Consider the following 72089-nt stretch of genomic DNA (forward strand, 5'->3'; position numbering starts at 1 on the left):
TGATTTGCAGCTTGCAAGCCCGTCATTCGACTGAGCTGGCAGAGGAGGGCCGGAAAATTACCTGCGGGCCAGAAAAAAGAAAAGGAAAGGAAAGCACGCCCTTTTTTCTTAATCAGGAAGACGGAGGTCAGACTGAGGAGATAGTACTTTCCATACCCTTTTCCTACCCCCACCTTACTACTAATCGCATAACCCATCCAAATGCAATACCAACTCCTGTTCCTCTACAAAACTGTACAAACTGTATAAATTGGGTTGAACTTATTGTACTTGCCGGTCTGCATAGCCCTGTTTAAGCAATCTCATCAATTTCGCCTGTCACAGTGATTGTGTATATATTCAACACTGGCTCTGTGTTCATTTCGTGTTTTTTCTTTTTTTGGCGAACCCGCGAATTGGAGAGTGTGAATCCTGCGTCTGGTCTTTGGTGTTGCATGAGCGGCGCATCTGTGGTCTGGCGCATTGGATTTATATCTCTCCAAGTGGTCGGCTTGCCTAAAGGTCTTCTATTCTTCAATTTTTTTTTCTAAGTAATGACTGCAAAAAAATTGTGTTCTGGTAGATTGGTGTTCTCTAGGGCATGCAAAAAAACGCAGCTAATCCTTTTAGGAATAATTCATTGCAGATAAACATTCTGAAGAGTTTTAATACCATCCCATCTTTTTTTCAAAAACTGTGGAGAAAATTGCAAGAAATGGGGGTGCCCCATCCTATGTTATCCCTAATTATTGCACTACATTCGCAAACTTGGTGCAAGATTGTTATGGGTGGAAATCAAGGTCTATCTGAAGCTATTCCTAAAGAAAATGGCTTGAAACAAGGTTGCTTGTTTGCATCATTGCTGTTTTCTCTATATATAGCTGATTTACCTGATATTTTTAATTGTGCTGAGGGAGACGCCCCAAAGTTAGGGAACAGGTCATTTGCATGCCTCCTTTATGCAGATGATATTGTACTAATGGACCTAACCCCTATTGGGTTGAACAGAAAGTTGATTTCCTTGCAGAACTATACAGTCGACCACTTCCTAAAAATAAATGTTTCAAAAAGCAAAATTTTTGTTATGAAATGTAAGAAAAATAGAAAATTATGTAATTTTAATTGGCTCATAGGCCCAGAAAAATTGGAAGTTGTAGACTCATATCCTTATTTAGGGAGACAAATGGCAGGTAGTACAAAGAACAAATTTCATACTGAACACAGCGCATCTAAACAATATCGCATGCCAATGGTTTGCGTATCTTTTATAATGCTAAGGGTAGAAGGTATTTTTCTCATGCATTAATGGTTTTTAAAGCAAAAATTCCATCAACGCTGCTTTATGCTATTGAATCCATCCCTGTTAAAGACTGGAATTTTTGGACAGAATCGAAGGCCAGATATTACGCTAATTATGTAATTTTAATGATTTAGTCCCAATGGCCGCTATTAGGCTGGAATTTGGCTTAATAAGTTCCTACATCCAAGGTTTAGCTAGGGTTCTGCGTTGGGGATTTCAGTTGAAAAATAGCGAGCAAGATTCATTAAGAGGTATCATGTGTCAAGAAGTTTTCGGTGTTCGGGCAAATATTTATTCCTTTTATCATGATTTTTTATTTGCAAAAAAAAACTTCTCTGTACAAGAAGCTTTAGTGAATACTCTTCTTCCCTCAGAATTTAAATCTTTTTTTAAAAACCACCAGTGTTAAGATTAGTTTTAATAGGGACATTGAATTCTGTAATTCCAAAAAGAGACTAGAGTTAATTTGTATACTGGAATATACAGCATGGAACCAGAAGGCTTCACACACTTTGTCGCATGAATCTTCTACCTTTAAACGATTTAGCGGCACAGTGTTCCCCAAATCTGAGTAATGGAAAAATCTGTAATCTTTGCAATTTGAGTGTTCAGACCCTGGATCACATCTTGTTTGCATGTCCCGCATTGACCTTGTGCCGGCTTTGCTGGCTTCGGCAAATGTTCTTACAAAATGGTGTCAAAAATTTAACTTCTGCACGCGACTTCTTGTTGTGTCCAAAAAATGAAGCAGTGTGTTTTAAAAGTTTTAATTATTTTAAGGAGTTCATGTGTATACTTTAATCCTGTTTTTGCTGCTGTTTGCACAAAATGAAGTTGCTATTTTCTTCTCCCCTCCTCCTTTCTGCTGCTAGCTTAAAGTCTCAGATAAAGCATGATATTGGATTGCGTCTTTTTGCACATGTACTGCTGCTATTGCATTACTTTCTGGCTAAGATAGGATATGCTTTATGAATTACGTTTGCATTTTACTTAGTATTTTAACTTGTTGACTTATTGCCCCTAGTACATTTTTTGTCCTTTTTAGGATACATTTTGTCATTCTATTCTGTCTTATGTCTGTGGAACGATTGATGCTATATTTACACTTTCATGTATTAATTTGTATGTATTTTATGGGGACCTCATATGAGTTCCAAATCTTAATAAATATTTGAACTATGGGAGCGGGCCTCTAAGTCTTTCTCCTCAGCATGCAAAGTATGCAGTCTTTTCTATCCTTTTTTGGGTTGCAGCTTCTGTTGATAGTACATCTTCAGCATCAGACACTCTCTTTTCCACCTTGTCCAACCTTTCCGTGTGTTTGTCCAGCCGTTCCATCATTCTATCCATACGGAATATGAGCGCATCTATTTTCCCGACGGTCTTGGTCAGACTCCATGGTATTTTAGTAAGTATCTGTTTCAAATTGAGGTCCTTAGTGGGCTCAGCAGTGTCTGACCCTGTCTCTGCGGAGGACACATCCATTTCTCAAGGTTTTGTACTTAAGTGAGGTTCAAACTGAATTCTTTTTTTTTTCTTTTTTCTCGAAGTTTAATATAGCATGAACTTGATCCAAAATCAGGTATCAGAGTGCCTTACCTGAGCACCAGTTGCGTTACATGAGGACAACATAATTTTTGTTGATGATGATGATGATGAAACCTCTTCCTCTTGCTTTTTGTGCACCTAAAAGCAAATAAGCCAGGAGAAGAACATCAGTGAAATTTTGAATTTGCTGTTGTGGTTCAATTACTACTGTACTAGTACAAACAAACAAACAAACAAACACAAGATATAGTCTAACCATTTCTGAGACTTTGTCAACAAGGGCTATGGTATACCACTGTGTACACACTACACTCTCAGGAAGGATAGGAAAGAGAATAAGAACCACCAAAATACAAATGTAATGGAAGTGGGGTGGACCCTGTTTGACATTAAATTATTTGAGCATCACATCATTCATGGAGCTGCTGCTGGATAAGGGGATGGATGGATGGGAGCAGTAAGCCAATAGGAAAACCATGCAGGCCTATATGGCAAAAGCAGCACACTAATAACTTCCACCACAAAAGGCCACCAGCCACATGGAAACTCACAAATGACAGGCAACAAGCAGGAGGTCTGAGAAACACCATAAACTGACAAAAGGCCTATAAAAGCCAGGCAAAGGATGCATGCTTAAGCACATTGCTGTGCCTTTTTAACCCCTTCCATGCTCATGACGAAACCCAGCCGTCATGCACTACGGTGCTCGTGTGCTGATGAAGGCTGGGGTTCGTCACGGCCCGCCCTTGTTCGTGCTGTTTACCAGGGGAATCGCGGCCGCATGGAAGGGGTTAATGCAATAAAATACAAAAACAAAAATACAGAGGCCAAAAAAAAGGTCTGCAGGGTGCATGCATTGCACACCAACACACCGAACAACAGAACCCCCCCAAAAAAACATTTTCCAACTCAATCCAATGCCATCCATGCCCTAAATAATGTTTAAATTCAACAGACCACACTGAAACACTTGTTTAATGCACCTGTGGCTACCTGCTCAGAGCCTACTGGATGAAAGCAGGCCTGTTGGCAGACAAGCTTGCAGACCTAGGTTACAAAATTGCCACCAGCCACATGGCCAGGCCCACCCAACTACAAGAAACAGAAGACAGACAATGCAGGCTTACTGCAAAAAGCACACTGCCAGTCTTCAAAATGGCCGCCATCCTCAAGGCCAGGTTTACCCACAACAAGAAGCCTAAGCCACAAAGGAATAGCATGCAGGCCTATATGGCAAAAGCAGCACACCCACCACAAAAGGCTACCAGCCACATGGACACTCAAAAATCACAAGCAACAAGCAGGAGGCCTGGGAAACACAATTAACTGACAAAAGGCCTAAAAACGCCAGGCAAAGGATGCATGCTGAAGCACACTGCTTTGCGTTTTTAATTCAAAAACGAAAATACACAGGACAAAAAAAGCTCTGCAGGGTGCATGCATTGCAAACCAGCACACCAGACACACACAACAAAGGCATTTCTTTAAGACACCCAACAACAGAACCCCCCCCCCCAAAAGAACACAATTTCCAACTCAATCCAATGCCATCCATGCCCTAAATGATAATTAAATTCAACAGACTGCACAGAAGCACTTGTTTAACGCACCTATGGCTACCTGCTCAGAGTCTACTAGCAGACAAGGCCAGACAAGCTTGCAGGCCTAGGCTTCAAAATGGCCATCAGCCATATGGCCAGGGCCAACCAACTACAAGAAACAGAAGACAGACAATGCAGGCCTATTGTAAAAAGCACACTGCCAGCCTTCAAAATGGCCACTATCCTCATGGCCATGCCTACTCACAACAAGAAACCTAGGCCACAAAGGAATAGCATGCGGGCCTATATGACAAAAGCAGGACACTAATAACTCTCACCACAAAAGGCCACCAGCCACATGGACACTCACAAACACAAGCAACAAGCAGGAGGCCTGGGAAACACAATGAACTGACAAAAGGTCTATAAAAGCCAGGCAAAGGATGAATGCTAAAGCACACTGCTTTGCCTTTTTAATGCAATGAAATGCAAAAACGAAAATACACAGGCCAAAAAAAGGTCTGCAGGGTGCATGCATTGCACACCAACACACCGGACACACACAACAAAGGCATTTCTTTAAGACACCCAACAACAGCACCCCCCGAAAAAAACACATTTCCCAACTCAATCCAATGCCATGCATGGCCTAAATGATGCTTGAAAATGAAATACATTCAAAACACATCAAAGGAACAGTTGCTTCATCATGCACCCACCCATGACTAGCTCAGGGCCTTGTGACTACTACTACCCCCAACAATTTAAAAAAAGGAATGATAAGTACCAACATTAAATTTTAGTTGCAACAACTGCAAAGCCACTATCAAACAGACACAACACCAACTTACTTGTAAAATATCAAATTCAAAAGTCCTTCAAATCAATTATAATGATGCAGGAGACACAAAGAGTGGTCCTTCCAGCTCAAAATCCCAAGGCAGAATGATCAGGGGATGGAAAAATTACTGGGAGGAGCCTGCTGGACAGGAACAGGAAGTTGGAGATTCTGTAGCACTTCCTGCCTCTTCCCCCTATTTTAAAAAAGGACTCCTTGCACAAAAAAGGACAGCCAAATGTCAATCTGAGGAGTTTTTTCATCTAAATCATCATTTACGGAAGGTTTTATGCTGCTAGAGATGATATTCTTCTCCAGATTTAAAATTTTACGTGATTCAGTTCTCTAGCTTCACCACACTTCCGCTGGATGTCGATGGCACATCCAAAATGACGTGTTCGCGTTCTTACACTCCCTGTCGCGTTGGATATGATGTGTTCACGTCCTCACGCTCTCGCTTGCGATGGAGAATGTGGTGTTTTCAAGATCTCATTCTCTTGCGGTGCATGATCACGAGACGAATGACGAGATTGCGGGCGCAAACTCTCCCGAGATAGCGCAAACAGCTCCCAACATCTCATACAGCACGCAAACGGATCGGAAAACTCGTTGGCGAACACGGGGATCCCGGTAAGGCGATCGCGCATGCATGCGAGCATGAAAAAAATCTCCGCTACGCTGTGGATCGCGGAAATGTTGACAGTTCGCGCTCTCAAGGAAACGCAAAAATGTCAAATTATCGCAATTTCCGTGAGCAGAACTGAATTTGATGCCCACCCCTAATCGTAAGCCTGCCATAGCCATGAGCGCTTCTCCGACTTACAGCGTAAGCCCGATGCCTGCTGCTGTGCCGCATCGATTCCGAAGCCGACATCATTGCGGATCCGATCATCGACGTGGGTGGTCAAGAATCCATCGACATCGTGACACCATACAGAAACGTGGTTTCGGTGCCATTGTGACGTCTACTCCTCTCCGGTCAGGGACCAACACCTCTCCTGTCTGCGCAAGCATCCAGGACACCGACGCACTATCTCCCCCGAAGCACGGAACCAACGCCACAACGCCGCAACGACTCCGCATCTCCCCGACGTTGTGAGCTGTCTTTGTTTTCACTTTTCCATGGTACTCTTCTGGGTGGGACTGTTCTGCCTCTGGGACAGACCTCGCGGTCGGGGCCGTACTTTGGGATTTCTTTTACCTTGACATTGTGATAACTCCAGTTGGGGTTATCTGTTGCTAAAGACCGCTTTTAAATGAATAACCTATTTTTGAACTACCTCTACCATTTTGAAGTATTATTTTCGATTACAGTATTGTGGATTTTTGTCATTTGTGGTCTTGTGTTAAGTCTATATAAAGAATACTTATTTTTTATAAAACCTGTGTGCTGTCCATCTGTAGTGTTTTCACTGTATTACTGTATGTATTCACGAAAGCTTAACGCACTGCCTCTGAGATAAGCCTGTCTACTCGTGTTAAGCTACCAAGGGGGTGAGCAGTGGTTATCCAGGATTGTAATCCCCTTTCACAGACTAGAAGCAAGGGTCCCTATTTGGACTAAGGTGTATACCATTGCCACTTCCTGGTTTTCTGGCTGTTCCATCCGGGCCAGCCATCTTGGAGAGGTCGGCGGACTAGTCTCCCCCTCGCCCTGACTACTTGAGGGCGGGAGTCTCTCGCGTGCAATCATTAACTAAACGAAGATTGCAGCGCTAGCGCTACACCTTTACTAGCGCTAACTCGCACCAGAATCGTTACAAATAACTTTCAGCTTTTTTATTGATCCTTTTAGAATTTTAAATATTTTCGAGTGTGATTTATTATGTGCTTTATATGTAATACTGTGCTTTAGATAACATCAGTTCTGCCCATACCTGCAGTTTGCTCGCTTTCCCCGGTCCACCACAGCTTCTGTGCTGTTTGTCGTGGAGGGAGCTTTGGAGCGAAATCACTTCCTGGTTTTCTGGCTGTTCCATCCGGGCCAGCCATCTTGGAGAGGTCGGCGGACTAGTCTCCCCCTCGCCCTGACTACTTGAGGGCGGGAGTCTCTCGCGCGCAATCATTAACTAAACGAAGATTGCAGCGCTAGCGCTACACCTTTACTAGCGCTAACTCGCACCAGAATCGTTACAAATAACTTTCAGCTTTTTTATTGATCCTTTTAGAATTTTAAATATTTTCGAGTGTGATTTATTATGTGCTTTATATGTAATACTGTGCTTTAGATAACATCAGTTCTGCCCATATCTGCAGTTTGCTCGCTTTCCCCGGTCCACCACAGCTTCTGTGCTGTTTGTCGTGGAGGGAGCTTTGGAGCGAAATCACTTCCTGGTTTTCTGGCTGTTCCATCCGGGCCAGCCATCTTGGAGAGGTCGGCGGACTAGTCTCCACCCTCACCTAATCTATAAGACCCCCCACAGACTAGCGCAGCGGTGACGCGCAGCGGTAGCGCCGAATATGCGCCGAAGAGGCGCCAAAGAGTAGCCAGTCTGCGCCAGTCCGCGGCACGGAGGCGGACGGGGCCGGACGGCTTACGCATATATTCGCTCTCTGTGCTAGTGGCACTATGTGTCGCTGTACACTTACGTATTCCAGCCCCGAGCTTCGCTCCTTGCGCCCCCCGTGTAGTCGCTGCCATCATGTTTTTCCGGGAGGGCGGGCTCTGAAGAAAGGCTGTAGTACTTGTGGCTGGCGCCTCCCTGATCGGAAATCTTTTATACAGGTCAGCCCACCCTTTCAGCATAAATGTTTACTACTGAACACTAGATCCCTACCCGGCCACTCTCTAGACATATGGAATATGTTACAGGATTCTAAGATATCCTGTCTGTTCCTTACGGAAACTTGGCTGTCCGATTCTTCCTCTCCTGATTTGGCCAATGCCGTACCTTCTGCCTATAACATTTATAGGAAAGATAGGTCATCCGGTAGAGGTGGTGGAGTGGCTATTATAGTTAATAAGAATATTGTATGCCATACGTTCTCAGTAGATAATATACAGGGCTGCGAAGCATTAGGCTTTACTCTCCAGCTCTCATCTTCCCAGGCCTGTGCTGGTATCCTGGTCTATAGATCACCAGGGTCGGTGGGGCTGTTTTTGGAAGAACTACAGGCAGCCCTATCAATACCATGCCTTAGGTCTAATCATTACATTTTATTAGGCGACTTAAATATCCATATGGATAATAGTTCGGATCCTGACACTCTAAAACTGCTAGATATTACCTCCGTGTTTGGCCTATCTCCTTATGTGGCAGGACCGTCTCATAATAAAGGCCACACGCTTGACCAGATTTTTTCTACCGTTCCTATCTGTGTCGACCCTCCCACGCCAGTTTTGTGGTCAGATCATTTTCTCATCACTTTCTCCATCTCTGTCATGGCTCCATCACGGTCCCAACCAGCAGGGTCGCTAAAGCCTCTCTCTAAATCTTTCCATCTTCTTACTAGAGAGATGCTATCAAATGTTCTAACTAGCTTCCCGTGTCCCACCTCTAACAATGTAGAGGAGTACATCGATCTCTTCCATAATTGGTTCACAGACCGTCTAGAGAGCTTGATTCCAGCCAAGAAACATACTTCTGCAGACAAGAGAACATCTGCTCCTTGGTTTACCCCTCACCTAAAAAAAGCACGACAAGATCTCAAGAAAGCAGAAAGAGCATGGAGGCGATCCTATGATCTTTCTGAGAGGTTAAATTTTAAGACGCAGACTCGAGCCTACCATAAATTAATTTGGGAAGGTAAAAAATCCTATCTGGAATCCAGAATCAATGAAGCGGAGCATTCTAGCAAGGAAATTTTTAGGGTGGTTAAAGACTTCACCTCTCCCTCTGCTTATACTCCGACCCATGTTCACTCCGAAACTTGGTTGAAGGAATTAGCTGTCTATTTTGTACAGAAAATTACCTCTATTCAATCTTCCCTCCAGGCCACTTTCCAGCAGCATACGACAAGTCTGGGGTGTCCCTTGCCAGATCATGGCCCCTTTCTGTCCAATTTTCCCCCATTAGATCTAGAGAGTTCTCTTGCTATTCTGACAAGTCTCAAATCCGGATCTCCACAGGATCCTTGCCCTGCCAAGTGTCTAGCAAATATGGCACCTGTTCTTAATGACTTGATAAATCCCATCTTGAATCTGTCACTCTCTTCCGGGGTAGTTCCCAAAGCTTGGAAGAGTGCCATGATCTTACCACTTATAAAAAAAACGGCGCTCGACCCTGCAGTTCATGCAAACTACAGACCCATCTCCTTACTCCCTGCTCTGGCGAAAGTGACAGAAAGGTTTGCTCACAGATCTATTTCCAATTTTATCGAAGAAAGGGGTCTGTTGCATGGTACTCAATCCGGCTTCCGTGCAAATTTCAGCACGGAGACCGCACTCCTTGAAGTCACGGATGCCATCAGGGAGGAGTTGGATGCTGGTAAAAAAGTGGTACTGATTATGCTGGATCTGTCGGCGGCGTTCAACACCGTTCCCCACGCACTTCTTCTCTCCAGACTCTGGGACTTTGGTTTGCGGGGAACTGTGTGGAACTGGCTTAAGTCCTTCTTAGCCGACCGCCGGCAGACAATCTGGGCGCCACCTTTCTCTGCTGAAATGTCACCACTTGAAGTGGGGGTCCCGCAAGGTTCCATCTTAAGCCCCCTCCTGTTTAACATCTTTATGGCCCCCCTGGCGGTGACGGCGTAGTCTTTTGGCGCCCGGATTGTCAGCTATGCTGATGACACCCAGCTCCTCTTTGTAAGTAACAGGGATGGTCAGTTTGATGGTGTCCAGGTCAACGGATGTTTGAGTGCTATTTTTGAGTGGTTTGGACGCCATGAGCTGAAGTGCAACGCCGACAAGTCGGAGTTGCTCTTCTTTGGCTGTACATCTGAACCCGATTGGAAAACCTGGTGGCCGAAAGACATGTCTCCTCCCACTAGCTCGTCTGTGAAAGCCAAAAATCTGGGAGTGGTGATTGACAACAAGCTATCTTTCGGACCACATATTTCATCTCTCACTGGGAAATGTTTCGGCATCCTGCGGATGCTTCGCAAATTTCTCCCCCTAGTCTCTATCCAGCACAGAAAAATTATTGTCCAGGCACTGATCTGCTCCAGGCTGGATTATGCAAACATTCTGTTTCTGGGACTTCCCAAATATCTGGTCAGGCGTTTGCAAATCGCCCAGAATTCTGCAGCTCGAGCCATTTTTGGCCTTCCAAGGAAAGCCAGAGCCACGGATCTTCTTGCCACATTGCATTGGCTCCCAGTTGCAAAAAGGATTTTATTTAAAACATTGACCACGACTTTCAAGGCCTTGCATGGCATAGGCCCCAAATATATCTCCAAACGACTGTCTTGGTATATCCCTCTCAGATCTCTTAGATCCTCGTCCTTATCAAAAATGAGTGTTCCCACTATCAAACGGGCAAGAGTAGGAGGACGGTCTTTTCGGCACTTAGCCCCTCATGCCTGGAATGATCTTCCAATCTCTTTAAGACAGACTTCCAGTCTTCTGTCTTTCCGTAAGGCCCTTAAGACTTGGCTCTTCCCGTAATCTTTGATGCTGTTTTTATGTTTGTATGCCCTTTTGGTGTTATGTTTTTTTCCCCATCTTCGGTTGGGAGTCTTCGTCAAAGCGCCGGGATACTCCAGTGGAGTGGCCATGCGCTATAGAAGTGTACAAATAACATAACATAACATAACATAACAGTTAGAGACCCCCAGTTCTAACATAGCTGTTGGAGCATTTTGCTGGATTTATCTCCCCATTTATATATCTTGTGCTGTGACATTAGCCATATCTTGTGTGACTCATTGGTGGGGTGTTGCATTAGTTGTTGTGTTTGAAGGAGATTGTGCTGAGATGTAGGACTTGCATTAATAGCAAATTGGGCTTCAAGGGACCTCTGGCGATTTTCTAATTGTACAAGTTGATTGAGACGTTTGCGCCTTTTGCTCGCGCGATAGCTTATATCCATTCCTCGGATCGTGGGTTTGACAGCTTTCCAAATGATCATACTGGACAGCGCTGAGACGTTGTTGAACGAAAGGTAATCAGAAATTATCTGACTAAGAAAGTCTCTTGATATTTCGGGTCCCGGAGGTGCCACAGTGACATAAGCCATCTAAAAGGAGGCTTTTGAGGTCCTATACATAACTTGAGTGAAACCGGGAATAGTCCGACAGTCCCCTGGGCAACATAGAAACCTGAGACACCCTATGCATGTAGCTGTGTGGCAAGAAGACATCACCTAACCTTGATAGACAGACATGCATGGCTGATAAAAATGTAAAGCCCATCTCTGAGGGATGGTGGGCTCTCCACGCCACCTCAGTGTAGAAGCCAGGAGATGTAGTTTACATCTTCCAGTCTGGAGCCCACGCCCCGGCCCTCGCCAGCAATCTAGGGGGCACATAACGTCATTCCAGTCCCCTCTTAGTAATGTCAGGTCTTCCAGGAGCTCCACCCACAGTTAGGAGATTCTGTCAATGTAGGTTTGCCCCAAAGGAGTGGAAGCATAGACACTTACTTTGGTTACTCCTTCACCATGCAATGTACCAGGTCTATGGTGTATCGACCCCCAGGTTCCAATCCACTGTTGGATAAGGTAAACGGGACCCCATGGTATATCAAGATTGCCATTCCCCTAGAGCTTTGTGTAAACCCTGGATGGTAGACAGTGTTGTATCTGCAGCAAGTGAGGCATGGGGTTTTATTGCCTCGAAGGTGGGTCTCCTGCAGGGGCAGAATGTCAGCATCACAGTGCTTTGCTTGCCAAAGAATGGCACCCCTTTTTATTTTATTAAACAGCCCTCTAATATTCCAAGATACTATAATACATTCCCCAGGCTGGGGAATATCTGTGTGTGAAGTCATGCATCATCTATGAGGATTGTTATCTCAATTGCATTCACAAAGCTGTGGCACGGTCTCTATGTGTGTGTAAAAATCATAACAATGTTAATTAAATAGGTCTGAACTTTCCCCTTCCCCTGCACCAATACGTCCACCAACAAGGAGTATCGGTCGCAAAGGAGGGAAGCCTGGGGTCCAAACGGGGGATCCCAGGGGGCCTCCGCAAATCATACCTAAAGTTTAAACATAGGTGTTCAGGGGCCTAGCAGTTCCTGTAAATAGCCCCCAAGCTGTGAAGGTTCTCCAAGCGGTTCCGCAGTTGTAGATGGAGTACTGGTACTGGTTAAGGTCAAAGGCCGGAGAGGCGAAGACAGCCATAGTATATTGCATCTCATCGTCCTGGCTCGTGGAGTGCCAGTTAGATCTGGTTCTATGCCTCCTCTTGGACTTACTCTTCTGACGGTTTCTCTGTGATCCCTGTGAGGGATAGGATTCCAGTGGTAGGGGGTATGTGGTTTAATGTACAATGTCTTGTCCGACCTGGTGAAGACCGCCTCTGGTATGTCAAAAAAGTACGATTTACAGTTATAGGTGACCCTCATTCGAGCAGGATACAGTAACATATATTGTACGTTGAGTTCCCTAATCTGTGTTTTGATGCTGAAAATGATTGGCGTTGTTGCTGCATCAGTCTGGTATAAACTGGGACGATCATTATGGGTTGGGATTCCAAAACTCGTTGGTCCCTGTGGTTTTTGGTAAATTGTAAGAAGGTCTGCATAGTTCATTAGCTTGGGAATTACTTGCCTCGAGCGCTCCCCAGGAGGGGGCTTCTTGGTCAACACTCTATGCTCTCTCTCCACTACAAAGAAGGAGGATAAAGAGTCTTCAGGCAAGACAGTCCTCAGCCATTGCATTAGGAAGCGGTCCATGGTGGAGCCCTGTCATCCTTCTGGGACCCCAAGGAATCACAGAATATTGCACTGAGACCAGTCTTCGCCGTCTTCCACACAGGACACCAGCTCCTGTGCTACTACAGTGAGCTTGTTTGCATTATTTGGAGGGTGGCCACAGTGTCTTCCATCATCGAGACTCGGGTCTCTGCTTCTGTGATGCAGTCTACAGCTTTGTGAAGGTCTTGGCTCAGAAATGAGACCTCAGAACCTACTGCGCCGATCTCTCATCAAGGGCATCTCTGGCCTGAGTGATCGCTTCAAGAAAAGTTGTGTTGTTGGGAATCGGACTTCCGGCATCACTTCCACCTGCACCACTCGGGGCTGTGGTAAACTGATCAAGAGTGCTTTGTTGGGGCCCAAGTCTGCCGGTTTGTCTTTACCCATGTTGAAGAAAGGGAAGCGGGGAAGGAGGAGGGGGATGTGGTGGAGAGCCTCCCCTCTTGGGCGTACGAGTCTGTTACTGTGTTTGACTAATATAACTGGTGGCTTTATCTGGGGATTTCCTTCACGGCACATCGACAAGTATCCCCCAGTGACCTCGCTGCAGGCCGGGCCTCATGGAATCCCACCACCTCTGGCCACATGCCGCACCAAGCCTAGCTTGCCCGCTTCTACAGGACTAGGTGGACAGCCAAGTAGACCCCCTAATGGGATCTGGCTCGCCAGACCCCAGCCTGCAGGTCTCCCCAGGCCAATCCTTTCTCAAGGGCCCCAAGGCCTCTACTCATCAAGGATGTCTCCACATACCTTTAAATGTAGTGGGTCCCTTCGGGCATGTGAGGGCTACTTCATTCATTCACCCGACTATCCTCTATAATGCTCCCTAGCCGGTTATAACAGGCGTCTACATGGAGGAACCAGGGGCCCAACCCAAAGGGGGGGGATGGCACAGCAATGCTCTGGCCTGGTCCCTCAATATATCTTTATATATGGCTTTTCATTCACTGATGTGCTTTAGTAGTAGTCCCCATCTGGCTGCGGGTGTTTGCTCACTAATTACTAAATGAGTGATCCAATCATGCCCTGTGGCCCCCTCCGTCCTCTCAGGTCTGTTTCATGAATGTATATGGCGGTCGGTCTGGACCTCAGCCACTCATTCCACAACCCCCGGGTAAGTGTGCCTTACTGACTAGTGAGACCTTGCCAATTACGCTGCCGGTACATGGCCGAGGACGGCAGAGGCCAACCCAACTACAGACCTTAGCTATTCACTGCCTTGGAGCCCAAGTCCACTGGGGCATGCAGGGAAGCTCTTGCGGGGTTCAGTAGTTCTCGGCTTGTCCCCAGCCTGGCCCTGCAACAACTTACTGCGGCATGGCCGCACCTCGGGGACAGGATCGGCAGAGCGGCTCTTGGTTCCCCTCTGGGTTGCGCCCCTCACCAACCATCCGCAACGGCGGAAGCCACCCTCTGGCGTCAGTCCAGTCCCTGGGAACAACCGAACCTCAAGCGATCGTGGTCCGATATGGCTTCTAACTCAAAGTCTCACCCTGGTCCGGATCTACGCCCGATTCTGGCCACTGGTATCGTGGATGTGGGCCGCTGGAGACAGGCTTCGACAGCTGGATACTTGTCAGGCTGCATCCGTTATGTTGGCTATCCAAGTCACGCCCCCTTTCTGCTCGTTTTTGACCTTAACTATGCCTCTTTCTTCTGGTTTCTCACCTTTAATTTGCCTCTTTCTGCTGATTGCTGGCCTTTATTCTGCCTTTTTCTGCTCATTGCTGGCTTTTTTGCCTCTTTCTACTCGCTTCTGGGCTTTATATTGCCTTTCTCATTTTTTACCTTTCTATTGCTTCTTTAATGCATGTTTCTGGCTCCTATTTTGCCTCTTACTTCTCATTGCTGTCCTCTATGTTGGCTCCTGCTCTTTGCTGGCCTTGATTTTGCCTCTTTCTGCTTGTTACTGACGTTTATTTTGCTTTCTTCTGCTTGTTTACTCTTTCTGCTCATTGCTGACCTTTATTGTATCTCTTTCTTCTGGTTTTTCATCTTTATTTTGCCTCTTTCTGCTCATTGCTGGCCTTTATTCAGCCTTTTCCTTCTCGTTGCTGGCCTCTATTTTGCCTCTTTCTTCTCATTTCTGACCTTTATTTTCACTTGTTCTGCCTATTTCTCTGCTTTTGTTTTGCCTGCTTCTACTCATTGCTGACCTGTATTTTGCCTCTTTCAGCTCATCTCACATTTATTGTGATTTGCCTAATTTTGTTAATTTCTGACTTTTATTTTGCCTCTTTCTGCTCGTTTCTAAATTCTATTTTGACTATTTCTGCTTGTTTCTGTCCTCTATTTTGCTTCTTTCTGCTCGTTGCTGACGTTTATTTTGCCTTTTTCGACTCTTTCTGACCTCTATTTTTCCTCTTTATGCTCGTTTTTTACCTCTGTTTTGCCTATTGCTGCTCAATGCTGACCTCTATTGTGCCTCTTTCTCTGTTTTTTACCTTTTTTTACCTCTTAATGCTCATATCTGACCTCTGTGTTGATTCTTTCTGCTAGTTGCTAGGCGTTATTTTCCCTCTTTGTGCTAGTTTCTAACCTCTATTCTGCCTCTTTCTGCTAGTCTCTGACCTTTATTCTGCCTCTTTTTGCTCTTTTCTTAACTTTATTCTGCCTTTTGTTGCCCTGTTTAGACCACTATTTTGCAGTTTTACGCTCATTTTCACCATTGATTTTGCCCATTTCTGCTTGTTTTTTTTTACTCTACTTTGCCTTTTTCTGCTCATTTCTAACCTTTAGCATGCCTCTTTTTGATAATTTCTGACCCCTATTTTGCCTTTTTCCACTCGTTTCTGACCTTTATTTTCCCTCTTAGTGCTCATTTGTGGCCTCCTACTTTGTCTCTTTCTGCTTGTTAATAACCTTTATTTTGTCTCTTTCTGCTCATTTCTCGACTTTATTTTGCCCCTTTCTGCTCATTTTTTACCTTTATTCTGCCTCACTCTGCTTGTTTCTTACCTTTATTCAGCATCTTTCTCTTTATTTTGCCTTTTTCTGCTTGTTGCTGGCCCTTATTTTGCCTCTTCCTGCTCTTTTCTGACCTTTATTTGTCCTTTTCTGATCGTTGCTGATCTCTATTTTTCTTTTTTCTGCCCCTTGGTAGCCTTTATTTTGCCTCTTTCTGCTAGTTGCTGACCTTTATTTTGCCTCTTCTGCTCATTTCTGACCTCTATTTTGCCTATATCTGCTCGATGTTGACCTACATTGTGCCTCTTCCCTTGTTTTTTAACTTTATTTAGCCTTTTGTATGCTTGTTTCTGACCTCTATTTGGCATCTTTCTGCTAGTTGCTGGGCTTTATTTTCCCTCTTTGTGCTAATTACTGACCTCTATTCTGCCTCTTTAGGCTTGTTTTCTGAACTTTATTCTGCCTCTTTCTGCTTTTTTCGGACCTTTATTCTGCCCTCTAGTTTGCCTCTTTCTGCTAATTTTCTACCTTTATTTTGCCTCTTTCTGCTTGTTTTTGACCTCATTTTGCCTCTTAATGCTCGTTTCTGACCCCCATTTTGCTTCTTTCTTCTAGTTGCTGGGCTTTATTTTCCCTCTTAATGCTCATTTCCGAACTTTATTTTGCCTCTTTCTACTCGTGTCTGACCTTTATACTGCCTCTTTCTATTTTTTTACCTGTATTCTGCCTCTTGCTGCTGTGTACTGACCTCTATTTTGCCTCTTTTTACAAATCTTTTACCTTTATTTTGCCTCTTTCTGCTTGTTTTTTACCTCTATTTTGCCTCTTTTTGCTCATTTCTGACCTCTATTTTGCCTCTTTATACTCATTTCTGACCTTTATTTTGCCTCTTTCTGCTCATTTATGGCCTTCTACTTTGCCTCTTTCTGCTCATTAACCCCTTCGCTGCGTCGGCTATTCCGCCACAGTGCTAAGGGGGTGGGGCGGCCGCGCGGCGGTTCCTGTGCTTGTGATGGAACCGCTCCGTCACGGCTCGCGGGTGAGCTGTGCTTGTGACGGAACGGTTCCGTCACGAACCAGCCCGCCGATTAAATTGTCAGCGCAGGCACGGAATTTGCGCCGCGCCGTGACGGACCTGTCCGTCACAAGCACAGCTCACCCGAGGCTTGTGACGGAACGTTTCCGTCACAAGCATGCAAGGGGATAATGTCCCTTATTTTGCCTCTTTCAGCTCATCTCACATTTATTGTGATTTGCCTCATTTTGTTTATTTCTGACTTTTAGTTTGCCTCTTTCTGCTCGTTTCTAAATTCTATTTTGACTATTTCTGCTTGTTTCTGTCCTCTATTTTGCTTCTTTCTGCTCGTTCCTGACGTTTATTTTGCCTTTTTCAACTCTTTCTGACCTCTATTTTTCCTCTTTATGCTCGTTTTTGACCTCTGTTTTGCCTATTGCTGCTCAATGCTGACCTCTATTGTGCCTCTTTCTCTGTTTTTTACCTTTTTTTTTTACCTCTTAAGGCTCATATCTGACCTCTGTGTTGATTCTTTCTGCTAGTTGCTAGGCGTTATTTTCCCTCTTTGTGCTAGTTTCTAACCTCTATTCTGCCGCTTTCTGCTAGTTTCTGACCTTTATTCTGCCTCTTTCTGCTCTTTTCTTAACTTTATTCTGCCTCTTGTTGCTCGGTTTAGACCACTATTTTGCAGTTTTCTGCTCATTTTCAACATGTATTTTGCCCATTTCTGTTGTTTTTTTTACCCTTTTCTGCTCATTTCTAACCTTTAGCATGCCTCTTTTTGATAATTTCTGACCCCTATTTTGCCTTTTTCCACTCGTTTCTGACCTTTATTTTCCCTCTTAGTGCTCATTTGTGGCCTCCTACTTTGTCTCTTTCTGCTTGTTAATAACCTTTATTTTGTCTCTTTCTGCTCATTTCTCGCCTTTATTTTGCCCCTTTCTGCTAATTTTTTACCTTTATTCTGCCTCACTCTGCTTGTTTCTTACCTTTAGTCAGCTTATTTCTCTTTATTTTTCCTTTTTCTGCTTGTTGCTGGCCCTTATTTTGCCTCTTCCTGCTCTTTTCTGACCTTTATTTTGCCGTTTTCTGATCGTTGCTGATCTCTATTTTTCTTTTTTCTGCTCCTTGGTAGCTTTTATTTTGCCTCTTTCTGCTAGTTGCTGACCTTTATTTTGCCTCTTCTGCTCATTTCTGACCTATATTTTGCCTATATCTGCTCGATGCTGACCTACAATGTCCCTCTTTTCCCTTGTTTTTTACCTTTATTTTGCCTTTTGTATGCTTGTTTCTGACCTCTATTTGGCATCTTTCTGCTGGTTGCTGGGCTTTATTTTCCCTCTTTGTGCTAATTACTGACCTCTATTCTGACTCTTTATGCTTGTTTCTGACCTTTATTCTGCCTCTTTCTGCTTTTTTCTGACCTTTATTCTGCCTCTTGCTGCCGAGTTCTGCCCTCTATTTTGCCTCTTTCTGCTAAATTTCTACCTTTATTTTACCTCTTTCTGCTTGTTTTTGACCTTATTTTGCCTCTTTATGCTCGTTTCGGACCCCCATTTTGCTTCTTTCTTCTAGTTGCTGGGCTTTATTTTCCTTCTTAGTGCTCATTTCCGAACTTTATTCTGCCTCTTTCTACTCGTGTCTGACCTTTATACAGCCTCTTTCTATTTTTTTTTACCTGTATTCTGCCTCTTGCTGCTGTGTACTGACCTCTATTTTGCCTCTTTTTACAAATCTTTTACCTTTATTTTGCCTCTTTCTGCTTGTTTTTTACCTCTATTTTGCCTCTTTTTGCTCATTTCTGACCTTTATTTTGCCTCTTTCTGCTCTTTTATGGCCTTCTACTTTGCCTCTTTCTGCTCATTAATGACCTTTATTTTGTCTCTTTCTGCTCATTTCTCATCTTTTTTTGTCTCTTCCTGCTCGTTTTGACCTTTATTCTACCTCTCTCTGCTTCTTTCTGACATTTGATCTGCTTATTACTACTCATTGTGGGTCTTTATTTACCTTTCCACTCATTTCTGACCTCTATTTAACCTCTTTATGCTCTTTTCTGACCTCTATTGTGACTCTTTCCCGTTGTTTTTCACCTTTATTGGGCCTCAATATGCAAATTCTTTACCTCTATTGTGCCTCTTTCTGCTCATTTGTGTCGTTCTACTTTGCTCTTCCTTCTTGTTAATAGCCTTTATTTTGTCTCTTTCTGCTCATTTCCCATCTTTATTTTGCTTCTGTCTGCTCGTTTTTTACCTTTGTTCTGACTCTTTCTGCTTGTTTCTGACCTTTATTCTGCCTCTTTCTGCTCATTGTTGGTCTTTATTTTCCTTCTTTCCACTCGCTACTAACCTCTATTTTCCCTCTTTCTGCTTGTTGCTGGCTTTATTTTGCCTTTTTCTGCTTGTTTCTGACATTTATCTTGCCTCGTTTTGCTCATTTCTGTCGTTTATTTTGCCTCTTCTGCTCATTGCTGGCCTTTATTTTACATATTTCTGCTCCTTGCAGACCTTGGTTTTTCCTCTTTCCGCTCATTTTTCTCTGTTTACTTTGCCTTTTCTGCTCGTTGCTGACCATTATTGTCCCTCTTTATGCTTGTTTCCCACCTTTATTTTGCCTCTTTCTGCTCTTTTCTGACCTTTATTCTGCCTCTTTCCGCTTGTTTCTGACCTCTATTTTGCCTTTCTGCTTTTACTGCTCGTTTCTGACCTTTATTTTGCCTCTTTCTCCTCATTTCTGACCATTATTTTCCCTCTATATGTTCGTTTCTGACCTCTATCGTACCTCTTTTTGCTAATTGCTAGACTTTATTTTGCCTCTTTCTGCTCCAATTTGACCTTTATTCTAACTCTTCTGCTCGTTTCTGACCTTTATTCTGCCTATTGCTGCTCATTTCTGAACTCTATTTTGCCTGTGCCAGTTCATTTCAGACCTCTATTTTGCCTCATTCTTCTCGTATCTGGCCTTGATTTTTCCCTCTTTCTGCCTGTTTCTGTCCTTTTACTTTGTCTTTTCTGCTCATTGCTGAACTTTATTTTGCCTCTTTATGCTTTTTTCTCACATTTATTTTGCCTCTTAGTGCTCTTTTTTACCCTGTGTTCTGCCACTTTCTGTTAGTTTCTGACGTCTATATTGCCTCTGTCTGCCTTTTCTGCTTGTTGCCAACGTTTATTTTGCCTCTTTCTGCTAATTTCTAACCTTTATCTTGCCTTTTTTGCTCATTGATGACCTTTATTTTGCTTCTTTCTTCTCATTTCTGACCTTAGCCTCGTTTTTGCTTGTTTCTGACCTCTATTTTGTTTTTTTACGTTCGTTGCTGTCCTCTAGTTTGTCTCTTTCTCTAGTTACTAAACTCTATTTTGCCTCTTTCTACTCGTTAGCCTTGATTTTGCCACCTTCTGCTTGTTTCGCACCTTTATTTTCCCTCTTTATACTCTTTTCTGACCTTTATTGTCCCTCTTTTTGCTGATTTCTGTCTTTTTACTTTGCCTCTTTCTGCTTGTTTTCTGACCTTTATTTTGTCTCTTTCGGCTAGTTTCCCACCTTTATGTTTTGCTTGTTTCTAACCTCTACTCTGCCTCTTTTTGCATGTTTCTGAACTCTTTGGCCTCTTTCTGTTCATTGCTAGCCTTGATTTTCCAGCTTTTTATCTGTTTCTGACTTTGATTTAGCCTTTTTCTGCTCATTGCTGGTCTCTTTTTTGCCTCTTTTTCCTAATTTCTTACCTTTATTGTTTCCCTTTCTGTTTGTTTCTGTCCTTTTACTTTGCCTTTTGGTAGGAAATAATCATTTTGACAGGGTTAGCCCCACGTTTTGCTTGATGCCTGATGTGATTTCGAACTGTAAGTGCACTGCTCCATTCTTTTTTAATTTCAGAACAATTTTATTGGTAGTTTGACACATAAAAGGACAGAACAACAAAATAAAATAAAGGATGATAATCGTTCAGATGTGGTACATACAGTAAATAGCAATTAGTTCCAAGAAATACAGTTGAGATGTACTGATTGGATAGGAGCTGAAATGGAAGATGTTAAGTACTAATAAGCAAACTTACTATTAAATAATAAAACACACAATGCTAAAGTAAAGGAAACACAACATACATGAATCAGCACATATAAAAACGGAGTCGGCCGTAGCAACACATGAATGGACCACAATTTGTTGACATGAAAGAAAGTGAGTGGCATTAAGTTCAGTTATGCAGAAAGGCGAATCCCGCCATTGAGGAAATGTGGCATGGGAGGTCAAGGTGGTGAGGAGTTGGTAAAGGGAACAAGGGGATGGTTCAGAGAGACTTGTGGGCACTAAAATAGTTGTCAAGGGTAGTCCACAAGCGCCTGTGTTGGGGGCGCCAAAGGAATTGCATAAGAGCCATGTTGTCGGCGCCACGGAGACTAAGTACCCAGTTTACCAGCAGACATAATTAGCTTTCCGGGTATCCCTCCAATTATCGAGAACCACCTTTACTGCAGCGGTGAGTAAAAGGTCAAGTAGTACCCTATCATTGTCGTTGAGGGACTTAGCTTTGAAAAACCCAAAGACTAGGTAGGGTAGCTCCCTGGTTGGAGAGAAAGAAAAGACTTTATCAGTAAATTCAAAGACTTCATCCCAGAACGGGGCAACACATTCACATTGGAGAATAAGGTGATCCAGGTCACCCTCTGCACAATTACAGTTGCAGCAGAAAGCGTCAGACCTAATGTTGTGGGCAAAAAGACTCGCCGGCGTCCAAAAGGCTTTATGGAGAAGCCAGAATTTAGTTTGGGATAATGTGGGGCTGATTTTGTGGTGCATGCAGGAATCCCAGGTTTTGTCCCTATCCATGTCTGAGATGGAGAAGGAGGAACAGGATGTCCAGAACTGTTTGTTATGATCAGTGAGAGTTGAGTGTTGTGGTCGTAAGAGTTTATAGATCCATAACACCTGGTGACCCAGCCTGTTTAGTTTGGCAAAGTAAGACGGAAGGGAGGGAGGGTTAGAGGAGAGATTTGCTTTGGTGATCGCTGATTTTATGTGCAGGAAGGAATAGAACTCAAGTGCGCAAAGGTATATTAAGATTGAAGATCTTTGAACGATAGGGGGTAAGCACCTTCATATAGTTGGTGTGGGAAAAAAATGCCTTTTTCTACCCAGAGGCAGTTGTATATTGGTTTGCCTTTGTAGAGCACAGTAGGGTTATGCCATATTGGTTCACAGCGTGAACAGCGGATGGAGGCATCAAGTAGTTTATCCACTTTAAGTAGGGCTATTCTTGTATTTCTAAAAATGGGTCTCGAGCAGGTGATTGAGTTTAGCTTAATGAACAGGGAAGTTGCTGGGGCAACATTCCCCAGGAGGGCCTTCTCTATCTCTAGCCACACAGGGGAGTAACCCTCTGGTGGAGATAGCCAGTAGGAGCCCTGTTTGGCAAGAAACGCAGTTTGGTATCTTTTGAAGTCCGCCAGGTTGACTCCACCTGCAGACTTGTCCAGGCGAAGTTTCTTTAAAATATTTCGTGATATTTTCCCTCTCTAGAGAAAGTTTGTGATTGCTGCGTCTAATTTGTGATGGAATTCCGGGGATGGCGTGGGAGGCAGCAAGGTAATTAGATAATTGACTAGAGGGGAAATCATCATTTTGATTGTCTCGATTCTTCCCCACCAGGCAATGAAGCAGGGGGACCACCCGTCTAATTGCCTTTTAATTTTATCTAAGGTTATTTTTTCGTTACGTTGAAGGGTTTCAGCCAAAGTGCTCCCAAATTCAACCCTGAGGTATTTAATGAAACCTGGTTGCCAGAATAGGCCTGAGTTACCCAACATGTCTTTGGTAGCGAGTATGTTCAGCACTTTAACCTCTGACTTATCCCAGTTTAGTTTATAACCAGAATGTAGGGCATGGGTTTCTATGGTGGACATGAGGCCCTCAATGGAAGTGTCTGGCTGTTCCGTGATCACTAGGATGTCATCAGCGTATGCCGCCAATTTCACCCGCCTCTCACCGAATGTCACCCCCTTGATGTTCTCATTACTTTTAATGGCAGCTAAGAGGGGTTCAAGGGCCAGGAGGAAAAGGGCAGGAGAGAGGGGGCAGCCCTGTCTGGTACCTTGCTCTAAGTGAAAAGGAGCGGAAAGGGAGCCGTTTATGGCAAATATGGGATGACGGGGAGGAGTGTAGAACCATAACCATGTCAATATAGGGCTTCCCCAGATTAAAGGACTGCATACAGTGTTGTAAAAAAAGCCATGACACTCTATCAAACGCTTTTTCGGCATTGAGAGTGATGGCAACCGAAGGAGAGGCGGTTATTTTGGCTTTCTCTAAGACATGGCAAAGTAACCTTGTATTATCGTTGGAAAGTCGGTGTTTGAGGAAACCCACCTGCGAGTTACTAAATAACTTGGGGAGGATTATGTTCAGTCTGTTGGCTAAGATTTTAGCATAGATTTTACAATCTAAGTTTATGAGGGAGATTGGACGATAATTTTTTGTTTAAAGAGGGTCTTTCCCTTCCTTCGGGATAACGATTATGGTGGCCTCGCTCATTGAATCAGTGACAGCACCTTTGGATATAAAGGACTGGAAGAGGTTCAAGGGGACCGGGATAACAGTTCCCTCAAACTCCCTATAAAAACTGGCTGAAAAGCCATCAGGGCCAGAGGCCTTGTTTAAGGGATTTGATGGAATTGGAGATTTCCTGTAACGTGAACGGGGAGCCCAACTTGGAGCTGTCCTCCTCGGAGAGTTGAGGGAGGTCCACCAAATTCAAGTATTCGGTACATGCAGCAAAGCCGAATGGTAATTTGTTTTTGTAGAGGTCTTCATAGAAAGATTGGAAGGTGTGCAGGATGTTGTCGTGTTTGGTGGGGGTATTGATGGCCTGGTCTTTAATAGAAGCAATATGAAATTATTTCTTTTTATGTTTGAGGTAAGACACAAGAAGTTTCCCGGCCTTATTGCCCTCACATTATATTCGTATTTCAATTTGGTGAGGCGGTCTAGGATGGATTTATTACCAATTTCGGCTGCGTGGGAGATCTCTAGTGTCTTAATATCTTTCTCAAGAATTTCCAGCTCATAGTTCCGTTTTTTATTTATCTGTGCTCAGTTGGCAATGATACCACCCCTGATTGTGGCCTTAAAAGCATCCCAGACGACGAGATGTCTGAATCTGGAAAATGTTCAAGGTAAAGAACTCCTTGATCGCGTTCTCTATCTTAGTCTTATTTTCAGGGACTGACAGGATATCTTCATTATAGCGCCAACGTTTCGGGGGGAGGATCGAGTGTGAGCCTGCTAGTTTGGTATAGATGCAGGAGTGATCCCAGACCAGTTTGTGAGCAATGTCAGTCTGCTCTATGAGATGTGTGAAATGGCTAGAGATTAAAATGTAGTCGATTCTTGAATAAGAGCTATGAGAGGCCGAATAAAATGTGTAGTCCCGTCCATCAGGGTGTTGTAGGCGCCATGAGTCGCGTAGGTTGTATTTGGAGCAGAGACGGGACAGAGTATCTTGGGAACGTGGCAGGTGGTATGCACATTTGGATTGGTGGTCTAGCAGGGATCTAGGGGAAGGTTGAAGTCCCCACCGACAATTAAGAGTTCATCGTGGGGGATGGTTTCTATTGCAGATGAGACGGATTCCCAGAACTCTGGGGTATCCAAATTAGGACCATAAATGTTTACTACGTGAATGGGGTCATCATCTCTCTTGAGGTGTGCCACAAGCAACCTGCCGTCATTGTCATGAGTGTGAGAGGTAATAGAAATGTTTGACTTTTTCGAGATTAGGGTAATCACTCCCCTCTTTTTGTGAACCGCGGTAGAGCAGAGGGTGTGCTAAATCAAATGTTGATTAATGAACGCTGCATCCTCATTTGAGAGTTTTGTCTCCTGTAATAGGATGACATCGCCTTTGGATTTAGCTAAATAATCAAGGATTTCTTTACGTTTAACCGGGTGATTAAGTCCCTTGACGTTCAAAGGAAACTACATTGAGGCTTTCAGCCAGTGACTTTTTTTTTAGTCATTTAGTCGGTGGTCATCTCATGGAAGGTGCTGGCATTCTGCAGTTGGATATGAACAGTAGTGGGATGTAAGTTTGTGGTAGCCAATACTGTAAGCGTTACGTGGGCTAGCTACGTGCCACCAGTGCGGCCCAACGTTTAATGACTGTGCTATATAAAACAAAGGAATTGAAAGGATCAAAACTGAAACAACCAAAGTTACATTTACCCATGCCCCCTGCCCCTCCCTCAACGCTCCCCCACACCCTCTAACTCCCTTTATCTCTATACCCCCCCCATCCCTCCCCCCACCACTAGAGAAATCGAACCTAGGAGCTGCGATGGCAGTATCGTCCATGGTCAACACAGGATTCATAATGGGTGAATAACAACAGGAGAATCAACATGTTAGGAGCTCTAATACTAAACTGTGCAACCATGGGGATCTAAGTTAAACAGACAAAGGACCTCACGCTGGGACTCATTGTGAGGTTCACGACTAGTAGCGACATGACATACAGCCAAGCGGCCTTGAGCAAAGGAAAGAATTGACAGTTAGTGACAATACATGAAGACCCAACAGGTCTACAGAGGAGCTAACTGGCCTAGAGTTGCATGGCACTGGGAACATTTTAAGTTTCAGGAATTGAAGATGGTACCGTCAGAAGTAACATATGTTGTGCTGTGACTTACTCTTAAAGCACTGATTACTCAGGTATAACAACTATGAAGAACAGCTATGAGTGTCTGTAACCTGGCTAACAGTGTGAAACGATCTAAAATCTATTATGGCTGGACATATTTGCTTGAATAAACAGATCCAGAAGACGGATCCGCAAGGTGAGTGATCCCAATCATTGGAACTACAACATGTTGTACATAAATGGTGATAACTATGGATAGGCACAGATAAACCATATGTAACGATTGGGGGTCGTGGGTAGCCACTAAGATGGGTTGAACTAGGCTGTGCCACACAAGACTTGATCAAGCTCACTCAGCAGTTAGCAGACCCTTGTGCTTCAGTTTTCCATTTGTTTGAGGCTCCATTTGAGAAGTCCATGAATTGTGGAGGTGAGTCATTCAGGTAGCATGCCAGGTCATGGGGGTCGGAGAAGATGTGAGGTTTACCATGGTCGATAATTTTAAATCTTGCTGGACCTGCAAATGAGAATTGGATGTCCTTTGACTTCAGCTTATCCCTCAGTGACAGGAAGCCTTTTCTTGTTTCTACTATCTCTTTGGAGAAGTCCTGCATGAAGATTCTGCGGTGGCCCTCCCATGTGATATAATGGTTCCTCCTAGCAAATTGTAAGATAGCTTCAGTATGTTGAAATTGGGGAGGTTTGCATATCAGGGGGCGAGGGCCTTTTTTTCCTTGGGCAAGGAATGTCGGGATTCTGTGGGCTCTGTCCAGCTCCAGGCCATGTTGGAAATCAATTCCGGTGACAGTTGGGATCCCTGCTTCCAGAAAGGCTATGCAAGATTCTGTGTCTTTTTCTGAATTTTCCGGTACGCCAAAGATTCGAATATTGCCCCTCCTATTACGATCCTCTAACTCGACATTTTGCTGTTTTAGGTACTTAGTAGCGCTCTGAAGGTGTTGCATGATCTTACACGACTGGGACGTTTTATCTTCTACGTCGCTTATCCTTTGTTCTGCCTCACTGATGCTTTTGTTCATAGAGCTCATATCAGCTCTGATCGCTGTGAGTTCCAATTGCATAGTATCGGTGTTACCTTTCGTGGATTTGGCCAAGTCATGTACCTCCGCCAGCTTCTTAAGGATCATGTCTAAAGTGCTCGTTAGGTTAGCTTTAGCTTTGATAGGTGATTCAGATATGGCAGGTTCCGGTCTTACTTTCTTGTTATTTTTATTCTCTCTCTCCGCCATTTTGAAGGCCTGTTGGGTCCCGAGAATGCAGAGAGAAGCAAGAATGAGGCGACACCTAGGCCCTGGGGCGGAAATGACTATCTTGCGACCGATTCCGACTTCCTGGAAAGTGACTATGACCGGAGGCGATGTGTAGAGAGGAATGACGGCTCCGATGTTAGGCTGGTTGTGAGGCTGGAGAGGTTATGATCGCCACTGAGTTAGATGAAATGAAGATGAAGAGCACCCTTCCAGACGCAAGTTATGTTGGTAAACTCGCTATCGCCGGCAGTGACTATTATGGAGTGGTCAGCAGGAGGACCGCAATGTGTACACGGCAGGGCAGCTAAAGATGGGTCACAGTGCCAAGAGTTGACGTGGAAGGATTCTGGCTATATCCTAGATGGACCTATTCCGGGCCTCGCTAACAAGGCTCAGTGAATGCAGGTTCCATCAGATCAGTGGCAGGGATGTCGGAGTAGGCTCCTGACTGCACCTTTTGATGGCTGAGTAGGTCTAAGGCATAGGCAGGTATGACAGGTTGTGACAAACCTTTGCAGTTATGGCAAGGTCAGGATTGACACAGCACGTGTTGGCCAGAAGAAACGTTGTGCATTGTGAGGTCTCTGCATTGGTAGTAAGATCACCGCTGTGGCCGAAAGCAGTTACAGTGCACGTTGGGCATGACCTTTCATTTCTGACACTGCTGCGGTTGTAGGGTTAGGCAGGGTGGAGGCAATATCTTGGGCTAAGCAGAAGAGGCAGATGTAATTTGGGTGCAGGCATCAGTAGGGTACATAAGCACACGGCAGCCTGGAAGGAGCTCGCTGGATGGCTTCCACACCCGGTGTTTCAGTGATGTGTTTCCTCAGCGTGGCAAAAAACATTTGGCTCACTGATTAAATTGAGGACTGTCTTTGGAGAGCCAGTCAGTTACAACAATCTTGGCTTTGACACCCAATAACTTCAGTTAGTATGTGCACCTTAATGTAATGCACCACCAATTAGATCAGCCAAAAGCTCGATGTTCACCAAGTTGCCTTCAATGAGACGCCATCAGTACATACAAATCTCTATATGTACGCAGATGTAGCAAGTCCTCCTCTTCTTTACCTATGAAAGTTTCAGGAGAGCAGCAATACATTTTTATCACAGTGTCAACAGTGCACTCCTTTTCTCATAGCTCTGACTGTGATTTGATGTGCAACGCTGGTCGCGGCCGTGCCACCGCCATTTTAAGGTCAGGCAGGGAAGAACTCCAAATGGCGGGTGATAGCTCTCTCGGTTTTCCAGCACAAAACAGCGCATTGCAGGCGATCAGCACTCACCTCAAGGGACAAAACTTCAGCGCCGGGGATCGCAGCTGATTAAGGTGGCGGCCAGCAGGCAGGCAAGCAGGATCATGGCTCCTTGCTGATCGGCGCCATTAACGGGGGCGGCTCTGATGCAGGTGAGTCACTGTCTTCTTGGCTTTCAGATGGCTCACTATTCCTGAGCTACGCTTCCTCCGAGATTGGATAGGGTCACCGCCGATTACACTGCGGTTGTATAAGGCCAGCAAGCGGCATCCAAGCTAGGGAGAACTCGGTTAGTCTTGGGTCTTAAAATTGCAAATACCACATTTTCACTCAAACAACAGGACCCCGGGTGTGCAGAGATCTAATCAGCACCTCCGAGTTGCAGCGTTGGTTATACGGGACTCCTGGAGATCTCATAGTCGCTATCCTGTGCGACGCAAGACAGGTTCAGGCGGCCATCTCCACCGCCGTCCAAGCCACGCTCCACTGCTCCATTCTAACCAGTTTCCCAGTGCCAGATCTCTTTCCCAAAACTGTACCATGAGTGGCACAACTTTAGCCACCCTTTTGAGTCCCTAGTAAGTGGTACCCCTGGTATCTAGGGCCCACTGGGACTGCACCATGGATTTTTCAACCCAAGGACCCCTCACGAAGACATGCAAAGTGCCACTAATGGTTGCTGCTCTTGGTGCAGATAAAAGCGAAGAGTTGACATGGTACACAACCCTATATGCCATACCCTCACACAATACAAGAGATAGAGGTAAGTCATCTCTACTGCAGACCTTAGAGCCCTAAGGCAGGGTGCACCATATCCCATGTGTGGCCATATCTGCTAAGCAGCAATAACCCTTCAATATCTGAGCCATTCTTGGATACTGTAAGTGCACAGGAAAGCCATAAAGAGTACATGAGGTGTATGCATGTCATTACGAGTTTTCTAGCTCCATAATGGCTTAATTGTACCCTAAGATCTTTAGTGCCAAACATCTTGTCTTAATAATTGATTCCACTGTGGGATTTAGTAATAAATGCACACAGCAGACCTCTGAAAAGCTACCAAGCGCTGGTGTGGTCTCTGACTAGTCCTAGCCAGCCTGCCACCACCAGACATGTTTCTGTCCTGATCGGATGAGAGCCTTCACACTTAGAGGCCAGAAACCAAGAATGCCCTGGGCAGCGGTACTACACACCCCCTCCAGGCTGGAATGGCCTTCCAGAGAGAGGAGGTTAAAAGGCGTTTCCACCTTTGAAGTTCGACCCAGGCTTCCATATATAGTTTGGATGCCAAACCCCTGTCCTGCTCCACTTTTGGCAGGAGGACAGGCGGGAAAATTAGTTCAATGAGTAGGGGTGTCCACATTCAGTCAGCCCCACCCTTAAGGTGTGGCAGGCAACGTGAACCACTCTCCTGAAAATTCACCATCTTGAGAATGTGGAGAAACAATCTATGCTGTGGGGGTATTAAGGTATTATGGGCTTGGAAACATCAGAGAACACATTTTCTAGAGAACTAATTTCACTCCCAATGAGTGCCCCAATGCACCTGTTATTCATGGATTTGGGTATTAAAAAGTAACTCTTAACTCTCACTTGCCTCCCCTCCTATACTGGCATATGATTTGGGTCACCCCGGAGTTGGCTCATTATGCAGCCACCCTTGATGAGATAATTAAGCTTGATAAAGTCAACAAAGTAATGTGGCTGATCTCCGTAAAGCAGCTTTTGAAGGGGATTGGCCTTGATGACCTAGGACTTCATCCTGAAGTTGAGAAAATTCCTTCAAAGAGGGTGCTGAAAAAACATTATTGGGCTTTAATCCTGCAGAATGAGGAGCGTATGGCTGGGGATGCAACTCTGCCTGGCGAATTCTTAATCTTTATGTCTGCATGTACGCTAGAGCAGTATTGGGACTTGGTCACTGCTCCATCTGATACGACGGTTTAACATCAGTTTAGAGTAGGTAATCTTCCTGTAAAGGCATTCACTGCACAATTGAAGGGCACATCTAGTGTGGATTGTCCATTTTTGCAAAGGCCAAAAAGAGACCATCCCACAAGTGCTATTTGCATGTTCCCTGTATACTAAGCTTTGCTCTTTCTGGATTGCTCTGGTTTGAAGTGTGCAAGGAGCTAGTCACCCCTAGCTACCTAGTAACATTAAGAGTATTATGCACTCACCTACTTCTACTGTATGTATGCGCAGTTGCAAAATTCTTGTGCCTTATGTGAGCAAAAGGAGGGCTATTATTGCTGCTAAGTGATTCTAATGGACTTTATCTTCCTTAACATGCAGAGAATATTTGTAAATTATATTTTATAGGCTGAATGCTTCTTTTGAGTGCTTTTTAGTCCAGGGGAAACTTGATACTAGCAAAACGTGGATATGGAAATGTTGTTATATGTGACTACCTGACATCATCACTATATTGTATGTACGAACTGTATTTATTTATTGTCTTCTTTTATGGCTTATGCCGAAATAAAATTATTTAATAATAATAATCATCATCATCAGGGCTAGGATAGTGCCTCTTCCCACAGGAAGGATCACTTAGAGGGCGTAGATACCCTAAAGATAGGTAGCCTATTGTGTACTACTTGTCTTCCTCAACAACTCCCCTAAATTCAGTATTTTGGTGGCATCCCTAGACCTTGAAACTAGATTAAATCGACAATAACAAGAAAAAAAATACAAAGAAGACTTGCGCCCAAGAACTGAAGCCCTGTCACAAAATAAATTACCACCAAACTCTGCCTGCTGCCTGTAGGTCGCAACACTCGTAGTGTGCTATATCGTTTTGAACCTGTGAAGACTCCAAGACCCCTGAAGCGCCTCCAGCTTTCTGAAAAATCACCAAGAATCTCCCTTGGAGTGAAGGTATCAATTCCCTGCACACCACAGGCACTGATTACGCTGAGTCTGGTTTGTCGACGTGCTGATCCCTGATGACTTTGAAGCAGCACTTGCACCAAAAGTCATATTTGTGAAAAGGGTCAATAATTAATCCAATAACAAGGTATCCAAACTGAAAGTTAGTGGTTGGGAATGGGTGAGGAATCCTATTTAATGAGAAAGGGGTTATCAAAATTTAAGGAACCTCAGCAAATATATGCGTTGAACTGAAACGCAGTAAAATAAACAGATGGATGTTGGTGGAGTATGTCCTGTGTGGCTTTGGATGCCAGTAAAAAATGCAGAAGTTTAATTAAACCGTAGCCTATTAGCTATTTTGAGAAACATAATGTTGAAAAAACAGTAATAGTGTTTTATGGAAATGTGTACAATGTTTTTACTGCTAATAATAATGTATTTCGTTTATTATTTATTTCTTGTTTTTAGCTAAGAAGAGGGAAATATGATGGTTATAGTTATAGCCAGTTACGTATAGTAGTTTTGAATATAAATTAATATTTTCTTCTGTATTTGATATTATTTTATCTTTTTTCCTGTATGGGGTATTTTGAATGTTTATATTTTTGTAAGGTTTAGTTATACCTTCCATGCTGTATCTTGAATATTTATACTGTAGAATTTTAACTTTGTATCTAAAAGGGGGGAGAAGTGTGGTAATGTCACTGGAGGAGGATGGAACACAATGGCATCCATGGAATGTATGATGTAGGTGTGTTCCATGCCGCTCTTTGACAGTTATTTTCTGTGCCCCTTTATACCAGACATGTTGTCTTATTATTACTAATAAATACTCCTATCCGCATCAAGAAGTGTGAAGAAAGGTCATTTCAATATCAAAGGCTGAATATGAGTTTAAAGTTACTACTAGTAACATTTCACACACATGCAGGGATTACCACAACATAGAAAAATGTAGGGAAAATGAATAAAGTTTATCAATCTTTAAAAATATTCCAATGTAGAATATAAATTTAAAATACATTAAAATAATTATGTTTACTGTAGAGCTAGAGCATATTAACTCTTCAAACTTTCGAACTTTCGAACAACGCACATGCTGCTGTACCTGGGACGCTGGGATGCTGTCATCCGGATTTGCTGCCATTGGGGGTCATATTTGTCTCCCCAACAAGTTTGGCGACACCAGGACCTACCAGAGCCGCACCGTATCAATACCCAGGGTACCAGACCACCAACAGCAAACAGTGAGGCGAATAGTCAGTGTCAGACTCCAATGATACAAGAAGCAAGCACCCATGAAGGGACGTCAAGACCCCTGGGACCAAGATATTGAGTGGCCCAGAAAAACACGATGCTTGACTGCCCTATTTGCTCTGCTCCCTGCCCCACCGGCCCCAGTAATGGTTAACCAGCCGTGCTCCTGTGGTTCTGCAACCCTTGTGACCGTCTCCCCCAGTGTATGTCCATCCTGCTCCTGTCCAAATCCAGGACACTCCCAATCTTCTGCTGCTGGAACTTTGGACCTGGTCCTGTTACCAATCTAAAATAAGAAGATAAATTTTGCGAAAGCATTGCCTGATTTTATATGCTTTTTTTTTCTCTGTTGACTTCAATGGTGCGCAATTGCACACAAAAGTGATATATTTTCCAAACTCTTAAAAATCATAACTTTTAACGTACTTACTGTAGATTGAAGTTCTTAGTCTTGAAAAATACATAAAAAAATCTTTCTGCTTGTTGCTGACCTCTATTGTGCTTCTTCCTCTTGGATTCTGACCACTATTTTGCCTCTTTCTGCTAGTTGCTGGCCTTTATTCTGCCTCTTTCTGCTCGTTTCCAACCTTTATGTTGCCTCTTTCTGCTCGTTTATAATCGTTATTTTGCCTCACGCTCCTTGATTCTGATTTCTATTTTGTCTTCTTTTACTCATTTCTGGTCTCTAGTTTGCCTCTTTCTACTTGTTGCTGGCCTTGAGTTTGCCTTTTTCCTTGTTTCTAACCTTTATTTTGCCCTTTTGCCCTTGTCTGCTCATTGCTGCCTCTCTCTATTTTGTGTCTTTCTAATCGATTCTCACCTTTATTTTGCCTCTTTCTGCTAGTTTCTGACCTTTATTCTACCTTTTTCTGTTGGTTCTGGCCTTTATACTGTCTCTTTCTGCTCATTGTTGGCCTTTATCCTGTCTCTTTCTACTCGTGGCTAGCCTTTATTCTGCCTTTTTCGGCTCATTGCTGACCTCTATTTTGCCTCCTTCTGCTCGTTCTTATCTCTATTGTGGCTCTTTCTGCTCGTTGCCGGCCTTTACTTTGCTTCTTTCTTCTAATTGTTGGCCTTTATTTTGCCTCTTTCTGCTAGATTCTGACCTTTATCTAGCCTCTTTCTGCTCATTGCTTACCTTTATTTGTCATTCTCCTTCTCTCTGACCTTTATTTTGCCTCTTTTTGCTCCTGTCTGACCTCTATTTTTCCTCTTTCTGCTCAATCCTGGCCTATATTTTGCCTTTTTTGCTTATTGCTGCTGAACTCTATTTTGTCACTTTCTTCTTGTTTCTGATCTCTATTTCGCCTCTTTCAATTGTTTCTGGCTTTGACTGTGCCTCTTTCTACTTGTTTCTGACCTTTATGTTGCCTCTTTCTGCTTGTTTCTGTCCTTTTACTTTGCCTCTTTCTGGTCATTGCTGAGCTTTACTTTGCCTCTTTCTGCTCGTTTCTGACCTTTAGTCTGGCTCCTGCTGCTCGTTTGTGACTTCTATTTTGCCTTTTCTGCCCGTTTCTGACCTTTTCCTGCTCAATTCTCACCTTTGTTTCGCCTCTTTCTGCTTGTTGCTGACCTTCATTTTGCCTCTTTCTGCTCTTTGCTGACCTTTATTCTCCCTCTTTCTGACCATTTACACTGCTTCCTTGCTGACTTTTATTCTGCCACATTCTGACATTTATTCTGTCTCTTCCTGCTCATTTCTCACCTTTATTTTGCCCCTTTGCTCCAGGGACCAAGGGGGACCCCTCAAGGCCCTTGTGGTCTCAGCTGGCTCCTCCCTTCCTGTGGGATCCTGCATTGCTGCTGCATGGAGCGAACTGGTGGAAAGGCAGGAGCAATCATTTCATCACTTTCCCTGCCTACATGTATGCAGGCAGGGAAGAAGATCAAACCTCAACTTCCAGCGGGTGGGAATACTTTGACAGTTCCTGCCCACTGGAATATGACTGTTTGCTTTTGCTTGATTGGAGCTGTTAAAGTTCTTGCCAAGCAAAAGCAAACAGCTATGTCCCGGGTCGTGGGCATCCCAGGACACAGAAAGGAGCCGGCCCCATGCTGCCCTCTCCTTACTTGTGTATGGGCCGGCCCTGTGGAGTGATGGTACCTGTGGCCGAGAACAGCACTGGGGGGGGTAGCGTGACCCTTCTCCCGTTCATTCGAAAAATATTTGACCCCGGGGATGCAGTGGTCCCTGGGGCACAGGGGTTGCACGGGCACCCCTTCCCAAATTTTGTGTTATTTAGCTCCAAGGGTGTAGTGGCCCTTGGGGCTCTGGAGGTCCCTGCAGCACCCCCCAACAATGTTTGATTGTCCCAGGGAGGTGGTGGTCCCCGGGGCTTAAAGACCCTGAGGATTGGGTCCTGTGTGACCCTCTCCTTCATTATGTACATAAAGACCCGGGGAGGTGTTGGTCCCCGGGACTCATAGAGCTTAGTAGGGGGGCCCTGTGAAACCCTCTCTTTTAAAAAAAGTACCAACAGGACCTAGCCCGCCCCGGGCTGCTTTCAAAATACGCCCGGGAGGCAGTGCTTGTTTATCCTTAAATTTTTCATGGGATTTGCGGATCCAGCCATGATTCCACTGAAAAATCCAAAATAAAATGCTTTTTTGCCCTGTTGGGGTCCCAGCAGGACCCATGGATCGGGGCCATGGGTTCAGAGTTTTCTTACACCGCCTTTGTTTCTTTTTTAAATATGTTATACTTGGGTCTCGAGCCCCAAGATGCCTGTCAACACTTCCTGGTTGCAGTGTTGTAAGCCAATTAGATTTCAGCACGGGGCCTGTCAGCTCTGCAAAAGTCCCGTGCCACTAGATATAAAAATTTGGATTTCAGTTGATATCTCTAAAACAACTGAATGGATTTACACCAACCCACCATAAGGCACTACTCTGGACCAAGATCTAGCTTTCTTCCAAATTTGGTGTAATTCCACCCAGTGGTTCGGGCTGTAGTCGTGTCTAAAGTCTTTGTTCACATTAACTTGGAAAACATGTTTTGGGGGACCCCCCTTTTTCTCAGCCCCCGCTTGATGAATCATCCCAAAATTTTCACAACAGCAGCTGAAGTGACTGGCAAATTAGTTTTGGAAATTTCGTGAAGATTCATCAGACAGTCCCAAAGTTATTAGCAGAACAAAACATAGTTTTCCTATGGAAACTAGCTCCTAACTATAACTACCTACTGCATATATATATAACTGCGTAATGTCATCCATCTGTAGCCATGGAGGCCCTCTCTAGACACATTGAACCACAAGTATAGGCAACTGACAAATCAGGCAATGAAGCATGCGACTCAGGCATTTACACAGAAGTCCTGACAGACAGGAGCCCATCACCTAATGAAAAGTTGTATATGCAGTGGGCTCATTATATGAGGAGACTGTTGGGCCTCTAAACAAACAGCAGTCTAGCCCCTCCTACCCACAGAAATGGAAGGAAGTGAGTACAGGACTGTATAATTAAATGACATTTGGACTTTACAAAGTCTTGCCTAGTCAGGTCAATTATCTGCATCTGTGCACCTTCCATGAAAGAGACAGTACTACCATAAAAGCATGTGAACAGTAAAGGCAAACCATTTAGGGCTATATTTATGACCTGTGATGTGCAGGGCAGCACAGCAAGTCACCTTGCTGTGCGGCCCTGCATCATAGGGAGAGGGCCTGAATGCGCTGTATTTATCCAATTAAGTGCATTCCTGTTCTTTCCCCTTATGCAGGGACCATTTTGAAAGCTTAGCACAATCGTAGGCACCCTTGCACCATGGTGCAAGGTGCCTGTGTTGCAGGCAGGATTGTATTTGTGCAGGAAGGGGCACCTTCCTGCACAAAAACAATCCTCAGAGGCCTTTTTCCTCTTTTCTTTGCGCTTACTCCATATTTCTTTAAGCAGTTCAAAGCCAATGCCAAGTGGCTTTGCATGCTTTAAAAAATATGACATTAGGTTTGTGTTGCTCTTGCACCACCTTGTGTGGTGCGACGCAAAGCAGGTCATAAATATGACCTTTAGACTAGAAATCTTGCTACCTGAAAGGGACATTGCATGCTCATGTACACATGTAATAGTTCGAGTACAGAAATGTGCTAATACTGCTTTCATGGAAGGACATTCTATCATCTGGGATGATTTGCGTGATACATGATGGAGGTTGCAGAGATGGTAGCATTTATTAAAAATGTGTCAGTCTAAGCCAAGATACGTGGCACTTGACAGGGCTGTACTATTTTTGAAAATGTATGCCTTGCCTCATCCGAGATTGGTTTGAACATCTGTTGTTTTGATCTTACAAAATGTGTATCAGGACACAGCCAGCACAAGTAAAGCTGTGCTATGTTTATAAAACCAAAGTGACTCATTTATGTATTGCATTGAATGTGAATTTACTGTTTTTCATAAAAGATTTGGAGAAGCCAATAGGTCACCTCTTTGGGTGTTTAACTTATAAGACAGGGGTGACAGGTCTGCACTCCATCCCAGAAGTTGCATCTTTGTATTATTGATGTATGTATGCCAGTATGATGCAAGCTTTTGAGTGTGCACAAGGGCTTACTGTTGCCACCATATTGTTGTATTCCTTAATTTTTTTACATTGCCTAACACTCGCAACTCACTTTACATTTTGTGAGCAAGGTGGAACCGGCCTTACCGGGCACTCTGCTTTTCCCCGGAAGGCTGGAAGGGTGTGGGGCAGGTTTTGTTAGTGGGGGCAGTTGTCTAGCAGTGCAGCAGTGTATGTATAGTGGCAGCTTTGACTAATGGTAGGTAGGGCAGAGCGTTATACCTGCTGCAAAGAATGTGTACCATGCAAATCAAAGAACAATATTTTATGTGCATAGCCCAGTGGGTTACTTGTTTTGTCACAGAGATTATTTTGTTACTGTGCAGTTCATAAATCACAATCGTAATCTAGCATAGTGAGCTATGAACTGCCATCAAAGAGCGGCATGCAAGCTGTATGGTACTGGGTAGAAAGTTATGTTTTTCCCCATGTCTTAACCCTAACCACTGTGTTATATTCTGAATCATAAGTTTGTGCTTTTCCAGACTAAGCACTCTTAAAAAATGTCTACCAGTATGAATGACGTGAATCCTACACCTTGTTGTCTCCTTTGCCTTATGTAACATTTTCTATGCAGCACTGATAAACACGCGTATGATTCATTGTCTCTGTATGTGTGATGTAAATTGTTCCAACAACCCACAGCATTATGAGGGGTGCTATAAAACAAATAAAATACATGTGAGACAGGGGCTATGGAGAGATGAGGCACTGTTGGTGGGTGATAATGAATGAATCCTCTAATAGCTGCTGCAAAGATTGTTGTATCCTAGCGCACTGTAAGGTCATCTTTTACTATTCTTTTGAAAGCTGATACAATTGAATATATAATGACAAATGTGTTGTAGAATTCACTGTTTATTCCCAAATTTTCTTGCAGAAGACCCCCACCCGACAAAAAAAATCCTTTGTAGTAGCCGGGCTTGGTCGTTGCACTCGCTGTTCCCCGTGCGGGACTGGTCTGACAAAATTTGCCAAGGCTGCTTTGGTTTCCAGTCCGACCCTGTCCATGAGCTACGATGCTGATGATCGACTTAAGGCATTCCGGGGCATATTTACAAGCCCTTATTGCCATGGGAAGGTCACATTTTGTGACGTTGTTGTGGCAATAGGGGCTTAGCGTTATTTACAAGGCAGTGTTAAGACACTTAGGGCCTCATTTAGTAAAGTAAAACGCCCTGGATTGTTTATGTTCAGGAAGGTGGCCCTTCCTGCACATAAACAATCTTTAAAACAAATTACATTTTGTAACTTCCATGGATGCTGCATGAAGCAAAACACATTGAAGTGACAAAACGGCATTTCAAGATTGGGGGGACATTCCATCACATATACAATCTTCCCCTGCACGCAGACACCCTTGCACAATGGTGCAAGGGTGTCTGTGTTGGCACTACACTGCTACGTGTAGCACCAGCGCAGGGGGAAACGCAGGTCTGTACCATATTTTTGAAAATATGGTGCAGCCCTGTTTTTCTGAAGTGGCGGAGCGTGTCGTTAGTCCAAGGAGGCTAATGACACGCTCCGCCACTTCTGTTGTAAATATCCCCCTCTGAGTGATAAATAATAGGACATAGGTGTTCGGTGTAATGTGCTGCAATCTGGTACCTTTGAGAGAGCTGTCATTTGCCACCATCAGCCTACAACTTCTACTTTTATTTCTTTACCATACATGTCAGTAAGTTTAATATCAAAACAACTCCCTTCAATTGTTTTCTTTTCAAAACTACTGGATATAATATGTCTGCCTTGCAGAAGAGAAATAGGAAATATGTATAAACGCAAATTGGTATTTCTGCAACATTCTGCTAAACTGAGATTATTCACACGTAATTTTCAGTTCCATTGAAAGATAAAACACACCTTCAAAACTTGTTTTTAGTGTGAACACAATTTTACGTGGATGTTGGCAGTGTGTTCTGCAAGAACATGCATGACTCGCGCTGATTTGTCTGGAGAGTCTCTGATATTTTAGAAATAGCCGTGATTCCCCAGATATTGACAGATTCATGGCAGTGTACAGGTAGCGCCCCCTCATTTGATTGATTCAGGTGTTCAATTACTGTCCCTTGCCCAAGTTCTTAATCTACCTCGGCTTTCACAGCTGCTGAGTCATCACAACCCTCTGAGCTTGACAGTGCGGGTGCCATTTCTCATTCTTCCATTCGTTGCTCCTGTCGAGTCATCAGAGCATCAGTCCTTGTCTAGCTCCATTCTAGCCGCATTCAGCTTATATCAGGACTATTGAGAAATTTTACTGGAGGGGCGCGTGCTCCTCCGCGTGCGCAAGTAATTACTAGAGTAAGTCATTTTGCATATTATTAAACAACACTGAAAAATTGCTTTTTACAATAAAAATAATTCCACACATTTGTCATTGTATTGACCCAGATTTTTTCTTATATGCAGAATCAATCCATGTTTAATGATTTGCGTATTGCTGTGCAAAATGCACGGGTTCATACTTTATAAACTAAGGGGCATATTACCAACAAGTAGCGATATTTATCGCTAAATAGGCTTAGCAACGATTTTTTTATAGCTGCCTATCGCTGGATATGTTGGCGGATAAAACATGCTATTAGCAACGTTTTTCTCCATTGTACTAAAATATCCAGCGATAGCTACGAAATGTGTGAATATCGCCGAGAATACAGCGATATTCACGCATTAGCGACAAAATGCTCTTAGCCATGTTATTCACCTCCTATTGAATAACATGGCTGAGAACTGGTCTGGGCAGGTGTTAGTATTTGGAGATATTTGCGCTTAGCGCGAATATTTCCAACGCTACGCCTGCCTTGCTAATAGGCGATAGCGACGTTAGCGACTGCTTTCAGTCGCTAACTGGTTGGGTTCGCCCACTTTGCATGTCATTAGAGATAAACATCGCTGACATGCAAAGTGGGCCCCAAACCGCTCGCTATCACCTAAAAGCTGTCGCTAACATCAGTTAGCGACAGCTTGCTAATAGGGCGATAGAATTATCGCCGCTTAGCGTCCGAAAACGGCCTCTAAATCGGTGATAATTGCCTATCGCCCCCCTTGGTAATATGCCCCAATGTGTTAGCTCACTTCAGCAATTGACCCACATCACTTTGAGTTATGGCATGCTGCCCTTTCTCAAGCAGTACATCCACACACAATGTAGTTCCCTTCAGTTCCAGGGAGTACAATGGTAATGGGTGTTTTTTTAAAAGAAATAAAAACACTTTTTCCAATTGCAAATGATTTTTTTATTTTTTTACATTGATGCTGTAGTGTAGTTCCTATTTTCCCAATAGGCTCTGCGCATTGGAATAACATAAACGATAGTTTAGACGTAGGACTGAGGTCGACTAGGTCTCTATTGAATATGTTAGACTTAATTTGGGTTTGCCAGCTAGCTCAGAGGTCACTAGAAACTTTCTCTAATGAACAGGGAGGAGTGAACTTCCCTGATTAGACAAGAAGGGATTCAGCTTCTGACAACCGCATAAACATGACAACTTTGCTCCCCCAGAATAAGGAGTATATCTCCAGAGTCGTGTGAAAACAATAGATAGCTATTTTACTCAGTCAATCGTGCAAACTTAGTTTCACCAGAGTGCAGAGAATTTTTTTGCAATTTTTTTTGTAATTTTCACCCCGAGTGTGCTGGGTATACTCAGACGTGAGTCCCAGGCTCTCCACACCACTGGAGTCAAGCTATCCAGGCTGATGAAGGCTGATAGCCAGAAACCGGTCCTTGGATGCTTGAATCCGGTCTGGGAAAGACATGGCTTGGTAGTTCGGACTGGACTGTTCCCATGAGGCACAGGGTCAGAGCTGATTTGCATATAGCCAGTGTCTAACCCAGGGTGGTGTGGAGTGCAAAAAAACGATGGATTTAGGCCCAGATCCTTGTACTGAGGTGAATGTATGACATTGTTCTACATTCTGTCCATCAACTGTGTTTTTTGCAATTTTCACCCCGGGTGTGCTGGGTATACTCAGACGTGAGTCCCAGGCTCTCCACACCACTGGAGTCAAGCTATCCAGGCTGATGAAGGCTGATAGCCAGAAACTGGTCCTTGGATGCTTGATTCCGGTCTGGGAAAGACATGGCTTGGTAGTTCGGACTGGACTGTTCCCATGAGGCACAGGGTCAGAGCTGATTTGCATATAGCCAGTGTCTAACCCAGGGTGGTGTGGAGTGCAAAAAAACGATGGATTTAGGCCCAGATCCTTGTACTGGGGTGAATGTATGACATTGTTCTACATTCTGTCCATCAACTGTGTTTTTTGCAGAGAAATAGGGAGACAGGCGTTTTCAATAAAAGGTGTTCTTTATTGAGCAGTCTTCTTTCTCATGCAAGAGAAATGAATTGCCACAATTGCAATTCTTGTTATAAAGTAAAGTGCGTACAGTAAAAGGAGTATTATGAAGTAATACTGTAAAAGCATTGATATGGTTTCTGAGCCATATGATACTTAAAAGGTATAAAATATATACAGTTACATACAATGATAAAAGTTTGACTAAACGTACTCAACTGGTGCTTCTAAGATACGCCTACCCCGATGTACCTAACCTAAGCCTAGTACGTGGGAAGGAGTAAGTGAGCTGCAGTTTAAGTTAAGTTAGTTTTTGCCAAGAATCTGACTCAAGAATTCTCTAAGGGCCACATGCATCATCGGGACACTTTGCGATTCCTTATTTGTGAAAAATAGGGAATAGCAAATAAGGAATCGCAAAATGGGATGCAGTAATTTATTCGCATAATTTTTGCGATTCGGTGAAAATCGCAATTTTTACCGATTCGCAAGGATTATGCGAATTCTAAATTGCGATTTCGCAATTCCCATTGATTCCCTTGGGCCAAAAGGCCCATAGGAATCAATGGGAAGGCATTGACATTTTGCGAATTTCTATTTGCGATTCGCAAAATGTTAATGCATTACGATGGGTGCAGGGGGGGTCCAAATGACCCCCCCTGCACCCCTGAAATGCATTTTTAAGTGCATGTTTCACACACACATGTCCCAAGGACATGTGTGTCTGTAACATTAACACCTTGGCTGCTATGGCTTTTCCCGTCCTGTGCTGGAAAAGCTTTGAAAGGCCTTATTTCATGATGAGCTCAGCTCGTCATAAGCACAGCTCCAGTGTGCCTCATGACGAGCTGAGCTCGTCATGAGCATGGAAGGGGTTAAAGTGTTTAAAATGCAATTTTGAGCATTTTTAAACTTTTTCGCAAATTACCACGAGGTTCAACCTTGTGGTAATTTGCACCCCCTAATTGCGAATTCGCAATTTAAAATGCAATCATGCATTGCTTTTAAGGAATCGCAAATTTGCAATTCCTTAAGAGCAATCGCATTTTTGGGATTTGCTAACAATAGCGATTTTCCCAAAAATGTTTGATGCATCCAAAAAAGATATTTAGGAATCACAAACGGCCGAATTTACCGATTCGCACTGTTTGCGACTCCTAAATACCTTGATGCATGTGCCCCTTTGGATTAAGCATGGGCGGAAAATCCGTTACGCTCGCGGATTTTGCGGATTTTCGGGAAATCCGCAATCCGCGAGATTTGCGAATTTCCCGCAAAATCCGCAAATCCGCGAGCAGCGGATTTTGCTCGCGCTGCTCGCACTGTTCGCGTGAGTTCGCGCCCCGCGAATAAGTGCAAAATTGCAGAAATACGATCTTAGCAAAACTGAAAGTAACTACTTACCAGGTTCAAAAGTTCAGGCACATCATTAGTAGCCATTTCCTGTAGTGCTTCCTGAGGGGCCCCTCCAGAGTTCAGTTGCCAGTTGAAACTATTATGTGACCCTGCTCTGAACCTCAGAATAGTTACACATATGCCACAAAGGTCCTGAATTACAGCTAAGGGAGACAAGCAGGAGCCAGGCTGGAAGTTAAAATCCATTAATCAGCCCCTAATTCATTATTGTCAGTTGGGGCAGGGCAGGTGTTGTAACTAATTTTGCAACAATGAAAGCACTTAGCAAGTGCAAAAGATCACTAATCAGGGCGCACTAAGGAAGCAGGTGCCAGCTAAAAAAATATTCTGTGACACATTAATCAGCCCCAAATTAATTCAGGTCACTTGAGGCAGGGAAGGTGTGCTTTGCTTTGCCGAAAATAATGTACACTGGACAACCAGAGGGTGTGGTGATGAAACAGAGGGTGGCATGGGTGGGCCAGAGGGTGGCATGAGTAGTCAGAGAGTGGCAGTGGTGACAGAGAGTGGCAGTGATGAAGAAGAGTGTCCCAAACAGGCTGGACACGTAGAAACAACAAGTTCGCAAAACTTGCGACCCGACAGGTAAGTTCGCAAATTGCAAAATTGTAAAAACCCTCGCGAACTGGCAGAAACACGGGCGAACACAAAAAAAAAAAAAATCCGCAAATTCGCGGGAATTCGCGGATTTTGCGGATTGCGAATCCGCAAATCCGCAAAATTCGCGGATTGCCAATCCGCAAAATCCGCTCATGCTTACTTTGGATCTAATCAGCTCCATACCTTGGTTTTAGAATGAAGGAGGTCTTGTATCTCGCTCTCAGGACTCGATCTCCCAGTAACCCGCAAGGGTGACCAGAAACACTGGAGCTGGATTTTCTCGGCAGGAGAAAAAGACAGCGTCTTTCTCAGTGCGTCAAAATGGGAGGGACGGCTTCCTTCGGCACTCGCATCAGCTGGGCTTCCGATAAGTAGATAGCCGCTCTGCTCCACACCACCGTGTGTCGCTTAAGGCAAACGCTGGTATATTTATACCTGAAAGGTGCAGTGTTTGACGTAAGGTTGGACATAAGACGTCAATAAAAGATGTTACTAAGAACTGGCCGTTCTTTCAGTACTCGTAGGAGTTCTAGGACAAATCAAAACAAAAGCATGGGGAATTCCCAGGTTGCTGGAGGTTTGGTTTCTTGAAAGAACTCGTTGAACTTTCTAGGAATCTAAGGAAGTAGCCTTGCCGTATTTGGTTTGCATTGGCTAGTACTAAATATGGATTTGATTCTTATGCCTTTATAAGGGTATGATTTGTTATAACCACATAAGGGCATACATCGGGAATATTTAATTAGGGTCCTAGATATGATCACAACAATGTATATTGCCAAACAGTAACGTTTTAAAAAATCAAAACAAAAAAAGAAGACTTGCCAGAGGGCTGAAGCTAAAGGCGAGAATATTTGTCTTCGCCATTGCTTGATAGTATAGTGTGCTTCCATCACAATCTTTACATTTTGTAGCACTGTAAATTGACAACGTCCTCAGCAATGCTGTCAAGTTACTGTCCTTCGACAAGGGGATAAGTGGACTCGTCGCTTAAGCTGCCAACATTAGAATAAGAGGAAATAGGCTCAAAATTCTTAAACTGTAGGTGAATTACTTAATCTCCCTCTCTCTCCAAGGTGCTGTAGTAAGGCGCTCTAAGGTCCTTGGGCCAGGCTTCTGATATTAAAAAATGGCACACAAGGTGGCCTTGCTCATGCAAAGATCTCAGCAATTGTACCAAATTTTCAGACAGATGTGCCTAGGACCTGTAGGTTCAAAACCTGCACAGTTACTTTACCCTGATCATGTGATTTTTTTCAGTCACCTAGTCTACGCCTTAGAAACCTCAGCACCTCAGACAGTTATCTTAGAACTCTGGCAAAGATCTCTTGATGGAGAGTAATGGAAGGTTAACTGAGACATTTACTCTGTGGTGCTGCTAGAGAACTTACATGAATGAGGAACGAAGACACACGTTCTATGGAGCTACTATCAGTATTATCATCACACCACTTCACAACTACCCGATTCATCAGCACAGCAGTCTTTCATACAAGTCTTCATTTTATCAAGGGTTTATAATGTTTCAGCCAACCCGCACCATGTAACCCTCCTCATGGTATGTATGGGAAAGATACATAAACGTAAAGCAATCATTCTTCCATTGTACACTATTTAAAAACTTACATTTTTTGTGTGAAACCCATCACTAATAGCACAGGCAATCTGTTTTTTCTTTTTGCATTCAGCAAAGTACCCCAACCTGGAGCAGTGCCGCTGACCGCATGACACGCAGGGGAGCATGGGCGGGGCAGCGCTTTAGTCCCACCCGGCTAGCGCGAGTCTACCTATCAGGTGCCCCTCCCCGCGTCCACCTCTCATTGGCCAAAGGGGAGGGCTCACCTAGGTGAAGAGGGGCGCCTCGCTATTTATTCCACAGCAGCCATAGCTCGGCCTCTCTCCTTCCTGATTCTCCCGCGGCGCTGCTCTGTTCCTGGTCGTCTCACATCGTCTGGTCGTCGTCATACGCGAGGTATGTGCTGCCGTCTTGCCTCCCCCCCGGCCTCGTCCCTGGGCATGACCAGGTTGTACGGGGCCCAGTGGTATCAGCCACGGGGGGGGTTAGTGGCGGCGGAATTGGGAGCAGAGCATACGGTAGCTGGGTGTGGGGGGGAGCGAGCTAGCAGTGGCGTACGGGCTGCGGCAAAGTTTTTGAAACCATGGCGTGGTGTTAGTCCCTCCCGTAACGGGTTCGCCCTCCGAGGGAGCCGCTGTCCCGGGTTGTCGCCAAATTCTAGGCGATTGTTGGCGCTGTGCAGTTAGAGCGGTGTGGTCGCACTAGGAGCTCTGCGGTTTGTTTCAACCGATTAGTATTTGAATTTGGTTTCAACGTTAGATGAGTATTGTGGGGGAGTGAGCTAGGAGTGCCGCGGGGATCGGGTTAGTCCATCCAGGCCAGCGCGGGAAACGTACTGGTTTCACCTGCCGAGGGAGCCGCTGCACCGGGTTGGCGCCAAATTCTAGGTGATTGTTGGCGCTGTGCAGTCAGAGCGGCGCCGTCTAACGAGGAGCGGTGCGGTTTGTTTCAACCGATTATAATTTGAATTTGTTGCAACGTTAATGAGTAGTGGGGAAGTGTTAACGGACAGAAATAGTGTCAAGTTTTCAAATTAAATTAGACGTCCCTACCACGTGATTTCTGGGGGCGTGATTTGCCCCGCTTACCCGCAAACTAGCGTCCCCATCGAGCCTCGAACCTGCGCCGCCCTATGAGCTGATTCAACGTGCGCTCTGGCCAGGTTCGTATCGCCGAGTCAAAATGTAGCGCGCAAACTGGGCCTAGATCTGGGCCTAGATCAAACGGGTGTTAGGACGCTGTGTCTGTCGCACAGTAAGTACCCAACAGACACCCGTTCAATTAATTTATATAATACGATGTATCGAGGAAATCTTCCGGAACCCAGGGTCCAGTTTAATTTATTCAGCGCACTGCCCTAGCAGTCTGGTCCATCCCCCTAGCAATGCCATTGCGCTTACATGTGGCAACGGTGTCCCGTTGGCGCCAATTTCATAGCGGCCTCGCCAGAGGCCACGGGTACCTGCGCATCTCCGGTCCCCGCCTCGCTTGAGGGCGACTTCGCTATACCAAGAGTGCCCTGCGCAGCGCTCTCATTGGCACTGAATGCTGCGCCATGACTTCACACGAGACCGCTTCTCTCCCACATGTGACACATGCCTCAGTCGTATTTGGCCTCTGTGTCTTGGAACAATAGTAGTCTAACATGCCCGAGTCTAGTGCTTGGGCAGGATTTAAGAGCGAGAGTGCGCGCGCGCGTTTGTGTACACTGGGTAACATAGTAGAGTGTTGTATTGCATTGTTGCTTTCTGCAGCAGAGGACTCTGTTTATAGTTGAGACCTTGATAGGGGTTGTGAGCCATGTGTGCCAAGTGCGCATCTTCTCTCCAGAGACAATGCGTGACCTCTCTGCTCACCTCGTTTCTTTTTCCCGTCATGCAGTGCGAGCGGCAAGCCAATCGATGAAACTGCAATGTGACTAGAGGTCATAATCTTGCCCTAGAGACAGGCTCCTCGTCTTTAGATGCCACAGTCCTCCATGCTGTAAACATGCAGCTGTGGAGATAATCGGTGGCATAAACTTCTTTTCAAAATACACCATCGGCCATGGAAGAGTTCAACATCAGTTTACGAGCACCGGTAAAGAAAGTGGTCCCAAAAGATAGCAAAGCTAGGAATGCCTCGCTGGCGCTCAATCTTCTGAATCCCGTTCTAAAACTCGAGTACTAATGCGCTGCTGGGTAATGCGTCCCAGTTCGAATGCCGGGATACCGTCCAAGCAGGACGCTCGGGTCCTGCCGCGAAGCTACACAGGCTGAGCGCTACATAGTCGCAAGCGTGTCCTGTAATTAGCATGATAGGGAGTTAGGATTGCGAACACCTGATGGTGGAGTCCCTTGTGCAGCGCACTTTCAGGCAAATGGAAGGGGAGTGAGATGCGGGTTAGAAGCCGACACAATAGAGTGGTGTCACAATTCTCAGCATGGAGGGAGGGGTCGCCTGAGATCACAGTTTTGTACCCCCCTCGAAAATCTGTGTTTCGCATAGAGTGCAGCTTGACTGGTATTGCGCTGCTTCTGTCCATTCAAACAGTTATACAACACAACACTGTTGCATTCCACCTATACCAAGCCAGGACGATTGGCTTTATCAATGGTTGTAGGTTGCTTAAGTTAAATGTACAACAACTATCACTCCGTTATATATAGCATTGGAAACGCAATGTATTACAGCGCCGTTTACGAACTGTCATGATACAAACCGCTGCAGCCTTGTAACTTGAGTAATTCGGTGTTGTCTTTCAGGGCGCGCTCGGGGACACTTTGGAAGGACTGGCAGCTGTGGTACAATTAACTAAGTATTTCAACAGGTAATTACAGTGATGCGGGTTCCACGGAAGGGTGTGGGTTGTGAGTAATGTAGTTGGCAATAGCGTAGCCCAGCAAATTGGAGTTGCCAGTAGGCTCGGCAAGGAGTAGCGCAACCTCACGTTTTTCTCATTTGTAGGAACCCACAAGGGTAGAAGCCACCGTCATGGGCACTTGCGGCGCCGCGCTACCGCAAGAAGGGCTGTGGGCAAAATTTTTGGCCATGGCACAGGCAAAGGGGCCAGCGTGGGCCCAGGGCTTCATCGAGGCGTGAAGGCAAGAGGACGCATGGTGAACTAGTGCCCCCAACCCTGAGGACGCGGCCGGTCCCTCGGGTGAAGCGACACGAAGGTCCACGAAAGACAACACGCAAGGAATTCCCGGCTGAGCCGTCGTGAAAGGAACCCCGAACGACGCCACTGCCCCCTGCGGAGAGACCCACTGAACTGACAGTGGCACCTACCGTGGTGCATGGGACGGCCGATGGGACACCCCTAACCAGGTTCCAGTTGGAACGCATAATGGGCGCAGCCTTGGCGAAGGCAGGTTTGTCGGGGGCAGGGCAAAAATTCTCTAGCCACTCGTTCAGGATAGGAGCAGCCACGTCTGCATTCAGAGCAGGGTTGGGGGAGGAAGGAGTCAAGAAGGTAGGAAGGTGGTCATCCTCTTGCTATCAGTGCTACATCCGCCCCTAAGGGGGTTGCAGGGGCGTTCTACTGTACAAAGTGGCTATTAATTCGTTTCATATATAATTGACTGCTACGACTATCGGTGAACCAATCGCTGTATAAACCTACAGCAGTTCTTTCCCACAAATATGTCTCCTGAGTTTCCTTTGGGTGGGAATTGTAACTATGTGTTGTACAGTACAAGCGGGCGGGAGCGTATGGCGGTGTGGGCACTATGAAATATGCAAATTCCACCTTGGTGTGAGAAAGTAACATGACTTCCACGAAGGGGCAATTGTTCTGATTGATTGATGATAGGAGCTTCGGACAATGAAAGGAGGGACTTGGACTTCACAGGCTGCTGCCAGGCGCAGTCCTTTTCAAACAACATCGAGAGGAAATTTCAAGGTGTACAATTCCTACTCGCATGCTTACCATACATTATAATTTGTCATTGAAAGGAATAACTGCTGGAATAAAAAGATGTGCATATTCTATTCAAAGAAAAGAACGTTAGTGGAAATTGTATGTGCCCATGAGCAGCTTTACATACTTATTTGAAATAGATCCATTCACTTCATTTAAAAGTCAACTTATTAAAGCAAATTATTCTTGCTTCCCATAAAAAAAAAACACCAGTGACGCCAATTTTTTAACACCCGCATATTAAAGCTCTCATTTTGCAAAACGGAGACCTCGAGTTACATAGCATCAGTCAAGAGCTGTATTTTTCATTCTATTGAGTCTTACATTAATTATGCATGACTATAAGTTTTTGAATTCAATGGATCAATGTGATTTGGAAGAACGGCTTTCGCCTGATACAAAATGATGTGAGGTGTATCAGAAACCTCTTCTTTGTCTCCATTGAATGTTTGTGTTGGTTGGTAATCTCTCTCCAGAGCAGGAAAATAAAGGAGCATGGGTGATTTCAGATTTTAGATTTTCAAAGTAAGACCTCCCCGCCATCAACTACTCAAATAGCTTTATGTCGCCAGCCCTTTGATGTGAGAGTGTGACATTGGAAACTACCTGGCTCATCATTACTTCCACTTTCCTCTCTATCTACAAGAGATGTTCGCCTGTCTAGAATGGTCGCTATCGCCTAATGTGCATGTCTGCCTATACACATACAGCAAGCCACGGATCAGCCATGAACACAACTCACAATGCAAAAATTAGGCACAAATAAAAAAACACAACTACAGCACACACAGACAAAAAACACAACTATTGCATGCCCACACGGTCTCTCTCATGCACGGACACACACACACACACACACACCCACACACACACACACACTACCTACCCGCTCCCAATTATATGGAGGCGATGTAAAGCAAACCCCCCTCAGGAGAGAGGCTCTCAAAAGAGGAAGCAGTGTAAGGGAGACATTCCTCTGATGCACCTCTTTATGTTTGGTGTGGCCGTTTTAGCTGTCTGCTAAAACTTATGTCATAGAAAAAAGCATCATTCATCGATATAGGGTTTGGGATAGCCTCATTGCCTCTGTAATCATGAATTCAGTGATTGCTTTAATCAGAAATTTGCGACTACCTTTCTTCCATTCAACAAATAGCCATTACAACAAAGAACGCATTCACCTAAAATAGCCCAGACCTATTGATTTTGCAGTTTTTCTGTATCTATTGCTTCTCCCAATTTATATCAGATTTATAGTGACTTGTGACTTGGGCATTGCTTATAATGTTGGAGTATTGGAGGTCCATTTGTTCAGATCCCTGTTACATCATTCTGGTACCTGTACTTTATGTTTAGTCGTGCTTTTATGCCCCCCCCCCAAATTTACCTGTGCTTTGCCACTGCCATAAACCACGTCAGGTGAACCACAAAAGTCACTGAATAAACGTGTGCTTAACCCTGGGAAGCTTGGCACAAAAAGCTGTCAGGCCTAACTTAAAGGCAATATGTTAAGTATTTATGCAGCACACAAATAGTAATGAAGTGAAAACACAACACAAGAAAACTCCCACACCAATTTAGAAAAATAGAGTGCAATTTAATAGATTATTTAACACCAAAATGATGAAAGTCCAATCAGTAGATTTGAAGTTATGAATTTTTTAAGTTGTTCGTAAAAAATAGGGCCTAAAAGATGAAACACCAACCGCAAACATCTAGTCGCGACACTGGGTGAAAGTAAAAAGAAAATGGCTGAGGGTAATAGAGCACAGGGCAGATACAAAAAGTGGACTGGGCCCGGTGGACACCTACCATTGGATTTAGAAATTTTGAGGAAAACCTTCTGGGCATGGCAAGGCTGCAGGCAGTGTTCACGGAGGGAGCATCATCATCTGGGAGTCACTGAGGAGGTCGCTGTAAAGATTTCCCTGTTTGGACTCCAGATAGATGAGGCAGGAGGCTGAAGCCGACGAGAGTTCCAGGAGGCTTGATACCCCTTTGGAGAAGGACTGATGAACAGGATGCTGCAGTGGAGGAGAACTTAGCGGTGGCTGACGTGAAGTCAGGCCGACCCGCGATGAACCTTGGGTGGACAGGTGAGCAGGTTGGTCCACTGTCTTGTCTCAGGTCTCAGAGCGGTTTTTAGCCAAACTTTGTAGTCCTAAGTTTTGGATTTTGGCTATCTGGGCAGCTTAAACACCACAACCAAGGGTCCAGGACTGGAGGGGCACCACATGAGGGTTTAGGATTCACTCAGCAAGGGTCCAGGTGTAAATTCAAGATGGTGGGCGACTGTTATGTCCCTGTGGCTTTTTAAATGATACCAGCTGACTAGCCCTCGGAGTAACTCTGGTAGTTCTGGGTTCGAGTGATGAAGCAGGGGTGAAGCAGTAACGGAGGCCTCTGAGTGTTCAAGAGCCCATCACTGCAACAATCACCTGCTGTGCCTCACGGGGACTCCATCCACCAGCCATACTTGCGACAGGAGCCGCCAATGCACTTCCACATGCCAGGAGGCACTTTATAAGCTGCTCAGGGCTCCCGCAGTGTCCGAAACCAACCGAGGCTGGGCTGGGCCACCCCCTATGGTTCTTGGTCTCTCGACCTGAGGTGTAAAGTGCTGACATTAAGGACCAAAGTACCCTACCCACAAGTAAGTGACATTGTCGCTGATCGAACAGGGGTGTCAGGGTGTCAGAGGGCTAAAACATGGTCAAACGGAAGGCTGGTGCGTCTAAGGCCCATGTGGAATCCAGGGTCATCACCAAATGGATCACAATTGACACCTTTCTGGTGAGAGCAGAAGGAGCATTGACTAAAGAGATTGAGCAGACCAAAAGGCGCCTATCATTGTGTTCACTTGGGCCAATGGGGGAGGCGAAGTGATGGATCCTACGGTGAACCAAACTCTGGGGTGATCAATGGATAAGGAGTGCCAGAGTGACAAACCCATAGAGAACCGGGGGATCTCTGCTGCCCCCGATCTACAACGTGATCAGAGGGGGGTGGAATCTACACTGGCAATAAACTCAACATCATCTTCGCCCACCATCATGCCTGTAGTTAAAAGTAAATGGAAGGCATAGAACACTACACACCTAACTGAGCCCTTAATTGAGCCTCACTTGGCCCCTTTAAAAGCCCAGGGTTTGTTTAATTATGTTGACGATGTGGATAACGCTATCTGGAAAACTTTTTGGGTCAAATTAACTGTTAATAAACTATCAGTACTGATAAAGTTGAAATTGGACAAAATGGAGGGAGGGTGGAAAGTGTTAACAATAATTATAGCAACGTCCCTGGAATGTTACATTCACATTCACAGTCTGTGGGTGATAAGGATGTGGAACCCAAAATCCCTAATTCAACAGATGTATTTTCAGCAACGGAGACCAGCTATCAGCCACCGATAAGTGCACCAATTAGTGTGGCCCTCAGCCAGCCATGGCCAAACTCGACTGCCAGTGTAGGGTCTAGAGCCATTCATACTAATCCTAATCTGTTATTTACAGATGGTCTAAGCCATGTGAATTATACACTTAACAATTCTAACCACCCACAGGAGCAAGTAACTGTTCCAAGTACAAGCCAGGAAGACAGTGGCAACCTGTTTTGGCCTAATCAGAATGGCTAGGAAAGTGCCCCCCCCCCCTGCTTCCCCCCACAAGCCAAGAAAACCATGGTCCAGTCCCTACTGCTCTCTAGACTGGACTATGGTAATGCACTCTACCTAGGCTCCCCTGCCACCGTGATCGAGAAAACTTAAGGCCATCCAGAACTACGCAGCCAGACTGTTGATGGGGACGTCAAAACTGTCTTCCGCAAAACCCTCTCTCCGTCTCTTACACTGGCTACCAACGAGAAAGCGAATCAGTTTCAAATCCCTTTGTATTGTTCACAAATCACTTCAAGGGCTAGGCCCTCCTCTGATCTCAGCTATGGTTCAATCCTACAAAGCTAGGAGACAGCTGCGATCGGATGATCTCCATCTCATTGCAACCCCCAGAATAAAATGTGCTAGAAGTGGTGGCAGGCTCTTCTCCCTGAATGCAGGCAGACTCTGGAACGCTCTGCCTCTTCACCTCCGGACCAAACCCAGCCACCTCTCCTTTAAGAAACAGTTAAAAACCTTTCTATTTCCCTAAAGCACCCCCTTCGTTCTGTCATCCGGACCAGTAGGTTCAGCCTAGCGCTGGGAGGCCTCCGGGTAGCCATGCGCAATACAAATGCCCTTTCATTCATTCATTCTTGCATAGCAAATATAAACAGGCCAGGGCCAACAGGATAAAATCACTCAGAATGAAGCATGGAATAATCTTCCACATGCGGCAGAGAATAAGAATACCAAGCTATTTTGGGACACGTGAAAGCCCCGTTTTTAAACAACGATGATAATCCAGAGTCTATGCATCTAGTACCCTATGATAGTTCGGTGGCACATTTATCAGACATTTTTAAGGAGCATAGTGAAGATGTGGTTAGTCCTCTATGGATGACGGGAGGTGGAAGGGAAATAGAAAAACTAGAAATTTCCCCTCGCCAAAGTCAAACTGGCCACAAACACTTGTGCAGAGGGACAGGCCCTTGGTCCAGTTGGGGTGCCAATTGATGTATTTAAATTTGCACCTGACCTCCGGGGGCCTATTCTGACCAGAGTCTGTAATGTGGCCTCGATAGACAACATCCCACCTTCATGGGTGACTTTGACCATTATACCTATATATAAGAAGGGGGATAAAGCGGACCCCAAAAACTATCGCCCAATCTCGTTCCTAGACTCCTCACTAAAAGTTATGAGTAGAGTATTATTGGTAAGGTTGGAGGAATGGGTGCAAGAAAATTAGATCCTGTCCCTGGCTCAGATTGGCTTGAGGAAGGAAATGGGTATGGTTGAGCAATGCACTAACCTGATACTTTTAATTGGTAAATACACAAGGACTAGGACGGGTAACCTATATTTATGTTTTTCTGATTTGAGTAGCACCTTTGATTTGGTCGAGCACAACTTATTGTGGGTACTGTTGATTTCTTGCACCAAGACCGATCATTGTGTTTCTCTCACGCCTCTATGAAAAGCTAGTGAGCCAGGTATGATTTGGCCCCCAAGGAGAATGGACACCACAATTTAAAGTAGAAAGAAGGCATCCATCAGGGATGTGTTTTGGTCCCATTACTTTTTTCACTTTTTATCAATAAGGTGGACAGCCATCTTAAGTTGTTGCAGACCGATGCTCCCAAGACTGGAGGACTTTCAATACCAGTACTGCTTTACGCAGATGATGCTATACTCCTAGCCAGAACACCAGTGGGACGGCAGAAACTGATGAGTCCATACTGAAAATTCATGACCTCAAGGAAAATGGTTATTAACAAAAACAAGTCATTTTCTATGGTGTGTGGTCATATACGAAAACCATGTTGAACATTTTTTATTGATAGTACCCCAATTGTTACAAAAAAATCCTTCTGTTATCTGGCGATATTGTTTTCGGCCAATGCCTCATGGACCCAGCATGTACTGAATAGCAGGGCCAAAATGGGAAAGGTCTCCAAGGGAATTTTTAAGTTTGCATCAAAATTGGATTGTCGTCCTATCAAGGAAATTCTGACCATATACAAAGCAAAGGGTGTGCCAACAGCAACTTATGGAGCGGGTTTGTGGGGTTATGTGAATATTCATCCCGTGAAAATTGAGGAAAATATGTTATGAAAAAGGTTATTATTTTTGCCACCTTGTGCAGCAAACACCAGAGTTCACAATGAGGTCAACATCCAATTTTTGGATGACACCCTTCTGGTTAAACACCTGTTCTTATGGATATCCTTCTGGGCCATGGATGAGGTTAGTTTTACCAGAAACATAATCCTTGAGTGCTTATCAATGCATAAAACCCTAAAAATACCATGGTTATTTTATATTAATTCTCTCTTGGATGAATAGTGTAACTTGTCCGTTCGGTCTGATACCAACCAGTTCATATTACGTAATAGGAATAAGAACAAGCAAACCTTTCACCAATCTAGGCTCGTTAAACGCGATCTGGATGAAGAGAAAAAAATGCTTGTGATTTTTAATAAGACCCTGGACAAGGAAGTGGGAACAAACCACTATTTGATATATGTAAATATTACTCAACACTGCTTTGTGTTGACAAGGTTGAGATGCAGCATTGTGCATCATCTAGCCTCTTTTCCATAAATGAGGTTGTGCCCCCCTGATGCAAGTTTGTGTCTTGTGATGGCCACAGTAAAGAAAGAACCTTGCATGTTTTTACAATTTTGTAAAATGTACTAGACCACGTGGGCCCGCTTCCTGAAACCTATGCTTGTTGCCCAGTACATCCGAACGCACATAAAAACACTAAACTTTTTGGTCTCACTAGGTAGCCCGTATGTGTGTTAAAATGTTGCACTATTTCTAATGAGCGCTATTAAAATTAGGATATCCTACTGTAATAGCTAAAAGTGATGTACCAAAAGTTCCTGGAAGGGTGAACTTTGAAATGTTCACATTATCGATTGCAGTACCCACCAATCATATTATCTGTATATATTATTTTAAATATGTTTTAAATACTTGTCTCATTTAATATTTTATATATATAATGAATTTATCTATGTATGTTTATATGAAATGTGCGATTTTAGCTTCATACTTTTATGGTTACATTTTTTATACACCAAAATAAAGTTTATGAACGAACGAGTGTTCAAGATAGGCTTCAGGCAGCAAAGCAATTCTTCCAGGACTTGTGGCACACAGCTGGGACAGCATCAGGTAGTCCTCTGAGAGTCCTTCCTCAGGTCCACAGAGTGACCTGAAAAGTGGGTCTGAGGGTCTCATTTTTATTATTCATCAAAAGGGAGGGAGGTAGAAGTTGGGATCTATTCAGCTTCCAGGCTTAGTATACAAAAATCAGTTGAGGCAAATGGATCACTTGGAACTACGTAGCCAGGGTTTTTTCGGTGCTTGATGACTCTAAAAAAAAACCATCATACATGCACGTAGATCGTCAGGCAGTATATCTTGGTTCTCCACCAATATACGCTGCGTTAGTGCATCATCATAGGGTCTTTTTTTTGTCATATGCTCACCTCTACCCGGAGGTAACCATTGGTTACGTAGTAGTGACCAGAAAAATGAAGTGCTCAAAAAAAGTGAATTCAAATTCTTTGAATCATCTCAAAAAAAGATTTATTAGAAACAGACCATTCAAGAAAGTTAAAATTCTGTTGTGTAGATGAGGATCTAGTTACTGGATCCATTATACAGATCGGTCGACATGTATCAGCCCCACTTTGCCCAGCCGGGTCTATGGGGCTTTCTTCAGGACCAAGATAGAAAGGTAAATCTATACTTAGACAACTTGTGTAGCACCTGGAGGTAGTATTATGCTCCATTTTACTTTACATGAGGTCAATAGTACCTTACGGTCTGTAATTACTCTATTCCTTCGGGAGACCAGAGAGATTTTCTCGGTATCCGGCAGCTCAGAACTTCCCTTTCACATTTTTATACCTGATGCCTTCTTCAAAGTAGGAGAAGTTTCTAGAGGCTTTAATGTGAAGTGTTTGAAATTCCCTTAATCCATCGCCCTGGCTCCAGGCTGGCTGCAGGGACAATGAAGTAACGACAAGCCTTGTGTGAAGGCAAAGCACAGCCTAATTTGTTGTAACTGGGGCTGTGTCCTGGTCTACCCCTATCCTGTCAGTTAATGGCCCAATCAGGCATACTTAATCCCTCTATTGTGTGGCTGTCAGGAAGTATTCCACAAAGTCCAACTGCTAACTACACCCAGCCATTTGATCCATGAACAAGCTGCAGGCACCAAATATTTAGGGATCGGAAAATGCCAACTTTCTAAATGTACATTAGCAGGTAAAGGTGCCCTCGAGGAATTTTCTTCCTTTTGCTTAATCAAACATCTATAAGCAATCAATGGTTGTAAGCTCTAAACAGTAACTATGTTAAACTGTTTCAGAAATTAAATTAACTTATTTCAACTTGAACAAATCCAGCACAAATTCTTCTACACAGGTGTCAGCTTTTTGGAACCTAAATTTGTAATGAAAAGCTTTTTAGAGGGTAAAAAAACTGTTATGTTTATAAATATACATCAACACATAGTGACTGAGATTCAGGAATGATTCATTGTTATAAGCATCTCATTGTCACTAATTTGGACACCTATTTCAAAAAATATGTACACAAGGAAATTGTAACTAATTGAGCAGAAAACAAATCCACTGGAGAATAATTCACAAAGAAGGTAGGTGTGATTGACGTTTCGGTCTAGGTGTGGTATTGGGTTCTTCAGACCTACATACTCTGCAAAAACTCCATGACACCGTAATATAGAAGTTGGCGTGGAAACTGGAAATGCAAAAGACAAGTTTATTAAGACCCCATGGGGTGGTGGTACATTCCTACAGCACCCTTCGGCAATGCAAGAAGGATCACACCGAACATCAGTGCGCGACCTCTTTTATACAACTTTACAGTAATAAAAAGAGTAGGCGGAACACATTTGCTCAGTTTAGGTACATATAAGGACATTTTTGGAACACAGCCAGCTTATGGGAGGAGTTTTAACACCACTGGTCAGTTTGGGGAACATTCCTAAGTGATGACCATCCACTAATACAGACGGTTCAACGACGCATGTGTAAGCTTGCCCAGTACTAAAAATAGCCTGTTGCTGGGCAAGTTAGATGGTCATTGGTACAGAGGAAGGACAAAAGGGCATGTTGACCACGAGGCAGCATGTTCATGAAAATGGAAGCCAGCAATACAAAATGGCCTCCTCAAAACGTGGTCAAGATAAACAGGAATTTGTGTAGCTGAGCTAAACGCTAACCCAATCTTTGTCAAATTACGACAGACAACCCTTTTAGCATTTAGCTGAAGCTACCTCATAATGGACGTAATCAGGATACTCATCATCAGTATTAATCAGCATGATATTCGTTATCTCTCGATTAATCATTTGCTCGTTCTTAGCAATGGCATGTTTGGATGGAATACAAGCAGAAATACACATAGAACATAACATAGGGCCACATTGAATACATAGGCAAAAGAAGAAGAGTATCCCAATTATTATACATAAAATAATTAACAGTTTCCAACCCCAAGTGCTGAGCAAAGTCCAGAACCAGCTTGAAAATGCCCATGTACCATTTTCGGGATGTATTTCCGCAGCTATTTTAAGCAATTTTGAAATAGCATCATGTACAGAAGGTGAATTATCAGGAACATATACACAGCAACTGCTACTGATGATGCGGCATGCACCCCCACGATCAGCTAATACTACATCTAAGACCATACGGTTCTGGAGCGTTACAATTCTGGTAATTTGAAGTTCCTCAGTCAAATTCCCTAAGGCAAAAACTGTTTCATTAGCAACAGCTTCTACAACACGCGTTAGTCATCTTATTTTTCTGCTATTTAGGGCCGCACCAACAAATGAAAAGAGGCCTAAATTAAAATCGACATATTGTTGCAGGGAGGTGTCTGTTTGGTCAATCTCATCAATTGCTAATGTTCTTTTCACTCTATTTAATATAAAATCATGGTATAACACAAAGTCATTATGATACATGGGTGGGGCAATAAACACAGGGGGTAATACAAAGGATATGTAACATGTTCCTAACCACCCAATAGGAAGACAGTGATAACCTTTATTTCCACAAATGAAGTAAGTGTTTTGTGAAGCTACAAAGGCGATACCATTTGGCGTGTCAAAGGTGAGAGTAGTATTACATTCACTTTTCCCTACCGGGAAAGTACCTTTATTCGGACACATAAATCAGCTTTGGTATCAATAACTGTAATCATATGTAAACTGGACATATTTATATGTCTTTGATTAGTGTAAACACGAGGCAACAACACATTATCTGGTCGATATTCCTCCCATTCGAATTTAGTTCCTTCTGCTTGCGGGTAACCATCTCTGTCATTATAGCAAACTTTATTAAGCCGGAAAAGCAGTCCACCTTTTGTCGGCCATCTCAAAGTAAACAGAAGAGTGTACCAAGCATTACAAGAACCATTATGAGAGAACGGGAGAGGAATAAGCGGATTGCCTCCTTTCTTTTGATGTCCAGGCAGCATTCCACATACTCAACAGTTCGAAGTGTTTGTCATATTATGGGTGTGATGTAGAATTTGAATGAAACTGTTATTTAGATAAGTCTGTCTATGTCGTTCTTCATGATAAAGCAAAGTGAAATAAAAATGTTCAGATGGGATTGGGGTAGTAGGCAATATGTATTCTCTTGCCGGAACCAATCGTTCTACAGTTTAAGCTATCACTGCTATTACCACTATGGTCATAACAAAAAGCACAGCACCCAGAATTTTCTTGTTTCGCATCATAGTAGGTGCCATAGTTCAAAGCACAAATGTATCAAAACAAAACTACTAAAAAATATGAGTGCTGAGCTCCGAGGTATCCGTTGGTCTCTTCTCCGAGATTCAAGACGGGTGTCGCTACACTTGGCAGAACTGATCCCCCCCCTTGATATTCCTGGCTTCCGTTTTCACAAACGTCAGAGCGGTAACTCAACCAGTCTCGCACAAAACAACTGCTTTTCTTGGCCGTAGATTGTATCTTTCTCCACCAGATACAGTGTGGTCCAGGAAGGCTCCCTCCGATTCAGTAGACGTAGTAGCTGGGCTCTCCTCTGCGTCCAAGATGTCTCGATAATCAGACAGCACAAGGGAGTTCACCAGATCCGGAGAGACACGACGACAATGAGTAGAATGCACCCACCGCTTCTTGTTCGTGACTCGCACAGCCGTACGAGTTGCCAACAACACCTCCTCAGGTCCATGCCATCTCAGCTCCAAGCTGCTGGATCTTTCAAACAACCAGATCATCACATAATCCCCAGGACAAAGATTGTGAGCCTCTCCAATGGAATTGTCGGGGAGCGCTTCTCGAACCTGTTGATGAATAGAGAGTAAATCATTTGTTATTCGTGCCAAATAATCGTTCATCATTATACAAGGCACATCATGTAGCAAGCGAGGCTTAGGAACTCCCATATATTCATAGGCCTTCCAAACACCACTTCATAAGGTGTAAGGCCAGTTCGGGAATGGGGTACCAATCTAATAGATAGCAATGCTAGAGGCAGGGCATCCGGCCATTTCAAAGATGTAGATGCCACAATCTTTGCTAGCTTCAACTTCAAAGTAGCATTATACCTTTCTACCAGACCTGCTGACTGCGGATGGAATACAGCGTGAAACTTTTACTGAATCGCCAATCCTTTCAGGACGTACTCCACTATTTTCCCAACAAAATGAGGACCGTTATCATTCCACAAAAATTTACAAACACCATAGCGTGGGAAGTACTCTTTGAGCAGAACCTTAGCTGTTGTCAACGCTGTGTTATCCTTTGTGGGGAAGGCCTCAATCCATTTACTGAAAGCACACATCACCACTAAGACATACTTAAGATTATTGCAACGCTCAAGCTGAATGTAATCTATCTGTAGTACTTCAAATGGTGCAGTAGGTGGAACAAACCCTCCTATCGGAGTGTAAGTCCTTTTAGCAGGATTGTACTGTAAGCATATCAGACAGGTCTGCACTACTCTTTTGGCCGTATTGGCAATCTCAGGATGCTCCCAAACTCGTGTAAGCAATTTAGTAATTGCAAGAGCTCCAACATGTGCCAATCCATGTGTCATTTGAACCATTGCTTGCAAGTAAGCGGCAGGCAATTTCCATCTCTCCATATCCTTGCTCCTCTAGCAACCCTCATCATCCAACACTCTCTCCTTTGCCCAGGTTGCGAGTTCTGCTTCGGAGGCTGATTTCTGAATGACTAAGATCTCCTCTCTAGCATCATGCCATCGCTCAGCCTGTGATTTCACCACATACATTGGCGAGACATTTGGTAACATAGCAGTTTCTCTCGCTATGCGATCTGCAAAAGCGTTTCCTTTTCCTACTTTATCGGTCACTCTCTTATGTGCACTGCATTTGATTATCTCTACTTTCTTTGGATGTAATAGCACATTCAGGAGGTCACGTACTAATTCTCCATGCATAATATGCACTCCGTGTGAAGTCAAAAATACTCGTTCCCTCCAGAACAGGCCGAAATCGTGCACTACTCCAAAGGCGTACCGGCTATCAGTGTAGATATTCACACATAAACCAGCACTTAATTTGCATGCTTTCGATAAAAGCTATCAATTCAGCTGCTTGGGCCGATTTCTGCGGTATTCGTGCTGTTTCTACCACTGTCTTAAGTGTCGTGATCGCATAGGCTGCAGAAGTTGTACCATCTGGCAACAATAAACACGATCCATCAACCCACAGTTCCCCATCTACATCTGGAAGTGGCGTATCCTGTAAGCCAATACGACCCTTTGTTTGTTCTTCATTCAGGAAAACACAGCCATGGTGTTCTTCATCTTGGGCCTCAGCAACTGGATACGGCAATAAAGTAGCAGGCTTCAAAGTGGCACATCTCTTCAATGTAATATGTGGCGCCAACAGTGTTAACTCATATCCTGTTAAACGTGCACTCGTTAGATACTGGGTTTTTGTTTGGTTTAGCAGGGCGTCTACCGCATGGGGAACTAACACCAACAATTTGTGTGACAAAACTATTCCCTCACTCTGTCGTATAGCCACTGCTGTTGTTGCAACTGCTCGAAAACACCCAAGTAATCCTCTTGCTTCGGACACAAGTACTGCTGAAAAGTACGCACAAGGTCTCTGTTTATCCCCATGTGTCTGCACTAGAACTGACAATGCACACCCATCCTTCTCGTGTACATATAATGTAAAGATCTTTGTATAATCTGGTGTACCTAGCACTGGTGCAGAACAAAGGGCTTGTCTCAATTGTTCAAAAGCATTCTGACATTCATCTGTCCATTCAAGGGGGATCGGTGTAGTTTTGGACAACAATGCTAACAAGGGTTTTATAATGTGTGAGAACCCCATTATCCACTGCCTGCAAAAAGACGTTAAACCTACAAAAAGCACGAACATCTCTCTGAGCGCGAGGGACTGGTGTATCTAATATTGCTTGGATTCGATCAGATGTCAATGCACGTCCCTCCTTAGACAAAAGATGACCGATGTAGGTCACCTTTGGTCTACAATATTGTAGCTTTTTCCTAGAGACCTTGTGATTATTCTGGGCAAGAAAAGAAAGCAGGGAAAGACTACTCTCTTCACATTGTTCCTGCGTGTCTGCTGCAACTAAGATGTCATCGACATATTGAATGAGAGCCACTCCAGGCTGCAAATCGAAAGAATCAAGCTGTCTTTTTACAGCCTGGCTATAAATGCTAGGGCTTTCAGTGTAACCTTGAGGAACTCGACAAAATCTATATGATTTGTTATTTAATGTAAAGCAAAACAAATATCGTCTATTAGGATGGATGGGATTGGAAAAGAAAGCATTTTTCAAATCGATCACAGTGAAGGTAGTGGCTGTGGGCGGAATCAAAGTAAGTAAGGTGGTAATATCAGACACCCCTGGGTACTGAGGCACTACTATCTTATTAATTTCTCTCAAATCAATAATGAAACAATAGATTTTAGTGTCTGTATCTTTCTTTAAAATCGGAAGAATAGGGTTGTTACAGACAATATTGGGGACTTCTTCTACCACACCTGCAATAATCAAGTCATGTACAATATGCATCAAAGCAACTTCACCTTCCCTGGAAATGTTATACTGCGGTACACGAGGCAAAGACGCCCCCTCCTTAACAGTGATACGTATAGGAGGGATAATCATCTGTCCCACATCTGTATCCGAAGTAGCCCATAACGTTTTTGGAAGAGAGGCTAACGCCTAGGTCTCTTGCATGAGGCACACTCTCATTACATCTGGGTAATTCTCATTCAAAATAACCCGCACCCCTTCAGGAGCGCAGCGTATAGTTGCTCGAAAGTTTTTAAGCATATCCAATCCCATGATATTATCTGGAGTGTTTGGTGACAACAAAAACGGACATGGGGCAGTAAATTTATCAATGTGAAATGTGAGGGGTTGTGACAATTGGCTAAGGGAGGGTGTTCCATCGAACCCTATTGATGTAATTATTTCGCCAGACAGGGGAGCCCTTGGAACCAAGTGTTTGGACAGAGCACTACAAGTAGCTCCTGTATCGACCAGAAACTGATCAGTAGAACCCAAAACATGCGCTGATACATATGGACCCCTTTGATCTACTGGTACTTCAACCGATTCCACACCCCATACTACGCAATCCTTTGCATGTTCATAATCCTGGGACCCAGTAAACTCTCCCTCAGCTATCTGATACTTATTTCGTCGATCAAAAGTATTACGATCATCCTGACCACGACCCCTCACTTCAAACCTACCACGATCGTTCACTCCACCCCTCGACCCTGAATAACTATTCTGCGTCCTTCCACTTCCTCGACCACGCTGATTACGCTGTTCTCGAAGCACCGGACAGTCTGAAGCCCAATGTCCAAACTGTTTACAGTATGCACACTTCAGAAATATCGGAGTGAACAGAAGGCGTACCATACGATCCACGTCTACCCCTTTCGTTCCCTCTCGTCTGTGTAGCGTGAACCTGTGCCAACATCACCTTTGTCTTTAACCCCTTCGCTTTCTTATCAGTACTTTCCTTAGCCTCCAATTCCTGTCGTTCATAATACTGAGCCATAGTCAATAAAGAAGCAGGGGTTGCCGTGGTCCAAGAACTTTCACTAGTCTTTAAGCGTTTCGCAATCTCCGGTAGGAGATTAGCCACGTACTTGTCAACGAACAAATGCCTGCCCGTGTCCTCGGTTAATAATTGCCCACTGTAGTCATGGAATGCTTCCTCAAACCGCGAAAAGAAGTTAGAAACTGACTCATCCGGTTACTGTTTGCAAGAAGCTAACATAGTCCAATCAACCTTCTTTGGGGGAACAAGCATTTTCAATTTATTCAAGATAGCCCCCGGGAGATCTAAAATTAATTGGCATGGCTTACACGCGGGCCTCCTATCCAAATCAGCTTGGGCTAGTTCTTTCCAATCTGCACCCAGAATCACTTGATCATCAAATTTACGAATCGCTCTCCACATATCAGGAGGTAATAATAACCCAAAGAAAAGATCAATGTCAACTAATGTCATAACACACGAAGAAATAGACCCTTCCACTCCTTCATAGAAAGCTGCCGGATTTTTACGAGGGGCAGGCAAAGCAGTCTTAAGTACCATAACATCTGTTCTATTCCACGGCATGTAAACCCAATTATATATAAAATAACCCTTTGCATTCACAGACGTTTTATCATCATCTGTACCTTGCCCTTTAGGAGGGACATATAAAGGTGCAGCTTCTCGCATAGGCATAATGTGAACTGTAGAACTCTTATCTGCTCCAAAGATAGGACACTCTTTGGATATCTCCGTCGATCCAGACGCAGCCAGGTCTGATGCCTTTTTCGCCGCCCGTAATTGCAACGCCTCATCCCGCAGACGGACCAAACGTTGGAAAAACGAATCCGCATCTGTAAGAACAAAAACACCTTTACGCAAATTCTCACGACCAAATGACACATCTTTTGGTTCCAACTCAGATGAATATTTTCTAAACCGTTCTACAACTTTGTCTCCAAAATGACTCAGAAAATACAACCGTTCTTTCTCGGACCACTTACGCATGTGGTCATCAATCTCTGAAATAGTTATAGTTTTAAGATTAAGTTTTCGAGCAAACCCACGCAATTCCGCAGCCCGATCAACACTTAACCTGGTACGACTATCCTCTTGATCATCTTCATCCAATTCCTCATGTGGAGCCGTATGTGAAACATACGGAGGCGGGAAACGGTCTTGCAATGAAAAATCATCAGATTCATTAGTAAGGACAGGATAAAGAGGACGTCGAATAGGAAATTGACCATTAATTTGCAAATTACGTTCTCGTGTCTCCCTCTCTTTCTTTTCCTGCAACTCCTTTTCCTCCAGCTGTAAAGCTTTATCACGGGCAGCCTTTCGCTGCTCCTTGTCCGCCAAGGCTTGTTCACGCTTCATTCGCTCAGGCACCGCTTTCTCCCACATATGTACACAATCAAACATATCCTGTCTAGACCTGCGCTGAAACAAACATTGCTCCACATATTGAACCTTTCGTAAATCAAACGACCCATGTAGTGGCCATTGCAATTCACGGTCAGTCTTGCTATATTTATGCCACAATGTACTATACATAATAGGGGGAAGGCCAAATTTGATATACATTTCACGATTAGGTGTCCCCTCTGGGGGAGCCGGCTGAGATTCATTTAATCGATAATTGGTACCTTTTCCAAGACAGCACATTCCTCGAAGTGTGCTTAAAACAGGCATGTCAAAATATCACGAAAACGTGATATTACATAAAATGGCACTTAATATACTTTACACATGGTGTGCCGTTCAAACAAATACAAAGCCTGAGAAATATCTCCACACTGCCTGCCTATGTGAGGTTTACTCCACATATAACTCAAATCATAGATCCAAATGTTAGCTAACTCAAACAAATCCAAAAAGCCACAGTAAGTGCCGTAGACTATCTTACCAATCACAAGCTTACCAAATTTTCAAGTATCCAGGTTCCAGCTGCCAAGTTCTTTAATCGAATCAGCCAAACATGCACTGTACGACAACCCAACCAATCAGAATCTCAGTCGAGGACCGGCGCCACCTGGAAGGTCAGATCAGAAGGAAAGGAAGAAAACACCGTGGGTGCCAAGACTCGGGTCACTCAGTGGCAGCGTACGCGTCCATGGCAAGTTTCCAATCCTTCGTCACGACCTCTCCTTCGATGAGTCCCTTCATGGTCGTCAATTTGTGGTATTGGGTTCTTCAAACCTACATACTCTGCAAAAACTCCATGACACCGTAATATAGAAGTTGGCACGGAAACTGGAAATGCAAAAGACAAGTTTATTAAGACCCCATGGGGTGGTGGTACATTCCTACAGCAATGAAACAAAAAGAGGAGTATCCCCAACGGAGAGTTTGAAAAATTCTCTGGAGGGTGAACTTTCTGGCAAAAAGGAAAAAATTCAACCTTTTGTTTAAAACCCCTCACTCACCAACCTAGTGGTGACATGCTTCATCATCGGGGTCCACCCTGGTGACCTAGCGTCACCAGGATGTGCTTCAACACCTGTACTACAGTGGAGCGGGTTGTGACTGTAGGTGCAAAAAAAAATGTTAAAAATTGTCCTGGTTTAGCTCAAAACATAATTTTTATTTTGGAGCAACTGAACAATGTTAAAAATATTGGTGGCGAGATACTGGTAGGTGAGTTACGACAAGAGAATCTCTATATGTGTTTGTGTGAATTGGTCAACATGTTTCTACCAAATGGGCAATTGCCCGGTATTCCTCAGGACCAAAAACAGGTGGACGGGAGGTGTGGGCCCCCTAAAAGGTGCACCCTGTCCTTAACCCCTTGTGTACCTAATGGCAAATGGCCAGTGGTATATGCGCTCGATCAAGTAGATGAGCAGGCAAAAAAATGAAAAAAGAAGAAGAGACTTAGTTATAGGCTCTAACGTGCTTCAACGGGCAGGGGGTAGGCTCTTCACGCCAAGGAAACATATTAGTTGGTGGGCGAAGGAATCAGCCATTAACCTACTGCTACCGTTCTCTGCTCAGCTATTCATTCCTACAGCACCCTTCGGCAATGCAAGAGGTATCACACCGAACATCGGTGTGCGACCTCTTTTATACAACTTTACAGTAATAAAAAGAGTAGGCGGATCACATTTGCTTAGTTTAGGTACATATAAGGACATTTTTGGAACACAGCCAGCTTATGGGAGGAGTTTTAACACCACTGGTCAGTTTGGGGAACATTCCTAAGTGATGACCGTCCACTAATACAGAGGGTTCAACTACGCATGTGTAAGCTTGACCAGTACTAAAAATAGCCTGTTGCTGGGCAAGTTAGATGGTCATTGGTACAGAGGACGGACAAAAGGGCATGCTGACCATGAGGCAGCATGTTCATGAAAATGGAAGCCAGCAATACAAAATAGCCTCCGCAAAACGTGGTCAAGATAAACAGGAATTTGTGTAGCTGAGCTAAACGCTAACCCAATCTTTGTCAAATTACGACATAGGTAGTGAATACATCTCTCAGACCCTCTTCAGGACTGTAAATTCATATGTTGAATGACCCCTATACAGATTGAAAAATCCACAAATTGCATGTCATTGAAATATGAATGAAAAATATACACCTGAGTGAAAAAGGAAAAAGAAGAAGTGATGTGACCAGCTCCAATCCTAACCAAATGAGCGATAGGGCCAGTATTTGTCCAGTGAAAGGTGAGCTATTAACAAAAGAAGGTGAAGAAAGAATCCCCTGGAAATAGATTAAAAAGTAAGGACCACATGTAGGTAATTTGTGTTTTGCAATTCTCAAATTGCGATTTTTAGGGAATCGCAATTAGAGAATCGCAAAATGCAATGTAGGTAGAATTAGCTAATTTTTTTGCGAATCCCACTTATTCCTTATTTGCGAATCGCAAATTGAAATTCGCAAATAAGCAATACCTTCTCATTCATTCACATGGGCTAAAAAGGCCCATAGGAAGGAATGGGAAGACATTCTCAATTTGCGATTCTCAATTAGAGAATCGCAAATTGAAAATGCACTTTCAGGGTTGTAAGGGTGTCAATAGGACACCCTTTTGCACCCCTGAAATTAACATGTGTGCACATGTGGCCTACATACCTGCCCTCATGGCATGTATGTGACCCACATGGCACTTTGAAAAATGCCAAAAAGTGCAGTTTTCAAAGAAATCGCAAAATACCACCAACCTGAAGTTGGTGGTATTTTGTTATTCCTTAAGCCAAAATTTGCACAACTTGGGTGCTTCCTACATTGCATTTAAGGAATTGTAATTTGCGATTCCTTAAATGCAATAGCAAAATAAGGAATTGCAAATTGTGCGATTCCTTATTTTGCATGTGGGTTTTTGTGTGCTACATAGCACACTGCCCTAATTGCGATCGTAAATGCTGAAATTCTGCGAATTTCGGCATTTACAAGCGCAATTAGGCTTCCTACATATGGCCCTAAGTTACTTGGACTTACTTTGGATGTGGTCTTGTTCATTAAAATCGTGTATTCTACATCAAAAAGATAGCTAATGAATAGCTTGCGATATTCCTTGGAGGGCCCTGTTTGGAAAAGATATCATAAGTAACCTATCAGGAACAATCAGCAAAAATCTGAATGCATAACAGAGGCACAGTCCACATACTTCTAGTTCAACTGTAAGTGTAGAGCCTACATCTGAAATATAGCTCTTGAGGATGGACGCACTTATATTGTTGCTGTATATTAAAAATTGGTATATACAGCAGTTAAAAGGTATCCATCTCCTTTGGTAAGACAAAGCGTACTGGTGACTTCTCAAAGAGATTGTTAACTTAATTAACCCTGGGTGGTGAACTCCGCTCCTCTCGTGGAGTTTGCGGAGTTTTCCGCACTTCGCGTTATTCAGAGCTTGCAGGGTTCCGAAAAACTCTGCCCCGCGTAGCGGAGCTGAGCTGTTTTCCCTCGCTCGCATTTGTCAACATCAAGTTGGGGACTGCGAGCGAGGAAAAATCAACCTCCCAGCGAGAATTTTCCTCGTTTGCGATCATCAACATCAAGTTAGCGAGCGCAAGTGTGGAAAATCAACCTCCCAGCGAGAATTCTCAACCCGGGAGTTCAGGTTTCGCATTGCGAGTGGTCGCATATGTTCGCCACCGCTTGCATTGATTGCATTAATAATAACATATCAGTGCCTTCTCACCAAAAAAGTGCCAGCACCATTATCGGCGCACTTAGGACATGGCTTTTGTAGTTCGGACTGGACTGTTCCCATGGGGCAACAGGGTCAGAGCTGATTTGCATATCGCCATTGTCTAACCCAGGGTGGTGTGGAGTGCAAAAAAACGATGGATTTGGGCCCAGATCTTTTGACTGGGGGAATGTGTGACATTGATCCACATTCGGTCCATCACTTGTTGTTTTTGCAATTGCCGCCCTAAGTGCGCTGGGGATGCCCAGACGTGGGTCCCAGGCACTCCACACCACTTGGAGTCAAGCTAGCCGGGCTGATGAGAGGTGTTACCTCGAAACCGGTCCGGTCCTCGGATGCTTGATTCCGTTCTGGGAAGGACATGGCTTTTGTAGTTCGGACTGGACTGTTCCCATGGGGCAACAGGGTCAGAGCTGATTTGCATATCGCCATTGTCTAACCCAGGGTGGTGTGGAGTGCAAAAAAACGATGGATTTGGGCCCAGATCTTTTGACTGGGGGAATGTGTGACATTGATCCACATTCGGTCCATCACTTGTTGTTTTTGCCATTATCGGCGTCAGTCCACAAACCACACAGCAACCTCACAGCATAGGCTGCTGATCCGGCTATTTACTGGCTTTCTTTTGTTGCTGAGACTGACCTATTCAAATTATCAGTGCCCTGAAAAAGTCCTTTATAAGGACGAAACGCGTTGGCTGTATCGTTGTGAAAATTGAGGTTCATGACCTTGTTTTAAAAGCAATAGAAATTGGAATAAATACACAACTTTGAAGAATATGGCATACAGATTACATAATTATTTTTTCTGTTTTTTGAAATTGAAGTGTGGTGCACATCTGCTAACTACACCAAATCATGTGAGCCAAGATACAGGCTGTAGGCATCAAATAGTTAGGACAAGGAAATGCTAGCTTTTTAAGGTGGCATTTTCAAAATTGTGACTTAAAATCTGACTTTACCATTAAAGAGGGTTTTAAATGGCAACTCTTTAGACAACAAACTTGACTATCCCACCTGCTCCCAATTGAAAGTTATCTCTTATTAGATGTAATAAGTTAACACAATGGTATCCTATGGGAGAGGCTAGCCTTGCACTAGTGAAAAACAAATGTAATATGTTTTCCCTACCAGGACATGTGAAAGTTAAAAGTACATGCCCAACTTTTTAATTACACCGCACCCTGCACCGCACCCTGCCCTCTGGTCTGTTAAGGGACTACCCTAGGGGTGACTAATATGTATTAAAAAGTAGAAAGATTTAGTCCTGGACAAGGTTTATTTTGCCAGGTCGCAATGGCAGTTATAAAACTACACGTACAGGCTTCAATGGCAGTCCTAAAATATGTTTAAAAGGGCTACTTAAGTGGGTGGAACAGTCAGTGCTGCAGACCCACTAGTAGTATTTACTTTACCGTCCCAGGGTACATGTACTACCACTTTACTAAGGACATACCAGTATATTAAATGTGCCTATCTGGTGTAAACCAGTGTTGCCATGTTTTAGGAAGTGAGCACATTTACTTTACCACAGGTTAGCAGTTGTAAATTGCACAGATTCCTAAGGCCAACAAAGACAAGATCAGAAAACAAATCTTTGTAGGAATCTCATTAGTACCAGGATTCTATAATTTAGTAAGCTAACCTATTGCCTCCTCGATGTTTTCCTGAGAATATTGGTTCCAGTCATCCCAAACTGAGTCTTCAACAGCTAGACGTGGCATCTTTAGCCTCTGACTTGAGGAATTCTTGTCCAGGCTTTGTGATTGATTCATCACTCACCACACATCTCGCAGTAAGTTAAATTACTGTGTGGAAGCAGTTGTTAGCAAGACCAATAAACCGATTAAACACCTTAAAGCATTAAAGAACTAAGGACAGCGTGCGCAGTGAATGGTATTCTTGTTAATCTATGGAAAAAATAGTTCGTGTGAAAGCAGAAACAAGAACAAAATATGTTAAATAGAAGTGTATATTTAGCACAATAAAATAATCCACATGGATGTTTGTGGCATTTTATTTTATTTTTATCTTGTGAAGTGTGAAGCTATATTTCATTTGGTTCAAAGCTAGAATCTGAAAATAAGTAAATATTTAGCATGCTTGTTCCATTTACACTGGGCACTGGTTTCAACCCAAGGCTTTCATTTGACAAATCTGTGCGGTCGGGGAACTGCAGCCTTTATTTGTTTCATCTAACTAATGCCTCTGAGAATAGTTATTTGTAAAAGTAAAGTGCATGCCCCTTTCATTTCCTTTATCTTTATGTAATCATGCACATATATCACTTATATTTTAGTACCTTAATGTCCATTATATTAGCATAAGGCACACTTTGGTTTGCCACATCTCTCCACACACACCTGTGTTTGGTGTGTGTGGAGAGATGTGGCAAACCAAAGTGTGCTATATGTTCGTTTTAAGGACCTTGAGGTACTAAAATATGAGAGATATATGTGCATGATTACAGAAAGATATAGGAAATGAAAGGGTCATGCATGGGAGAATATTATTTCTGACAAGGGATCCCACCATAGATTTCGGAGATTATTTGTCGGTTGAATTGATGTTTTGTTTTTCATACCTAACTCTCATCTTCTCGGCTCTCAGCTTTATGGCGTGCTTGGGTCCCTCCGAGCTCTGTTGATGCTTCCAAGGCTTGTTTCTTCCTCCCGTGAAGATACGCTCCTTGAGATAGCATGTTCTACGTTTCTCGGCGCTCCAAAGCTTGAACCAGCCTGTGCCTTTGCCGTGCTAGTGACCTAGCCGCACCGCAGCGACCCAGCAACCAAAGGCTGTGGGTCATCACTGCAAGTACAGCTGCAATTTCCGCCAGACGCTGCATACATTTAGAGCCAGATGTAGGTGGCCATTTACCAGCCGGTAACGGCCGATTTCGGCCGTTACAGACCGGTAAATGGGTTTTTGTAATGTAGGGGGCCAATGTTACCGATTCGGTAAATTTACCGAATCCGTAAAATTCGGTATTTAAGAAGTGGTAAAATATAATTGCCTACATCTAGGCCAATGTCTCTGCAGATTGATCAATCGGCGTGCTGCCTTCTCGCAATGTCCTTCCAGGTACGACACCACTGTCCACTGATTGCCTGACAAGCCCCAGCCCCATCACCGGATCATGTTCACCCACGTACCTTCCTGGGGTGAGTGGGTTTCCTCCTTGTGATGGCTCTGCATCGGTTTGCTCTGGGCGACCCCGGGAATATGGGAGGTTGGTGGAAGATATTAGTGGGGACTAGGAAGTGAGGGGATAATGGATATTAGAAGTGAAGGGTAACACTCACCATTTGAGAACTTTGACAGAAACGTAGCCAATACAGCCTATGTAAAGTAAACAAAATAATATGAATTTTTCTCTATTTTCATTTACAATCTAATTAAAGTTAATTCCAAATGGCAAAAGTAAAGGAACCAAAAGGAAGAACCTAAAAGGAGGAGCAGAGATGGACTCACGACCACAATATTGCGTTTTGAGGCTTCTAGAGAAGGTGATGTGGCGCCAAATGGAGAATTATTCACCAAGGGGAATATTATCAAGGGGGTTTATCTCCGCTTTTTTGGCTTTAAAAGCCAAGAAAGCGGATATAAAATTATCTCCCTATTACCTAGCTGCCGCTAACACCAGTTAGCGACAGCTAGTAGGAGATAGCGACCATCTTGGGCCCC

This window comes from Lissotriton vulgaris, chromosome 3_1, assembly GCF_964263255.1.
Source record: "Lissotriton vulgaris chromosome 3_1, aLisVul1.2, whole genome shotgun sequence".
Lineage (NCBI taxonomy): Eukaryota > Metazoa > Chordata > Amphibia > Caudata > Salamandridae > Lissotriton > Lissotriton vulgaris.